Genomic DNA, 72,089 nt, shown 5'->3' on the forward strand with positions numbered 1-72,089 from the left:
GGAGAAAAGACAGACTCCTCAGGAAATGGTGCTGGGAAAACTGGATATGTATCTGTAGAAGGATGAACATAGATTCTTCTCTTTCTCCATGCATTAGAATTAAGTCCAACTGGATTGAAGACCTTAATGTCAAACCTGAAACTGCTAGAGGAAAAAGTAGAGGAAACCCTTCAACATATTGGTCTTGGCAAAGACTTTTTGAATATAATCCAACAGCTCAGGCAATAAAACCACAAACTAACCACTGGGATCTTATGAAATTACAAAGATTTTGAATGGCAAAGGACACTATGAATACAGCAAAGAGGCAACATACAAAATGGGAAAAAATCTTTGCCATCTATACATCTGATAGAGGATTAATATCTAGGATATATGAAGAACTCAAAAAATTAAATAATAAGAAATCAAACAAGCCAATTAAAAAATGGGCTATGGAACTCAATAGAGAGTTCTCAAAAGAGTAAATACAGATGGCATATATGCATATAAAAATTTTCTACATCCCTAGTCATCAGGGAAAAGCAGGTTAAAACTACATTGAGATTCCACTTCACTCCTGTCAGATTGGCTACAAACATGAAAACAAATCACCACAAATGCTAGAGAGGATGTGGAAGAAGAGGAACCCTTCTACTCTGCTGGTGGGAATGCAATTTGGTCCAGCCATTGTGGAAATCAGTGTGGAGGTTCCTAAGACAGCTAAAAATAGAACTACCATATGACCCAGCTATAGAACTCCCAGGCATATATCCTAAGGACTCATGTCATTACCGTAAGATACTTGTTCAACCATGTTTATTGCCACTCAGTTCACAATAGCTGAGAAATAGAACCAGCTTAGATGTCCCTCAACTGATGAGTGGATAATAAACATATGGCACGTTTATACAATGGAGTTCTACTCAACGGTAAAGAAAAATGAAGTCATGAAATTTTTAGGAAAATGGATGGATCTGGAAAGGATTATCCTAAGTGAGGTAACGCAGGCCTAGAAAGGCAAAGGTTGCATGTTCTCTCTCATATGTGGATCCTAGCTACAGATGACTGGACTTCTGTGTGAGTCAGAAGAAAACTCAGTAGCAAAGGCCAGTAAGCTAGAAAAGAAATAGAAAGGGAAGAGAAAGGAAGGGGGGTTACTTAATAGGATGGTATGGTATATATGTATGTATAAGAATAAATTAATGGGGGTGAAAATGCCCAAGTGAGGTCAGGGGAAGAGATTGAGTAGAGGAAAGGTGGATGGAGGGCTAAACAAAATCTAAGAGCATCTAAATAAATCATATGGAAACCTACTTTTTTGGACAATGGAACACTCAGGAGTCATAGATTGTTGCTAGAAAATTTTCAATGCCAGGGATGGGATCCCTTCCAGTGAGTTGTTGGCCAGGGAGGTCTCTGAGGCCCCCAAAACATTATAGGCCATTGCCGAGGCCCTTGTTTTCCCACCAGGAATAGATGATAAGACCCTATTGCTGAAGACTCCATCTACTTGGGCTGCAAGGCCACTGAGAAATCCTGCTGGTACTGAGCTGAAAACCTCTTCCAGGTAGAACAGCTGTCAGAAAGCTGGAAGAAGCCATTCTTCATGCAGTTTAATGAAAGAGAGAAAAATCACCAGTGAAGATACTCAACAGTGGACACTGTAAGCCAGGCCAAATGAGCCAGCAGGTGCAATAGTGTCATGTCTGTTGTGGTGGAAACCAACCGCCCTGTAATTGGACTGGAGGCCCGCTCCATGGGAGGGAATACATCCCTGATACTTAAAACGGGGGTAGTCATGAGCCCTAGGGTTGTAACAGCTGCTGCTTACTGGCTAAATATATATACTATGCTTATCAAACTGTCCAGTAAGCACCACTCTTAATGTTCACACCCTTATAATAATGCTACTTTCACTTTTGGTAGAGAATCTTCTCTTTTAAGATGGCAGTGACCTTGGGATGACTAGGAAGGCATCATGATGCTGGAAAGAATGACAGGAGTGCTTAGTACTGTGATATCTCTATTACACCTTCCAAGGCTCAGGGTCTATTTTGGGATTAGTGGTGGAAAGAATGTAAGAGCCAAAGGAAGGGTAGGACTCTTTACAACATACTCCCCCCAGACACAAAGTGGTCTGTATATCCATGACCTCACAGTGCCTGACATTACCTACACAAGACCATTATAATAAAAGGAAAAGATCATGACATCAAAATAAAAGAGTGATTGAATGATATGGGGAGTGGATATGATGGAGAATGGAGTTTCAAAGGGGAAAGCTGGGGGAGGGAGGGTATTACCATGAGATATTTTTTATAATCATGGATGTTGTTAATAAAAATAATAGTAAAAAAAGAAATGAAGGAAACAATTTTTTTAAACTATGAAATGAAGAGCTGTTTCTTCAAAATAATAAACAAAATTAATAAGCTCCCAAACATATTGATCAAAAGAAAAGGAGAGAAGCCTCTAATAAATAAGATTAGAGATAAAAAAGGAGATGTAACAATAGATACCAATGAAATTGGAAGAATCACTAGGATCTATTTCAAAAACCTATTCTACAAAGTTGGGAAATCTGGAAGAAATGTGAGTTTATTGGCTCATGAACTACCAAACTAAACCCAAAAGAGATAAGTTTCCTGAATAGAGCTCCAATATCTAATGAGATTGAAAGAGTAATGAAAAGCCTCCCAAACAAAAAGAAAAGTCGACATCCAAATGGATTCAATGCCAATATCTACCAAACTAAAACCATTTCTCAAGTTACTGAACAAAACTTAAAACAAGGAAATGATCTCTGACTCATTTTATGAAAACAGCATTATACCAACACCAAAACAAGAGACACAGGAAAGAAAATTATAGACCGATGTCTGATGCAAATTAGACCCAAAAAATCTCAATAAAATCCTTGTAAATTGAATTCAATAATAAATCAAAACTATCATCTACCTCAATCAAGTAGGTTTCATGCCAGGTATGCAGGAATGCTTCAACATAAGGAAATCAATAAATGTAATACATCACATAAATAGGCTTATAATCAGAAATCATATGATCATGTCAATAGATGAAGAAAGTACCTTCAACAATATGCCTTATGATAAAAAACACTGAAGAGACTTGGGATGAAGTGATCATATTGCAACATCATAAGGGTAATATATAACAAACCTAAAGTCCATATCATCCTAAATGGAGAAAAGCAGTCTGGAAACAGACAGAAGTGTCCACTCTCCCACTGCAATTTAACATAGTATGTGATGTCTTAGCTTGAGCAATAAGACAAAAGAAATAAATAAATTGGTACAAGCTATAAAATAAAAAGTCAAGCCTTATTCACAGATAGTATGATTCTATACATAAGAGATCTGAAAGACACCACTCACAAAAAAGTAAAAATAAAAATGCCCTCCTAGAGCTGATAATCTCTTTTATCAAAGGGCCAACAAAAATCACCATCCTTCAACCAACAAAAATCAGTATCCTTGATACACACCAATGACAAACATAGAAAAAGAAATCAGGGCAGCAGTTTCATTTACAATAGTCACAAAAAAATTAAGTATCTTGGAACAACCTTAACATAGGAATGAACAACATCTAAAATGAAAACACTGAAAAAAAAAACAGAGAAAGAAAACATGAGAACATGGAAAGACCTCCATGCTGATGGAGCAAAAGAATTAATATTGTGAAAATGACCCATCCTACCAAAAGCAGTGTACAGATTCAATTCCAATCTAATTTAATGAAACATTCTTCACAAGGTTAGAAAAAAATAATCTCAAAATTCATATGGAAGTACAAAATGTCTTAGTAGCCAAAAATATTCTCAACTAAATAATATTATTGGTGATGCTACCATACCTGATTTCAAATATACTACAAAGACATAGTGATAAAAACAGCATGCTACAGGCATAAAAACAGACATACATATCAATGGCAGAGGACAGAAAATCCAGGTATAAGTTCTAGTAACTACAGATACCTTATACTTGACAATGGGGCCAAAACCAAACACAGGAAAAAAGACAGCATTTTCAACAAATGGTGCTAGAGAAATTGGATAACCACATGTAGAAGAATAAACTCAGAACCATTGATCTCACCCTGCACAAAAAAAAACTCAGTTCAAAATGGATCAAGGACCTCAATAGAAGACCAGAAACTCTAAAACAACTTGAATAAAAAGTCCAAGAGGGCACTCCAACATGTAGGTAAGGGGCTGGAGAGATGACTCAGAGGCTAAGGTACTTGCTTACACAGCCTGATAACCTGGGTTTGTTTCCCCAGTACCCACATAAAGCAAGATGCACAAAGTGGTGCATGTGTCTGGAGATCATTTGCAGTGGCAGGAGGCCCTGGGTCACTATTGCTCATTCTCTTTCTCTCTCTCTCTCTCTCTCTCTCTCTCTCTCTCTCTCTCTCTTCTTGTAAATAAATAAATAAATAAAATGTTTTTAAAAGATATAGGCAAAGGGAAAAATGTTCATGTAAGACTCATAAGTATCTCAGGGAATCAAACACTCAACCAGTGGTATCTCATGAAACTAAAAAGCTATTGTGCAGCTAAGCAAATCATTAGCAGAGTCAATAGACAACCTACAGAATGAAAGAAAAATTTTGCCAGCTATACATGACAAAGATTTAATATATAGAACATACCAACAGCTTAAAAAACTAAGGAATATAAAATCAATCCATCCACTCAAAATATAAGGCAAGTAACTGAACAAAGTTCTCAAAGGAAGAAGTACAAATGTCTAGTAAGCATCTAAAAAGATGTTTAACATGACTAACCATTAGGGAAATGGAAATTAAAAGTACTTTGAGGTTCAATCTCACTGTGCTCAAAATGAAAGTCATCAAAAAATCATGACAGCCAAGCATACTGGCACATACCTTTAATCCCAGCACTCAGGAGGCAGAGGTAGGAGTATCACTATGAGTTGGAATCCACCCTGAAACTACATAGTGCATTTCATGTCAGCCTGGGATAAAGGGAGACCCTACCTTAAAAAACCAAAAAAAAAAAAAAATCATATGACAGCAAATTCTGGGGAGGGTGTAAGGAAAGTGGAATTTTCATCCACTGTTGGTAGGAGTGAAAATTTGTGTAACCATTATGGAAATCAGTATAGAGTACTTAAGTATCTAGAAATACACTGGGGAAATTGCTCAGTGGTTAAAGGTACTTACTTGTGGGGCCAGATTCATTTCCTCAGTACCCATGTAAAGCCAGATGCACAAAGTGGTCCATGCATCTGGAATTCTTTGCAGTGGCAAGAGGTTCTGGCATGCCCATTCTCCCTTTCAAACAAAAAAAAAAAAAATACATTTTAAAACCACAAAAATAACCCAAAAATAGATCTACCATTTGACCCAGCTATTCCACTCCTTGGTATATACCCTAAAGACTCTATTCTTTACTAAAGAGATACTTGCTAAGCCAGCTAGAAAATGTAATCAGCGTAGATGCTGATCAACTGATGAATAGATAATAAAAATGTGGTACATATGCACAATGGAATTCTACTCAGCAGTAAAGAAAAATTAAATTATAAAATTTTCAGAAAAAACGCATGGACCTGGAAAAACATACTAAAAATGCTTGCACAGGGTCAGAAAGACAAATGTCATATACTCAGCTCATATGCAGATCCTAGTGGGAAATAGATTGATTTATTTATAACTTGTTGTAAGTGTCAGTAGTGCTGGTAAGGAAGCAAAAATGAAGTTTGGACATGGGAGAAGCAGAGGGTGATGACAGGAGCAGATACTTGACAGGCCAGCAGAGGGAGAAAATGCAGGGATGAAGTGTCTGGGGGAACTGAGGTATCAGAGGAGGAGAGAAGGAAGATACACACACACAAAAAAAAAATGATGCTAGGAATCAGTATCATGGAAACCTTCCTCTTGGTTAGCTACTTAAAATATATAAATCTCAACTTTTGGTCAAGATGGTGTCTGCCTAACCACACTTCACTTCACAGGACAATAACAGGCAAGCTCTGTGGGTTTTTAGAATCAGCAGGTCCTATCAGACCTCCAGTGGGAGGGCACAGAGAAGCCACGTAGGGAATCTGCTGATTCCCATGCTCTAGGGTAGCCCACCAATCCCCCAAACATCTCAAGCAGCTGTCACAACCACCACACCAACCACCCAACCATGGAAGAGGTTCACTCCTGCACTACCTGTACACTCAGAGGATCTGGGATCAGTGCCTCTCACCTTTCCCCACACCAACTGGCTCTCATTCCTCCCTCCCTCCAGAGGCTTTCCTCCATTTCCCCTCTGCCCCAGCCCCGCACCCCACCACACCACTGGACCACACCATCCCATCCCCCACCACCCACCACATAGCCAGACAACATCATCCTAACACCCACCATGACACATCACCTGACCATACCATCCCATGCCACCCACCCTGCCATTGCACTGGACAATGCCATCCCATAGCCCACTACCCCAATGTCTCCAAACCACACAGTCTCATCCCACCACCAAGCGTTTGGATTAAGGCTATACCAGAAGGGTAAAAACTTCAGACCAAAGGTATGGAGAACTTATTTTCCACCCTCTTGAAAGAGAGTCACATCAAGATACAAGAAGCTAACAGGGGCTGGAGAGATGGCTTAGCGGTTTTGTGCTTGCCTGTAAAGCCTAAGGACCCTGGTTCAAGGATCGATTCCCAAGGACCCACATTAGCCAGATGCACAAGGGAGTGCACGCATCTGGAGTTAGTTTGCAGTGACTGGATGCCCTGGCATGCCCATTCCCTCTCTCTCTCTCTCTCTCTCTCTCTCTCTCTCTCTCTCTCTCTCTTCCTCCCTCCCTCCCTCTTTCTCTCTCTCCCTCTTTCTCTCTCTCTCTGTTGCTTTCAAATAAAATAAATAAACAAACAAAAAATATTTTAAAAAGAAGCTAACAGAACTCTAAACAGACTGAAACAAAGGAGAAACTACCCAAGACATATTATCATTAAGTCTTAGAGACAACAGAAACAGAGAAAGTCCTAAAAGCATCAAGAGAGAAGCAACATATTACATATAAAGGTAATTCCATCAGAATTACCTCAGATTTCTCAATGGAAACTCTGAAAGCCAGAAAAGCCTGAAATGGAGCACTGCAAAATCTAAGAATCTATGGCTTCCAACCCAAAATACTCTACTCAGCAAAAGTATCTCTCATAAAAGATGGTGAAAGAAAAACTTTCCACAATAAAACTTAGCTCTACAACTATATGAACACAAACCCAAACCTACAAAGAGTACTTCAGGGAATTTTCCACACAGAAGAGTCAAACAATCAACCTCAAGAGCCTACACTAAGCAGACCACATGAGCTGGGCATGATGGTATGCCTTTAATCCCACAACTTGGGAGGCAGAGGTAGGAGGATCACCATAAGTTTGAGGCCTCCCTGGGACTACATAGTGAATTCCAGGACAGCCTGTACTAGAGTGAAGCCCTACTCCCCCAAATAAATGAAGAAGAAGGAAGAGGAGGAGGACATAATGACCATGATAACCAAACTCAGAGAAGGTTCAAAAAACTACAAAGCCCAAGAAAACACCAAACCACATAAAGCACCACAATATGGCAGAGATTAAATCAAAACTCACAGTTATTACCCTAAACATTAGTGGCCTTAATTCACCCATCAGGAGATACAAGTTAACAGGGTAGATCAGAAAAATAGACCCCTCAATCTTCTGTCTTCAAAAAACCCACCTCACCACTAAAGATAGACATCTACTCAGGGTGAAGGGTAAAAACTTGTATTCCAAGTAAACAGAAATATAAAAAACAAGCAGGTGTTGCTAAACTAATATAAGATAAAATAGACTTCAAACAAAAAGTAATCAAAAAAGACAAAATGGCCAGTTCTTACTCATCAAGAGAATGGTCCAACAAGAGGATATATCGTCAATATATATGCATCAAACACAGGTGCACCACAATTGATGAAACAAAACCTGCTTGACAACAAAACAGAAATAAACACCATCATAATTCGGGGCTTCAATACTCCACTATCAGCAATAGACAGATCATCTAAACAGAAAATCTAGAGGGGAGTAAGAGAGCTTAACAACACCATAGATCAACTAGACCTAATGGACATCTACACAACATTCTACCCAAAATCTACATAATACACATTCTTCTCAGCATCCCCTGGGACCTTTTCCAAAACAGACCATATGTTAGGCCATAAATCCTGCCTCCACATATTAAGGAAAATCAGCATAATTTCCTGCATGATAACAGACCACAGTGCCATAAGCTAGAAATTAACAAGTGACATGCCAGAAACTCCATCAGTTCCTGGAGACTGAACAACACACTTTTAAACAATAAAAGGGTCGTGGATGAAATAAAAAATAAAATTGAGAAATTTCTAGAATTTAATGACAATGAGAGCATCACATCCAAACTTATGAGACAAGAGGAAGGGAGTCCTTAGAGTAAAATTCATGGCACTAAGTGTCTTCATAACAAATACAGAGAGATCCCAAATCAAAACATCCAGTTAAAGGCATTGGCAAAACAAGAAGCTCCAGACAGAAATAATCAAGATCAGAACAGAAATTAATGAATTGGAAACTAAGAAAACAATTAAATTGATGGAACAAAGAGCCAGTTCTTTGAAAAACAATTGATTAAACCCCTGGCCTATTTCATCAAGGGAATAAAAGAGACATTTCAAATTAACAAAATTAATAGAAATGAAAAAGGAGAGACCACAACACACACAAGTGAAATTGGAAGAATCATCAGGACTTACTTCCAAAACCTCTACTCCACAAAGCTGGATAATCTAAAAGAAATGGATAAATTCCTGGGCACAGAACACCTACCAAAACTAAACTCAGAGCAAATTAATCTCCTAACCAACCCTATCTCCACCCAGGGAGATTTTAAAAAGGTAATCAAAAATCTCCCCAAAAAGAAGAATCCAGAACCATATGGCTTTTCAGCCAAATTCTATGAAACCTTTAGGAAGAACTGAAACCAATTTTTCCTCAAAGTGTTCCAAATAATCAGAGAACAGGGAAAGCTTCCCAACTCCTTTTATGAAGCTACTATCACCCTAGTACGAAAACCAGACAGAGATACAAGAAAAGAAAACTATAGGCCTGTATCCCTGATGAACTTAGATGCAAAGATTCTGGACAAAATCCTCACAAACTGAATTCAACAACACATCAAAAGCATTGGGCCAGGCACGATGGCCACACCTTCAATCCCAGTGCTCAGGAGGCAGAGGTAGCAGGATCACTGAGAGTTTGAGGCCACCTTGAGACTACAGAGTGAATTACAGGTTGGCCTGGGCTAGAGTGAGACCCTAAATCAAAAAAAAAAAAAAAAAAAACATTATCCGCCTTGATCCAGTAGGCTTTATCCCAGCCACACAGTGTTGGTTCAACACACAAAAATCTGTCAATGTAAATAAGCTCACACAAATAAGCTTAATCATGAAAACTACATGATCTTTTCAATAGATGCAGAAAAGGCCTTTGACAAAATTCAACATCACTTCATGATCAAAATGTTTGAGTGAATAGGCATAGGTGGTTTATATCTCAACATAATAAAGGCTATATATAAAGCACCTAAAGCCCAGATAATACTTAATGGGGAAGGAATTCCCATTGAGATCAGGAACTAGACAGGGGTGCCCACTCTCATGTCTGCTCTTCAACATAGTACTAGAAGTTCTAGCTCAATCAATAACACATGCAAAAGAATAGAATGGATACAAAATGGAAAGGAAAAAGTTAAGTTACCCTATTTGCAGATGACATGATTCTATACATAAGTGACCAGACAACCCCCATCTCAAAACACTTAAAGGTCATTAATTCCTTCAGCAAAATATTAAGATACAAAATCAACACACAAAAATCAGTAACCTTTCTGTATGCAAAGGACAAAAACAGAGAAAGAAATTAGTCACATTGTCCCATTTTCAATAGCAACAAAAATAAAATAAGGGCTGGAGAGATGGCTTAGCAGTTAGGGCACTTATCTGCAAAGCCAAAGGACCCAGGTTTGACTCCCTAGGATTCACGTAAGCCAGACAACATCTAGAGTTCATTTGCAGTGACTGGAGGCCCTGGGGTGCCCATTCTCTCTCTCTCTCTCACTCTCTCTCTCTCTCCCTATTTCTGTATCTCTATCAAATAAATAAATAAATAGTATGACAATAAAAAATAAAGCTGGAGGGATGGCTTAGTGGTTAAGGCATTTGCTGCAAAGCCAAAGGACCCAGGTTTGATTCCCCAGGGCCCATATTAGCCAGATGCACAAGAGAGCACAAGCATCTGGAGTTTGTTTGCAGTGGCTGGAGGACCTGGCATGCCCATTTTTCCTTTTCTCTCTCTCTCCCCCACCCCCTCCCCTCTCTCTGTCAAATAAATAAAAATAAAATATCTTAAAGTAAAAATAAAATAAAATACCTTGGTATAACACTAATTAAAGATGTGAAAGACTTATATAATGAAAACATAAAAACGTTCAAGAAAGAAGTTGAGGAGGACTTGAGAAGATGGAAATCCCTCCCATGCTCCTGGCAATCCTACCAAAAGCAATATGCAGATTTAATGTAATACTGATAAAAATCACAGTATTATTCTTCATGGAGATAGAAAAACTGATCTTGGGCTAGAGACATGGCTTAGCAGTTAAGGTGCTTGCCTGCAAAGCCAAAGGACACTTGTTCAATTCCACAGGTGTGGGAAGCCGCGCTGGCTTCGTCAGGCTTTGCCACGTCAGCTTGTTTACTGCCTTTGTATCCTAATCGTCTGCGCATGAGCATATGACATTATTCCAATATGGCTGCTCACCTATCCCGATTGGGTGATGCAAAGTCATCCGATGAGACTTAAGCCAATCAGACGATGCTGCACAACCACATGACTACAAGTATATAAGCTTGGCGCTCCGTAGGGTAGGGTCCTTCTCTCTTTCAGCTTGGAGCTCCCAATAAAGTGTGCTTGAGAAGAATCCTGTTGTTGTCATTCTTCCTGCTGGCGGGATGGGCGAAACAAGTGGTGCCAAAACCCGGGACTTGTCAACAAACGGCCAGTTGAGAGGACCCCCGAGGATACTTCCAAGGGAGGATTCAGAACTCAACACATGAAGCGGCAGTACCGGTAAGTTCACCTTTGTGCTATATAAGTTTTGGCTTGTAACTGATCTGTAAGTCTGACATACATAAGTCAGTTGATCTCCCCAAACATAAGTAGCTTGTCTATAAGGTTGCAGAATGGGACACCACCACTCCACCTTTTTGGAGCCACTACAGGAATTATTAAAACAACGCAAACTTAAGATATCAGATAAGACTCTTAAGGGGTTCTTGGAAGAGGTGGATATGATAGCACCTTGGTTTGAGCTGACTGGGGGATTAAATTTGACCTGCTGGGATAAGCTAGGCAGAGACATTGACCACGAGGCAGAAACGCGAAAGTTGCGCGCAGGTACACAGCCCTTATGGTGCTTGGTGCGATCATGTTTGGAGGACAAACGTTGTGAAGAGGTGATCAGGGAAGGCCAACGCATACTAGCACATCATCAAGATAGCATGTCAGAGTCTAAAGAAAATAAAAGGGGAAAACAAAAAAAGGTAAAAATTAAAAGAGAATCTAGGTTTCAGATAGAACAGAATAAAAGTGAAACACAAAAGGGAGGGCCAATTTCAGGTCAGAAGGTATATCCAGATTTGACAGAACTTGCAAATTTGTATATAGAAAGTTCTAGTGAATCTGAGGAAGAAGAATTAACCCCAGAGGAAGAACAGGATCTTAAGGAAGTAGCGGCCGAATGCGGTCGGGAACTTTATGGACCTGGAGAAGTTGGTGTCATTGTTCCTCCACCATCTTATGCTTCTACGAACAGGAGGTGTAAACAAGATGGCCTACTTCTGCCCGGGGCATGTGCTTCATCCGGATGTAGTTTTATAAAACTAGGTATTTGGAGAAAGCTGGCTAGTGCTTATCCAGTTTTTGAGAACCCTGACACACATGCTAGATACCATGAACCTATAGGGTATAAGGAGCTCAAGGATCTCGCAGAAGCTGCTAGAACTTATGGGATAAATGCTTCTTTTACTATGGCGCTGTTAGAACGTCTTACCAATACAGCTTTGACTCCAGCAGATTGGTTTGGAATCTCTAAGACTTGTTTAAGCCTAGGACAATATTTAAACTGGAAATCTTTATACACTGATGCTGCCCAAAGTCAACCCAGAACTCATGCAGCAAATGGTCAGCCCGCATGGAATTTTGATATGCTTATGGGACAAGGACAATGGGCTGATAATCAGATTGCCTATCCTCTTGAAGTTTATACGCAAATAAATAACATCGCTCTTAGAGCCTGGAGGGCATTGCCAAATAAAGGGGAAGTATCAGGCAACCTTACTAAAATTATTCAGGGAGCTACTGAACCATTTTCAGACTTTGTAGCTCGCATGATGGAAGCAGCTGGCCACATTTTTGGTGACGCTGACCAAGCCATGCCGCTTGTGGAACAACTAATTTATGAGCAATGCACTAAAGACTGTAGGAGGGCAATTACGCCCTGGAAGGGAAAAGGACTTCAGGCTTGGATGAAAGCCTGCAGAGAAGTTGGAGGTCCATTGTCTAATGCAGGCCTTGCTGCAGCAGTCTTGGCTGCCACTAGAGGGAACAGAGGGACTTCTTCATGTTTTAAATGTGGACAGACAGGCCATTTTAGGAAACAATGTCCTCAAAATAATGCTAAAGTGCAGGGTCAGATGCACTTGCCTGGCTTATGCCCTAGGTGTAAAAAGGGAAAACATTGGGCGAATGAGTGTCGCTCTGTAAAAGATATCAATGGACAACCAATTAACCAATCAACAGTTAATACACAAAACGGAGTCAGGGGCCCCTGACCTCAGGGCCCTCAAATATATGGGGCACTTCAGAATCCATCTCTCTGCCCTCCAGCACAATCAGGAGAGCCACTCTGGGTTCCACAGGATTGGACATCTGTGCCACCACCAGACTCATATTAACATCACAGATGGGAGTGCAACCTGTAGAGTCAGACTTTCAAGGCCCGTTACCCCCTAATACTGTAGGTTTACTGCTTGGTAGATCTTCCTCAGCACTAAGAGGATTGACTGTTACTCCAGGAGTCATAGATTCTGACTATACTGGCACAATAAAAGTGCTTTGCTCATCCCAGAAAGGAATTATTGCCATCTCACCTGGGGACAGGATAGCTCAGTTACTGGTTATTCCTAGCCTTCATAACCAGTTCCCTTCTTGTGAGAAAATTAGAGGGAACAAAGGACTCGGCTCTACAGGAGTTGATTTGACATACCTATCCATGGAATTAGATGAGAGACCAATTTTACAGCTTACTATTGAGGGGATACATTTTCAGGGATTGCTGGACATGGGAGCTGACCGCAGTATTATTGCAGCTAAGTATTGGCCCAAGAACTGGCCCAAACAATCATCTTCGCAAACCTTACAAGGTTTGGGGTATGCTCAAGCTCCAGATATTAGCTCTCGGGAACTTACATGGTCTAGCACCGAGGGACAAAAAGGAAAAGTTATCCCTTATATAGTAGATATTCCTATTACTTTATGGGGAAGAGATGTTTTGGCACAAATGAATTTAAAATTAACTAATGAGTATTCTCCTCAGAGTCAATCTATTATGAAAATGATGGGTCATATACCAGGTAGAGGACTAGGTAAAAAATTACAAGGGCAGGTAGATCCTCTTGTGGCCTCAGGTAATCCAGGCACGCAAGGGTTGGGTTTTTCATAGGGGCCACTGAGGATGTAATCCCCATTCCTTGGAAAATGGCTGAACCAGTTTGGGTACCTCAGTGGCCCCTTTCCCTAGAAAAGCTCATAGCAGCAAAAGAACTAATGAAAGAGCAATTGTCATTAGGCCACTTAGAAGCCTCTCAATCTCCCTGGAATACTCCCATTTTTGTTATTAAAAAGAAGTCTGGAAAATGGAGGCTACTTCATGATCTCAGGGCTGTAAATGCACAAATGCAAATCATGGGACCGATTCAGAGAGGTCTCCCTTTGTTATCTAGTTTACCGGATGGCTGGCCTCTTATTATTATTGACATAAAGGATTGTTTCTTTTCCATTCCTTTGGCCTTGGAGGATTGTAAAAGATTCGCCTTTACTCTACCAGCTATCAATCATGAGGAGCCTGATCAGCGATTTCAATGGAGGGTCCTCCCACAGGGGATGGCCAATAGCCCTACTATCTGCCAACATTATGTAAGTCTAGCAATAGCACCTACTAGGAAGAGATTCCAGAAATTGAGGATTTGCCACTATATGGACGATATCCTATTAGTGGCTCCCATGGAGGACATTCTGTCAAAAGCATTTCTATCCCTCAAGAAGGATCTTGCAGCCTATGGTTTACATATAGCTAGTGAAAAGGTACAGGAAGGAGAGGTAGGTAATTTCCTAGGAGCAACAATTACCAAAAATATCATTAGACCTCAAAAACTACAAATAAGAACAGACGCATTAAGGACATTGAATGATTTTCAAAAATTGCTAGGGGATATAAACTGGATAAGACCATATCTAAAGATTCCTACCCATGAGCTGAGACCCCTATTTCAAATATTGGAAGGTGACTCACATATCTCCTCACTTAGAACTTTGACTCCAGCTGTACGAGTAGCTATTTTTAAAGTGGAGCAAGCTTTACATTCTGCACAGTTATGCAGAATAGTCCCGGAACAACCCATTTTATTGTGCATTCTTGCTATGCCAGAAACTCCTACAGGGGTTCTATGGCAACAAGGTCCATTGCTATCTTGAAAGTTACTATTCCAGATTGTACAGCTGAATGGAACTCATCTGGAACCCATCTCCCTGGGAGATTTTACCTCTTGGCTATCTTCTGCATTTTCCTTCTTTAAGGAATGGGTGGGGGTGGCTATGTTCGGAGCAGCCCTTTTGTGTGGTATGGTGTTCTGTCTCTGGCTTATCTGTCGAATCAGACGACAACATAAGCAGGATAACATAAAGATTGTTCAGGCACTTATGGCTTTGGATCAAGGAGCATCTCCACAAGTGTGGCTGGCGAGCCTGTGAGATGGTTAGTTCCACCCTGCCAACTGTAAGGCCTTTGCACACCAAGTGACCTTGTTGTCATTGCACCTTGGAAGGCTTACATCCCTGCATGAGCAGCCTTTGCACCCCGACGGGATTTTTCCCATTGCACTCGGGAAGGTGCTTAAGCAGGCTTTTGGTCTTGGGCTCTACCCTCGATCGGACTGGCCATCATGAGGGTTGGTCCTTGATCGGGTATCCTGAGGATCAAAAACAATAAAAAAGGGGGAACTGTGGGAAGCCGCGCTGGCTTCGTCAGGCTTTGCCACGTCAGCTTGTTTACTGCTTTTGTATCCTAATCGTCTGCGCATGAGCATATGACGTTATTCCAATATGGCTGCTCACCTATCCCGATTGGGTGATGCAAAGTCGTCCGATGAGACTTAAGCCAATCAGATGACACTGCACAACCACATGACTACGAGTATATAAGCTTGGCGCTCCGTAGGGTCAGGGTCCTTCTCTCTTTAAGCTTGGAGCTCCCAATAAAGTGTGCTTGAGAAGAATCCTGTTGTTGTCGTTCTTCCTGCTGGCAGGACAGGCGCAACACACAGGGCCCACATAAACCAGATGCACATGGGGGTTCATGCATCTGAAGTACATTTGCAGTAGCTGGAGGCCCTGGCATACTCTCTCTCTCCCTCTCCCTCTCCCTCTCTCTCTCTCTCCCTCTCTCTCGGTCTCCCTGCCTATTTCTCTCCCTCTCTTTCTCAAATAAATAAATAAAATGAATTGTTAAAAAAAATTAAAGAAAAAGAGAAAATGATCTCAATATTCATATGGAATGGCAGCAGGCCTCAGATATTCAATCATATCCTCAACAAGAGAAACACCTCTGGACACATCATCATAACTGATCAAAAGCTACATTGCAAAGCCATATAACAAAAGCAGCATAGTATTGGCATAAAAACAGGATTATAGACCAATGGAACAGAATTGAGGATCCAGACTTTAGGTCAAGTAACTACAGCTATTTGATCTTGAACAAAGGACCTAATAATATAGACTGAAGAAAAGACAGCATCTCAACAAATGGTGCTGGACAAACTGCATAACCATATGCAGAAAAATGAAACTGGACACATCTTGCCACACACAAAAGTCATGTCCAAATGGATCAAAGACCTCAGTATAAGACCAGAAACTGCTATTATGGGAAGAAAAATAAGAGGAACTTTCCATGATATAGGTGTGGGAAAAGACTTCCTTAACAAAATCCCAGTAGCTCAGGAACTTAAACAATCACTCAGCCATTGGGATCTCATGAAGCTATAAAGTTTGTTTACAGACAAACATACCACAAGTAGAGCCAATATACTACACACAGAATGGGGAAAAAAAATTGCCGGCTATACAACTGACAGAGTTGTAACTTCTAGAATATACAAAAAATATTTAAAAACCTCAACAATAAAAAAAAATCAAGCAACCCACTCACAAAGTCTGGCAAAGAACTAAGCAGGGAGTTCTCAGAGGAAGAAATACAAATGGCAAACACACTGGAATCAACCCAGATGCTTATCACTGGATGAATGGGTAACCAAGATGTAGTATATCTACACAATGAAATTCTACTCAGCAGTTAGAAAAAAGAAAATGACACAATGAAATTTGTAGAAAAATGGTCAAACTTGCAATTGATTATAGTCCGAGAACTCACCCCATTCATCACAGAAAGACAATCACCCCATGGTCTCACTCATTGTGATTCCTAACCTGAATCAGGCCAACATGCTGACATACCTAACAGGCATCTTGAGGACCAGACTACAGGGAGGGTAGGACTTTACTAGAGGAGAGGGGAGGGGGGGCCACAAAACTGGACCCAAATGGAACTGGTACCATAAAATCCTATATCCTGGAAGAAAGACTAAAAGGTTGAACCCTCATCAGTACTTCTTTAGAGGGAACACCGGAATCAAAGGGCCCTGGAGAAGGTGAGATGAAGCCTAACCTTAATTTTCTCCTGTTTTCCTTTTTTTATTTCTTTTTTATATTTTCTTTCTTTTCCCTTGGCACTGGCCAATAACTCCCAGGACCAGAATACAGTTAACACTGAAAATGAGATGTTGATCAGACAGACCTACAATGTTTCCCAAAAGATAACAGACTTCTATCAGAGCACTTGATTACCCACCAGAGGATAATTGTAAGGCCCTACTGCCAAAGACACCATATGCTGTCTGTACAGAACTTGGAAAGAACTAGCTGCAACCTGGAAGAGAGCCAGTCCCCAGACAGCCTGTCTAGTGCTAAAAGGTGCTACATGAGCATCTATGGGAAAGTAGCCAACAGCTATCTGTCCAAACAACTCAAGTTCTAAGCTACTCAGAAGCAAACAACATGTTGTGATGTTCACACAAGTGCAATAGTGGCATACAGCCATGGTGGGTAACCAACTGATCTTGGATTAGCTAACAGATCTGCACAGTGGAAAGAAAACCATATCTGGAACTGAGAAACAAGTCAGAATCATACAAATAATGAGTTTGCTCTGCAATATCAAGCTCCCACCAATCTTGGGTTACAAGAGGGCCTACACCCATTAAATTTTCTCTAAACTAACAATGGTTGTCCCATTTAAACTGTGCTGACTGTACTCTCCATTGGAGAATCTGCTACTCTTTTTCAGGTGGAAGCAGGAACTGAGGAGAGAAACAGCCCATCACACTTCACCAGGGCCCCAGCTGAAACCATAGAGGAAATAGGTAAATAAGCAAGCATGCTGTTTTCTCAGTGAACCTGATATCAGCACAAAGGTGAAGGAGATAGACACTAAGAACACTCAACTCCCATCAAGCCAGAGATACAGAGGATCCTAAGAGCCCATCACTGAAGTATGCCTAAAACAAATCCATCGTTCATGGAAATTCATGGAACAGGGGGCAGAAAGATTGTTAAAGCCACAAGCTGGGATATTACACACAAAGACATTGCCTCTTCCCCATAAATTATGGCTACCCCCACAATGAGCAACCCACAGTCCCCATGGGGATTACTAGCATCCCCAATGATGATAGAGGCAAGGCAAGGAAGAGTGTAAGGATGGTGCCAATAGGTGCTGTTTTCATACTATGTCTATAGCTAATTAAAAAAGAAAAAAATAGATGATAGATAGGTAGGTCGGAAGATTATAGCTAGCTATCTAGCTAGAAAGATAGATGATAGGTAGATGATATATAGATAGATAGATAGATGATAGATAGATAGATAGATAGATAGATAGATAGATAGATAGATAGATAGATAGATAGATAGAAGATAAATAGAGAGAGAGAGAGAGATAGGCTATATCTTAATAAGAAAGAGTGAGCTGAAGAACTCTACAGGAGTGGAGAAAGCTTTACTCTAAAACCATATATTCTTACTGGTAAGTCCCAGTGCCAGAACTAAGTTCCTCACACTGAGGTGTTGGTCAGGAAGGGCCACAAAACCCCCCAAAATAATTCAGGATATTAACAAAGTACTTGCTTATCTTCCAAATCTGAATGGTAAGACCCTATTGCTGAAATCATCAAAGGGTATGGTTGCAGGACATCGAAACATTACACTGGAACTGAGAAGGAAGCCAGCTTATCACTAGCTGGTTTCATAGTGCTGAAAGTGCTATTTGAGGTGCTGGAAGATAAACATCACCAACAGCATTAACAAGCATGTAATAATGCAAGCTACAGGATCAACCAGCCAAATAAGATGTACACACCTATGCAATAGTGGTACACATACTATGGAGATGATAAACTGCTTCATGATTGGTTAGGAGGCCCACTCAATTCATACCTGGTACTGAGAAGCAAGTCAGCACTCTGTGGTTTGGAAGGTCATAGTCCCTAGAGTAAGCTTCTGCTGTTCTTTGGCTAAGAGGAGAGGTTGTGCCAACAAAAACAATATTCTAAATGTCTAAGTTTGTCCCCTTTGATCCATGCTGTTCTCACTCTTGGCTAATGAATTTGCTTTTTACAGATATCAGTGAATACTGGGTAGACTAAACCCATCAGTAGGACAAGAAAAGAACGCTGACTGCCTAACAGGAGAAAAGTAATCTCTACCACATCTGCCAAGAAACATTAGAGAAGAAATAGCAAGTTAAATGTGAGTGCTTTTCTCAATGCTAGCCTGAGAACCTCTTCCAGGGAGATGACAGTAAACACGGAGGAGGCTCAAAATTCATCAAAGCAGAAAATCAGAGGCTGCTGAAAGCTCAACACTCTAAGAGACTTCTAACATTCCCTCTAAGGCTCAGGGAACATTGAGAAAGGGGGGAAGAAAATATATAAAAGCCAAAGGGTAGTAAGGTGTATTCTGAGGCAATTTCCCACCCATAGAGATTGACTGGTGCACTCATGTCCCCTTGTGAATACTAATAATCTCATTGAGATGTTACTTCAGTGGAATGGGAGCAAGGGAGAGGGAACATAAGAGTACAAGCCAACGAGTATTTGAGCAATATGTAAATATGTTCATATAGTAAGGTTTGCAATGAAAAATAAATAATAAGGAAAAATTAAAAAGATGTCTTGGGTTTATAACACTTTCTAGCAAAAGAAATAAGCTCATCTGTAAAGTGACTACACTGTGACATGAGGAAATTAAAGTTATGATCCAAATATCAATCTCCATGAGGTGTCCATATATTTCCTTTCAAATGAAGGAACCAGTCACCTATTTCTTGTGTTGGTAAATGGGCAGGGATAGGGCACAGCACACACCTGCAAACATTGCAAGGGGAGGAAAGACAGAATTAAGGACAAAAGAAAAGATTGTTTAGTCCAACTGGTTCAGCCATAACTTCCCATAGGATGTTTACACATCTCTCCCTCCTCGTGTCCAAGCTGAATCCAATAAGGGAGAGTAGATTGTGTAGTCCAGTTGGCCCACCCACAAATTCCTAGGAAATGTTTATGTATCTCTCTCCTGGTGACCAGACTAGGACCAACGAGATATCTGGTCACATATATCTCTGAGAAACTATGATTTTTAATTTGTTACTGTTTAAAGGATCTATAAGAAGAAACAGAGAAAAGAAAAAGAAAACAGTAATGATAACTCTGGCCATGGCAAGACTGCTAGTGTTGTCAGGGACTATTTACTCTTAAGGACCCTTCTAACTGTACCAAGCACTCAAATGTGAACTAGAGCACTGTATTTCGACACTTTTTCCACAAGAGCACTATAAAATAAGTGGTAACAGTATTTGACAAGTACTGGAGTACTTATCAAGGTAATTGTATCTTTTTTTTTTTTTTTTTTTTTTGCTGGGCATGGTGGCACACATCTTTATGAGAGAGAAAGAAAGAGAAAAAGAGAAAAAGAGAGAATTGGCACACTTGGGCCCCCAGCCACTGCAGTTGAACTCCAGACATATGCTCTACCCTGTGCAAATGTGCTACCTCATCAACTTGCATCACCTTGTGCATCTGGTTTATAGGGGATCTGGAGACTCAAACATGGATCCTTAGGTTTTGCACGCAAGTGGCTTAACTGTTAAGCCATCTCTCCAGTCCCATTTATTTTCTTTTAATCATATGGCAGGACTACTAAGCTAAGTATTAGTAGATAGAATCAATCACTTGTGAACTTAACTTAAATGTGGCATGTAGCCACCAACATAGCTGTAAGTAACACTTGTTTGTTTGTTTTGTTTTGTTTCTTAATTTATTTTTTTTTCTTTATTAGTTATGTACATACTCAGTGTGTAAATAGCCATGTTTCCTCCTCCCTGTCTTCCCTGCCTCTAAGGGAACATCCTCATTGGGGATTGTGGGTCATGCATTCTGGGGGTAGCCATCAGTTATGAGGAAGATGCAATGTCTCTGTGCATAATGACCCAACTTGTGTCTCTAACAATCTTTCCACACCCACTTCTTCAAATTTCCCTGAGCCATGTTGGGTTTTAGGTCTATTTCAGTGATGAGGTCTGGAGAGCCTGTTTCTCTGGATATCTGGTTTGGTAAGAATTAAGTGTTCTCTGTGTCTATCTCCTTCACCCTTGCTGGGGCCAGGTTCACGAAGAAAGCAGCACTCTTGCTTATTTCCCCAATTACTCTATGGTTTGAGCTGGGGTGAGGTGCTATAGGCTGATTCTCTCCTCAGGGTCTGCACGCATCTGAAAAAGATAAGCAGATTCTCCAACAGAGAGTGAAGTCAGCACTGGATAAATGGATGACCATTATTATTTTTTAGAGAGAATTTAATAGGTGTAGGCCCTCTTGTAGCCCAAGATTGGTGATATTGGAGAGTGCACTCATTTCTTGGATATGGTCTGACTTGTTTTCCAGTTCCAGCTTTGGGTTCTGTTCCACTGAGTGGATCTGTTAGCCAATTCAGAAAAGTTGGTTATCCAGCATGGCTGTGTGCCACTATGGCACTTGTGTGAGCATCATGTCACATTGTTTGCTGCTGAGTAGCTTAGACCATGAATTGCTTGGACAGATGTTCATCATTTTCCCCCAATAGCTCATGTATCACCTTCTGGCACTAGACAAGCTAAATATCTTGGGACTGACACTCTTCCAGATTCCACCCAGGTCACCCCATGTTCCATACCACAGAATATGGTGTCTTTGGCAGTAGGATCTTACAATTAACCATTAGTGGGTCATCATCAAGTACTCGACAGAAATATGTCTTCTTTTGGGAAGCCATGTAGGTCTCTCTGATCAACAGCTCATTGTGAATGTTAACTGCATCCTGGTACTAGAAGTTACAAGCCAGCACCAAGAGAAAAGAAGGAAGTAAAATATAGGTAATATAAGCCAGGAGTGGTGGTGCACACCTTTAATTCCAGCACTGGGAAGGCAGAGGTAGGAAGATGGTCATGAGTTCAAGGCCACCCTGAGACTACATAGTGAGTTCCAGGTCAGCATGGGCTGGAGTGAGACCTACCTCAAAAAACAAACAAAAAATTGTAATATAAAAGAGAAAGAGAGAAGAAAGGGGGAAGAGAGAAAGAAACAGGAGAAGATTAAGGTTAGTCTTCATCATACCCTTTCCAGAGTCCTTTGATTCAGGTGTTTCCCCTAAGGACCTGATGAATGTTCAACTTTTAGTCTGTCTTTCATAATAAAGGATTTTATTGTACCTTTCCATTTGGATCTAGTTTTGTGTGTCCCCCCCCCATACACACACACCATTACTCTCCCATCCTGCCCCACCCTCCCTATTGTCTGGTCCTCAAGATGCCTATTAAATATGTCAGCATCTTGAGCACATTCAGGTTAGGAGCCACAGATGGGTGAGACCATGTGATGATTGTCTTTCTGTGATTGGGTGAACTCACTGATAATGATCTTTTACAAGTTTGACCATTTTTCTTCAGATTTCACTGTGTCATTTTTCCTTACGGCTGTGTAGAATTCCATCATGTAAATATACCACATCTTTGTTTTCCATTCTTCCAATGATGGACATCTGGATTGATTCCAGTTCATAGCTAATAATTGAGCAGCTATAAACATGGTTGAGCAAATCTCTCTGAACTGAGGCATCGAGCTTTTAGGGTAAATGCCCAGTAAGGTAATAACTGGGTCTGTTGGTAAGTCTATAGTCAACCTTTTTAGGAGTCTCCATATTGCTTTCAATGGTGACTGTACCATCTTACATTCCCACCAACAGTGGATGAGGGTTTCTATTTCTCCACATCTTCACCAGCACATTTGACTTTTTAGTGTTTTCTATCCTTACTGGGGTAAGGTGGAATCTCATAGCTGCTTTAATTTACATTTCCCTGATGATTAGGGATGTTGAATATTTTCTTAAGTATGTGTTTTCCATTTGTATTTCTTCCTCTCAAAACTCCCTGTGCAGTTCTCTGCCCCATTTTGTAAGTGGGTTATTTGACTTTTTGTTGTTTAGGTTTTTGAGTTCATTATAGAGTCTACAAACTGTCTGATGTGTATCCAGCAAAGATTTCTCCCATTCTGAGAGTAATCTATTGGCTCTGCTTATTGAATATTTGTCTGTGAAAAAAAAAAAACTTAATTTATTTTTTTATTGACAACTTTGATAATTGTAGAAAATAACCCATGGTAATTCCCTCCCCCCCCCCACTTTCTCCTTTGAAACACCACTTTCCATCATATCTCATCCCCCTCTCAATCAGTCCCTCTTTTATTTTGATGTCATCATCTTTTCCTCCTATTATGATGGACTTGTGTAGGCACTATGAGGTCATGGATATCCAGACCATTTTATGTCTGAAGGAGCACATTGTAAGGATTACTATCCATCCTTTGACTCTTACACACTTTCTGCCACCTCTTCTACAATGACCCTGAGCCTTGAAAGATGTGATAGAGACATTTCAGTGCTGAGCCCTCCGCTGTCACTTCTTCTCAGCACCATGGTGCCTTCTGAGTCATCTCAAAGTCACCTTCATCTGAAAAGAGAAGTTTCTCTAACCAAAAGTGAGAGTAGCTTTAATATATGGGCATGAACATTAAGATCAGTGATTACCAGGAAGTTTGGTGAGCATAGTATATACATTGAGCCAGACACCAGCAGACATCATACCCCTAGGACTCATGACAACCCTGTTTGTACGTTTTTAGTATCAAGAATGTATGTCCTGGGCTGGAGAGATGGCTTAGTGGTTAAGCACTTGCCTGTGAAGCCTAAGGACCCCGGTTCGAGGCTCAGTTCCCCAGGTCCCACGTTAGCCAGATGCACAAGGGGGCACATGCATCTGGAGTTCGTTTGCAGAGGCTGGAAGCCCTGGCACGCCCATTCTCTCTCTCTCCCTCTATCTGTCTTTCTCTCTGTGTCTGTTGCTCTCAAATAAATAAATAAATAATTTTTAAAAATTTTAAAAAAAAGAATGTATATCCTCCCATGGAGCCAGCCTTCAGTCCAAGTAGATAATGATTTGTTTCCCCCATAACAGACATGTCACTTTGCACCTGTTGGCTCATTTGACCTGGATGGCTAAATTTAAGGCTTGCAGTATCCACTTTTGAGGATCTCCATTGTTATTTCTCTCTCTCCCATTGGACTGCATGCAGCACAGCTTTCTCCATCTCTCTCTGCTGCTCTACATAGAGAAGGTTTTCAGCTAATCTCCAACACTATTTCTCAGTGATCTTGCAGCCCAAGTATGTGGAGTCTTCAGCAATAGGGTTTTACCATCTATTCCTGGTGGGAAACAAAGAGCCTCAACAATAAGCTGTAATGTTTTGGGGGCATCAGGGACCTCTCTAGCCAACAACTCACTGGAAGGTATCCCATCCCTGACACTGAAAATTTTCTAGTAACAATCTGTGGCTTCTTCTACTTACATGTACACTGTATCATCCTATCAAGTACCCCTCCCTCCTTTTCTATTCCCTTTATATCACCTTTCTACCTTACTGGCCTCTGCTACTTAGTTTTATTCCTACTCACATAGAAGTCTAATTATTTGTAGCTAGGATCATATATGAGAGAACATGTGACATTTGGCTTTCTGGGCCTGAATTACCTCACTAAGAATAAACTTTTCTAGATCCATCCATTTTCCTGCACATTTCATGATTTCATTTTTCATTACTGCTGAGTAGAACTCCATTGTATAAATATGCCACATCTTCATTATCCACTCATCAGTTGAGGGACATCTAGGCTGGTTCCATTTCCTAGTTATTGTGAATTGAGCAGTAATAAACATGGTAGAGCAAGTGTCTCTGAGATGAGGCCTTAGTATATATGTCTAGGAGTGCTAAAGCTGGAGCATATGGTAAATCTACTTTTAGCTGTCTCAGGAACCTCCCCACTGATTTCTACAATGGCTGGACCATATTGCATTCCCACAAACAGTGTAAAAAGATTTGTCTTTTTCCATATCTTTGCCAGCATTTATAGTCATTTGTTTTCATGATGGTAGTCATTCTGACAGGAATAAGATGGAATCTCAATAGTTTTTATGTGATGGCCCTGATGGCTAGGGATATAGAACATTTTTTTATATGTTTATATAGCATCAGTATTTCTTTTTTTGAGAACTCTCTACTTAGTTCCACAGCCCATTTTTAATTAGATTGTTTGGTTTCTTATTATTTAGTTTTTTGAGTTCTAGTATTTATGGATTTTAGTCCTCTGTCATATGTATAGCTGGCAAAGATTTTCTCCCATTCTATAGGTTGCTTATTTGCTCTATTCAGTGTCCTTTATTGTACAAAAGCTTTGTAAATTCATGAGGCCCCACTGGCAAATCCACGGTTTTATTTCCTGAGCAACTGGGGTTATATTCATAAAGTCTTTGCCAAGACCAATATGTTTAAGGGTTTCCCCTACATTTTCCTCTAGCAGTTTCAGAGTTCCAGGTCTGGTATTAAGGTTTTTGATCCATTTGGACTTAATTCTTGTACATGGAGAGAGATAAGAATCCATTTTCATCCTTCCACAGATATATATCCAGTTTTTCCAGCACCATTTGCTAAAGAGACTGTCCTTTTTCCAATGAGTATTTTTGGCATTTTTGTCAAGGACCAGGTAGCTGTAGCTACCTGGACTTACATCTGGGTCCTCTATTCTGTTTCATTGATCTATATGTCTGTTTTGTGCCAATACATGCTTTTTTTGTTTATTATGGCTCTGTAATATAGGTTAAAAATCAGGTATGGTGATACCACCAGCCTTATTTTTGTTGCTCAAAATTGTTTTAGATACTCAAACTTTTTGTGCTTCCAAATGAATTTTTGGATTGTTTTTTTCTATTATTGTGAGGAATTCCATTGGAATTATGTTGAGGATTGCATTAAATGTGTACATTTCTTTTAGTAATATTGCCATTTTCACAATATTTATTCTTCTAATCTTTTTTTTTGTTTGTTTTTACATTTCTTAGTGTCTTCTTCAATTTCTGTGTTGAGTATTTTAAAGTTTTTATTGTAGAGATCCCTCACTTCCTTGGTTAAGTTTATTCCAGGGTTTTTTTTTATGCAATTGTAAAATGGGAATGATTCTCTGATTTCATTCTCTGTGTGTTTGTTGTCAGCATATAGGAAGGCTAGTTATTTCTGTGTGTTTATTTTTATCCTGATACGTGGCTATAAGTGCTTATCAGCTCTAACAGTTGCTAGTCTTTAGAGTCCTTTATGTATAGGATCATATCATCTGCAAATAATGATACCTTGATCTCTTCTTTCCAGTTTCTGTAGTTCTTTTGTCAAGAAGCGATGTTGGATTTTTTCAAATGCTTCATCTGCAACTAATAAGATGATCATGTTATTTTTGTCCTTCAGTCCATTTATATAATGTATTACATTTATTGTTTTGCATATGTTGAACTGTCCCTGCATCTGTGGGATGAATCCTACTTGTCATGGTGAATGACCTTTCTCATACACTCTTGTATTCTGCTTGCCAATATTTTGTTGAGAAATTTTGCTTCTCTGTTCATGGGAGATAGGTCTATAATTTTCTGTTTTGTTCTATCTTTGTTCGTTTTTTGTATCAGGATGATGCTGGCTTCATAGAAGGGATTTGTTAGGATTCCTTCTTTACTATTCTATGGGAAAATATAAGAAGCATTGGTGTTAGTTATTCCATGAAGATCTGGTAAAATTCACCAGTAAATCCATGTGGGCCTGGAATTTTTTTTAGTTGGGAGACTTTTCAAGACTGCTTGCATCTCCATACTTTATATAGTTCTATTTAAGTGGTAATCTCATCTTGATTTAATTTTGGTAGGTCATACAAGTCAAGTAAATTATCCATTTCTTTTAGATTTTCAAACTTAGTGGAGTATATGTTCTTACTATATTTCCCTATAATTTTTTTAACTTCTCTGGTATCTGTTGTGATGGTACCTTTTTCATCTCTAATTTTATTAATTCATGTCTCCTATGTTTGGGTCAGATTTTCGAAGGGCTTATGAATCTTTTTTATCCTTTTAAAAAAAAAACAACTCTTTGTTTCACTGCTTCTTTGGATTTTGGGGGCAAGGTTTCATTTTCATTAATTTATGCCCTGATATTTATTATTCCTTCCTGTCTAATGCTTTTTGGTTTACCTTGTTCTTCTTTTTCAAAGGCCTTGAGGTGAAGCACTAAGTTGTTTATTTGCAACCTTTCTAATATTTTGGTTTTTGTTTTTCCATGGTAGGGTCTCACTCTAGTCCACACTGATCTGAAATTCACTATGTAGTCTCAGGTGGCCTCAAACTCATGGTGATCCTCTTACCTCTACCTCCTGAGTGCTGGGATTAAAGGCATGTGCCACCATGCCCAGCTATAATTTCTTAATATAGGCACTTAAAGCTGTAAATTTCCCTGTTAGGACTACCTTCATTGTGTCCCAAAGGTTTTGGCATGTTGTATTCTCATTATAATTTGATTCTATGAATTTTTTATTTCCTTATTGATTTAGTCCTTGACCCATGCATCATTTAGTAGTATATTGTTTAGTTTGCATGATTTTGTGTAGGCTCTGTAGCTTTTCTTGCTATTGATTTGTAGTTTGATCCCATTGTAATCAGATAGAATGAAAGGAATTATTTCAATTTTCCTATATTTGTTAAGATTTGCTTTCCTAATATATGGTCTATTTTAGAGAATGTTCCATGTGTTGCTGAAAAGAATGTGTATTCTGCAGCATTTGGATGAAATGTCCTGTAGATATATTTTAGGTCCATTTGTTCTATGACCTCATTTACTCCAGATTCATCTCTGTTTATTTTTTTATTGTATGATTTTTTATTGACAACTTCTATACTTACAGACAATAAACCATGATATTGCCCTTCCACTCCTTTCCCGTTCACAACTGTGCTCTCCATCATATCCCCTCCATCTCTACGTTAGCCTCTCTTTTAATTTGATGTCATCATCTTTTTCTGCTAAAATGAGGGTCTTGTGTAGGTATCACTAGACATTGCAAGGTCGTGTATATCAAGGCCAATTTCTGTCTGGACAGTTGTATGTATGTATGTATGTATGTATGTATGTATGTATGTATGTATGTTGTATGTAAGGAGTGGTACCCTTGTTTGGTTCTTACTTTCTGCCACCTATTCCACAATGGGCCCTGAGTTTTGGAGAGTATTATAGAGACTTTTCAGGGCTATACACTCCTCTGTCCCTTCTCAGCACTATGTTGCCTTTTGGAACATTCCAGTGGTCATCATCATCTGAAAAGAGAAGCTTCTCTAACCAGGAGTGAGAGTAGCTTTAATATGTGAATACTAACATTAACTGTAGTGATTTCAGGGCAGTTTGGTGAGAATAATATATACATTTATCCGGACAAGAGCAGACTTTATAACCATAACGCTCATGACCTCCCTTACCATAGGCTTTTGATTTGGTTTTCAGCACCAGGCATAGATTCCCTCCCATATAGCAAGACTTCAGTCCAATTAGAGAGCAGTTGGTTTCCGCCCAGAGCAGATATTCTGCTATAGCACTCTTTCAGTCATTTGGCCTATTGGGCCAAACTTCAGGGAAACCTTTCAACATATTGGCATAGGCAATGACTTTCTGAATATAATCCCAATTGCTCAGGAAATAAAATCACTAATCAGCCTCTGTGATCTCATAGAGTTACAAAGCTTTTGTACAACAAAGGACACTGTGAATAGAGCAAAGAGACAACCTACAGAATGGGAAAATATCTTTGCCAGCTACTTATCTGACAAAGGAATAATATCCATAATATACAAAAAACTCAAAAAATAGAACAAGAAATTAAAAAAAAAACAATTAAAAATGAGCTATGGAACTAAATAGAGAGTTCTCTTCAGAAGAAATACAGATGGCATATAAGCATCTAAAAAGTGCTATACATCCTTAGCCATGCAATCAATGCAAATTAAAACTAATTTGAGATTCTATCTCACGTCTGTCAAAATGGCTATCATCAAGAAAATAAATGATAATAAATGTTAGCTAGGATATGGAAAAAGGGGAACACTTCTACACTGTTGGTAGGAATGTAATCTGGTAAAGCCATTGTGGAAATCATTAGATTGATTTCCTATGTCTTTTTGATTCCTTTGATTTCCTCTTTGTTTTCTTTGAGCATATTTATAATCATTCTTTTTAAATATTTCTCAGACATTTCCTCTAAATCAGTCTCACTGGAGGTCATTTCTGCTGTATTTATAATTTTTGGTAGATTTATATTGTCCCACTCTTTGTGTTTCTTGTATTATAATGTAGAGATTTTTGCATCTTAGATTAATTTGATGCTTGGGTTTTCTAATTATATGCAGTATTATTAGATTCATCAATCCATCTGCAATTATATCTCTTCTGGGTAGGAGCTTAAAGTGCTAGGTGTAGCTCTTAAAATACTCTCAGAGTAACCACAAAAGTGACCCTAGGTGTTGGGATTGCCTGCTATGAGAGTATTCTAGTAGGCTAGGAATGACAAAAATCAGGCAAATTCTAAAATTTAACTAAACAATATGTACATTCAATGAAAAACAGCACAGAGTCTTTATGCAAGAATAGGTATTACAACAAACAAATCCTCTAACAAAGCCAAAGTCCCTAAGAATGTGTGTTGCCTCACATCCTTAATCCTGTCAACTGGGAGGCTGAGATTTATGATTTGTCAGTTTGTGACCAAATGAGACCCTGCCCCAGTGAATGAAAGAAGAGGAGAGAAAGGCACCATAAATCAGGAAGCAACAAATGACAAACCCAAAATATAGCTTATTTAAGAATAGTTAATCTGACCATCCATCATATTTAACACATGGTTTGCCATGACATGGAAGATGCAACTAGCACTTCTAACATAAGCCTATGTACCAGGCTTTTTGGCAGGTACTAACCTGGTATAATCCCAGCTACCTTTTGGGGTGGCTGTGGTCTCAGTTATACTGTGCACCTGCTTGGATCCCTCTTTGCTGTTCTGTGGGCTCAGGTAAGCTGTCTGGGTCAGTGGGTCGCTGCTCTGATAGCCTGTGCCAGGTGCTGTGTAGGTGAGCTCCCTTCCTCAGGTTTCTGGTGCTTGCTCTGGCAGTAGGGGGGAGCGGAAGCAGTGGATGGTGGCTGAAGTTCTTCCACTGGTCCTTACAATCCTCTAATTCACAAGGCACTCCACTGGTCCCTACTGTCCTCCAGTTCAAATTCCTTTTGTTTGCAAGGAGGCTGCTTTTAGTGGAAAATCCTCTCACCTGGCTTTTCCTTCAGCTCAAGCCAAGCTTGGTGACTGTGGCCACACAAACCTGGTGCCACCATTACTGGAAACACTTTTGCCTGCTTCTGTGGTTTCTATACTTTCTGGATCTCTCCTACTTGTCTGCTATGGTTGATAATTTCTCATACAAATTCACTTTTTAGTAGAAAAGTATTTTGTTGTTTTTTTTGTTTTATCTCCTAGTCTTCTTTGGCATGGTTCCTATGCTGCCATTTTAACCAGAAGACCACAGGTAACATTCTTTTCTTCCTAAAAGTACAATCACAGCCCTCCCTCATGGAAGGGCTGTTTTTTTCAATTTCTGATATGTATGTATGTATGTATGTATGTATGTATGTATGTATGTGTGTATGCATATGTGTGTGTATATATATATATCTGCTCCACATCCTGACATGACTATCCAATATTTACATTAAAATCTCCAACATTTTCAATCATCTCATATATGCTGCCCACCAATGTGAAAATGTTTGGAAGCAAAGATCAGCATGTCTTAATGTCTGACAAAATACATAAGAGGACAGAATTGCATGGTGCCTTGAATGACCCTCAATTTGCTGATTTTATCAAGGACTAAGAAGATTGGTAAAGGAGAGTAAAGGCATTGTCTAAGAAGTGAGTACAAAGGAAGAGCCCTTTCAAAGAAAAAGATTGAATGAAAAGTTATAAGCAAAATGTTGATTATAAGTTTGAAAGATATAAACAGAAACAAGATATTTATAACTGCCATGAATGCTCAGACATGACAAAGAATTAACCAAAATGAACCAACCATTTTGGGATCATAATGTTTAAATGTGACACTACTGAGTGTAACCAAATATGTAAAGTTGATCAGAATTACTCAATACTATCTAATGATGCTCACATAAGGGACACAATGAAATTGCTGCTCATAAATTTCATAAATTGGTTTTGTAATATCAGTATAGGCAAGTCTGAAATCTATTCAACCATTCATTTAAATTCTTACTAATTAAACAAAGCATCATTTGTCACTTTGGTAAAGTTTTAGTAAAGTGAATTATATAAGTTCATTAGGACCCATACACTACTAGCAATATATATAGTATGTTACAGAAATATTAAGTGAGTGGATAGGATTGGTAGCACAAATATGTAATTCCAATACTTAGAAAGCAGATGATAAAGGAGTGCCAGTTCAAGGCCAACCTTGGCTACATAGGACAACCCTGTCTCATAAAAGAAGAGAAATGTTACATGAAATGTATCTAGGGTATGGATTTGCCTTGTTGAGTTTAGTATATAATAGAGAACCAAAAAGTCCAGTATCTTTTTGTCCTTTTATTTTTATTAGTTATATTAATTTTTATTTTTATCATCAAAAACTAGGGCAGTCCTGGGCTGGAGAGATGGCGTAGCGGTTAAGCGCTCGCCTGTGAAGCCTAAGGACCCCGGTTCGAGGCTCGGTTCCCCAGGTCCCACGTTAGCCAGATGCACAAGGGGGCGCACGCGTCTGGAGTTGGTTTGCAGTGGCCAGAGGCCCTGGCATGCCCATTCTGTCTCTTTCTCTATCTGCTTCTTTCTGTCTGTCTGTCGCTTTCAAATAAATAAAAATACACAAAAAATAAAACCTTTAAAAAACTAGGGCAGTCCTAACTCACAAACTAATTTTAAAATTTTAAGAAAATGGGTTGGGGGCTGGAGAGGTAGCTCAATAGCCTAAGGACCCACCCAAAGGCACTGGTAAAGTGAAAATAATCCAACCAATAAAACCTGCAAATGGAAAGAAACAATTAAGATTAGAGAAGATATTAATGAATTGGAAACTAAGAAAACAATTAAGAAAATTGATAAAACAATGAGCTGGTTCTTTGAAAAATAAACAAGATTGATAAATCCCTGGCCAATTTGATCAAGCATATATATATATTTCAGCTCCTGCGAAAGTGGAAGCAAAGCCAAAAAAAGCAGCGGGAAAGGATAAACCTTCAGACAAAAAAGTGCAAGCAAGAGGGAAGAGGGGAGCAAAGGGCAAGCAGGTTGAAGTGACTAAGCCAGAGACTAAAGAAGACCTACCTGCTGAGAACAGAGAGGCAAAGAGCGAGGAGAGTCCAGCCTCTGAGGAAGCAGGAGAGGAAGACGCCAAAGCTGAGTAGTTATCCACCGTCCATCAGCACCCCTGTCTCCTCCTTGTACAATCCAGAGGAATATTTTTTATCAACTATTTTGCAAATGCAAGTTTTTTAGTAGCTCTAGAAGCATTTTTTTTTTTTACTCATAACTTCAGAACCTTTTATTTCTAAAGAGCTTTAATAAAAAGCCCCAAAGATCACAAATGTCCATCAAAAATGGAATGAATAATGAGTACATCAGTATTCATGAGAAAACTAAACAGAAATAATGAGAGGGGGAATGGAGACAAAGGCTGACAACCATTCTCCTCAAAAAGATCAAATATTGCTTTAATAACTCAATGTGACTAATGACATGAATACAGGCCAGAAGAAAGTAACCGTCCACATTATATACAGTCCTGGGCAACTAGTTACCATCACCAGGTTCGCTGTTTAAGAATGACTCGCCAAAACGTTGAAGAAGTGAAAGACTTCATCCTTGTCATAGACTGCCACTTCAGTGGAACATTCTGTGCACATGACTGGGTGATAGATTTCTTCCACTTCTGTCTCAGCCTGTTGTGAAGGAGGTTCCTGACTAGATTTCATCTTCTTATATACTCGCCTTTTCTTCCTGCTCGCTGGGTTTTTGTATCGGAGAATCTCTTCTTTGTTGACAGAACAATTCATCACAAACATTGCTCTATACTGAGTTTTGTAGGATTCATGTCTTTGGCAATCAAGACACAATGTAGTCATACAGGCAGGGCAATTCAAGACAGCATCACTATTTGGAACAGGCTGTTGTCGTTGGCATGGCCTCTGTAATCCAAATCCATGATAACCCCTTGTTTGTGCATCCACCCAGGCCTGATCTCTGTTATCTTTCTCAGGATCATAGAGTAATTCATCATTCGTCAAGATTCTGTGGCGTTTCTTCTTTTTCTTCTTGGTCACTGTTCTGTCTTCATCTTCAGAATCAGAATCAAAATATATCTCATCGTAGTATTTCGTCAGGACCCCTCCAACTTTCCCATTTCCTGAGGAAGACCCTGTTCCCAGAGAGGATAACTTCTCCTCCATTGTTTTTATGGTGGAATTTAATTCAGCTTCCATTTCTTTTTCAAATTCATCTTCACTAGATGACTCACTTTCTCCAGTAAGACATTCTCTGATGAGTTTTCGTTTCTGATCTGGAGTTCCATGTAAAAGCACATCCACTTCATCTTCAGAACTGCTCAACGCCAGCTCCTCGTCGCTCGGCTCTTCCACCGCATAGGGGTCGTAGTCATCCTGGAGCCCTCTAGAAGCATTTTTTAAAAGGAGGGAATCCCACCTCATCCCATTTTTTAAGTGTAAATGATTTTTTTTAAGAGATGAAATCATTTGCTGGTTGTTTATTTTTTGGTACAACCAGAAAATAGTGGGATATTGAATTATGGGAAGCTTTGACTGTCTTGGGTGTCAGCTTAACATTCCATAGGTGGGGGGTTAGTTTTATATCCTACAATACAAAGCATACTAAATGGCAATTTGGAGTCACATTTGTGCATTTAATATGTCTTGAATATTTTCAATTACTCCTAGTCTGTGTTCTTTTCCTAAGAAAAAAAAACAAAAAACCACTCCTTGGTCACTGCCCTGTTGTCAGCACTGTGTGCCTCTGTGACATCTCTAGTCGTGGTAGTCCAGTGTTCTTAATAATTTTGATAACGTACTGTGAAAGATGAAAAACTTGCATTTGCAGTGTATATGATGCTAAAATTGTGAACCAGTGGGAGTTGAGTAGAGATGGTGAGCATTTGAAGATGTTTGTACATGAAAGCCTAATAAGGAAAAATGTCTTTAAGATTGAAGCTGGGTGTCACTGGAATAACTTCTAAAGAAACAATTCATGGTCTTTAGATTTTTGGTACGTGTGTTAAGACTTGTGTACAATTGAAATGTTTGTGTACTGTTCCTCAGCACCAATAAAAGTATGAAAATATTTTTGAAAAAAAAAATATTGGAGAATATGAACAGTTGCTATCTCAACATAATAAAGACTATATATAAAGCTCCTAAAGCCCAAATAATACTTAATAGAGAAAATCTGAAGGAATTCCCATTGAGATTAGGAACAATACAAGAGTGTCCATTCTCACCTCTGCTCTTCAATATAGTACAGGATGTCCTAGCTCAACAATAAGACTGTAGAGAGAAATAAAAAGGATACAAATTGGAAAGGAAGAAGTTAAGTTAGCTCTATCCATAGACAACATAAGAGATCTGAGAGCCTCCATCTCAAAACTCTTAAAGGTGATTAACTTCATCAGCAAAATAACAAGATAGAAAATCAGTGCACAAAAATAAGTAGCTTTTCCATATGCAAAAGACAAAGATACAGAGAAAGAAACAAGTGACATTGTCCCATTTTCAATAGCAGCAACAACAAAAAAAAAAAAAAACACCTTGGAATAACATTAACCAAGGATGTGAAAGACCTATACAATGAAAACATAAAAGCAGTCAAAAAATAAATTGAGGAGGACATGAGAAAATGGAAAGACCTCCCATGCTCCTGGATAGGCAGAATTAATATTGTGAAAATGGCAATCTTACCAAAGGCAATATACAGATTTAATGCAATACCAATAAAAATCCCAACATTTTTCTTCACAGAGATAGAAAAAATTATCTCAAAATTTATATGGAAAGAGAGAAGGGCTCAGATATCCAAGCATATCCTCAACAAAAGAAACACCTCTGGAGGTATCACCATAGCTGATCTAAAACTATATTACAAAGCCATAATAATAAAAACAGCATGGTACTGGCAAAAAAAAAAAATAGGAGTATAGACCAATGGAATAGAATCAAGGACATGGACTTTGGGTCAATTAACTACAGCTACTTGATATTTCACAAATGCCCTAATAATATACTGGGAAAAAGACAGAATCTTTAAGAAATGGTGCTGGAAAAACTAGATATCCATCTGTAAGAAATTGAAACTCCATCCACCTGGCCATGCACACAATCAAGTCCAAATGGATCAAAGTCCTCAATCTAAGCCTGGAAACTCAGTTACTTCTGGAAGAAAAAATAGGAGGAACTTTCCATGATATAGGAATGGGAAAAGACTTCCTGAACAAAATCCCAGTATCAAAGGATCTTAAATAATCACTCAATCATTGGGATCTCATGACTCTGACAAGGTTCTTCCCACACAAACATACAATAAGCAGAACAGAATGGGAGAAAATATTTGCTATCTAACCAACTAACATAGGCCTAATTTATAGAATCTACAAAGAACTCAAAAACCTAAACAAGAAAAAGTCAAACAGGGAGGACTTCCAGGTAAGATGGAAGCACAAGAGCCATGCCAAACCAGCCTAGGACAGGATTTAAGCAAAACCTCACCAAAATACACTCTTCTTCTGAAAAAGTGAAGAAGCATTGGTTGTTCTTAGACACAGTGGAAAATCTATAGAGACTGAGGTCCACCAGAAAGGAGGAAAATGGTCCAATCCGTGCAACCCATGCACCAGCCCAGTACTGCCCTGCCAGGTGTGCCGACAGCAGCAGCAGAGACCAAACAAGGGGATATTTCAATTTCATCAGCCTTCTTGCAAAGTTCAGAAAACAGAAGCTGAGATCAACTAAAGAGCTGCTGAAAGAAACCCAGGTGGAACTTTGTGAGCAACTGCAGAAATCTGAACTCCCTCATCCCCCACTATCAGAACCTTTAACTTCTGGCATTCAGCCCTCAGTGGCAGCACAGCCAGCACAGCTGATCAGAGCTCCAGCTCCACAGCACAACATGGAGGGAGCAAGGTGGGCACTCAGCATTGGTGACATTGGAAGTCACCCCAAAAGTTAAGAAAGCTGACTGACCAAACAAAAAGGCACATAGGCCTGCATTGGAAGAGCTAATCTCTCTTTTCTTGTCAGGGCAAGTTATGGGTTATGTATTCTTGATTGGCTTGATTGGCCATTTCAAATAACCTGTATTTGGGGGTTGATTATTATTGCCTTTGATGCTTTCATATTTTATAGGGTCTCTGTCTTTTCCTTCTGTAATTATTACAGGCAGGATCTGATCCAGATCCAGGTTGACCTGGAATCCAATTCAGAACAGAAATCTCTACCTTCCAGCTGACAAGATTAAGAGTGTAGAACAACACACAGCCTTAGAGAATTTGGTTTTATAAGACTATCTGTTTGCTTTAATTCTCACAATTGCATACTTTGTGCTGTTTTTTTTTGTGTTTTTTTTTTTTTAATTTGAGAGTGACAGAGAGAGAAAGAGGCAGATAGAAACTGAGAGAGAATGGGCACACGAGGGCTTCCAGCCACTGCAAACAAACTCCAGATGTATGTGCCCTCTTGTTCATCTGGCTAGCGTGGGTCCTGGGGAATTGAGCCTCAAACCTGGGTCCTTAGGTTTCACAGGCAAGCACTTAACCAGTAAGCCATCTCTCCAGCCCTTGTGCTGGTTTTTATTGATTGTGTGTTGCTAGGTTGAAGTTTAGAATTTGCCAGTAAATTATCCCAGTCCACTCAATACTTGCTTAGTAAGCAAACTCAACACCTACAACTCCTTCTGCAGCTGGATTGGGGTGTAAGAGCTACACCTGGCACCTTGAACTCATATCTGGAGGGTATATAGACTGGATTGCAACCTATGGGAACACTGCAGAGAAGTAGAAAACCCAAGCATTAAGTCAATTCAGGATGAAAAGGTTGCTACATTATAATACAAGAAACTCAAAGAATCAAGACAAAACAGCCCCACCAAAAAATATAAATCCATCATGAATGATCACCAATGAGACTGTTTTAATGAACTGCATAACAAAGATTTCAAGAAAATGATGGTATTTATACTCAAAGAAGTCAGAGAAGAAATGAAGGGAATCAAAGAAGAAAACAAAGGAATTAAAGAAGAAAACAAACTTCTGACAGAAAACACAGTAAACCAGCTTAATGAAATAAAGAGGTCATTACAAGACATGAGTAAAGAAATAGAACTACTGAAGAAAAACTAGGCTGAACAATAACAACTGTCAACCAAGGTTACTTTATCCTGCAAAGCTATCTATCTACATTGATGGAGAAATAAGGATATTCCACAACAAAAACAGACTAAAGGAATTTATGACAACTAAACCAGCTCTATAGAAAATACTTGAAGGAATTCTTCATGCTGAAGAGAAAACTAAACACACAGAGAAGGAAATAGGAAACAATAAACCACACTCATAACAATTAAAACAAATGAGTAAAGGGAAAACAGGAAACACTACAAAAGAAGAAGAAAGGTGAGAATAAATGCATACCTTTCAATAACTCTTAATATCAGTGGCCTCAATGCACCAACCAAAAGACACAGGCTTGCAGACTGGATTAAAAGGTAGGATCCTGCCATTTGTTGCCTCCAGGAAATTCATCTCTCAATAAAAGATAGACACAGCCTTAGGGTAAAAGGTTGGAAAACAGTATTTCAAGCAAATGGGCCTAGAAAACAATCAGGGCTTGCTATCCTAACATCTGACAGGATAGACTTCAAACCAAAATTAGTGAGGCAAGATAAAGAAGGTCATTTAATACTGATTAAAATAACACTCCAACAGGAGGGCATTACAATCCTAAACATATCTGTACCTAACATGGGGGCTCCCAGGTTCATCAAACAAACACTATTAGACTTAAAGTCACAGATAACATGAAATACAATTGTAATAGGTGACTTCAATACCCACTCTCATCAACTGACATATCATCCCAACCAAAAAATAAATAAATAAACAGAGAGACATCTGAATTAAATGATATCATGGAACAAATGGACCTAACAGATATCCACAGAACATTCCATCCAAATGCTGCAGAATATACATATTTCTCAGCAGCATATGGAAGATTCTCTTAAAAAAAAAAAAAAGACTATATATTAGGACACAAAGCAAATATCCACAAATACAGGAAAACTGAAATAATCCCTGTACTCTATCTGACCACAATGGGATTAAACTGCAAATGAGCAAGAAGAAAAGTTACAGAGCATAAAAAAATTCATGGAGACTAAACAGTACACTATTGAATGATCAATGGGTCACTGAAGGAATCTAAAAGGAAATCAATAAATTCATAGAATCAAATGACGATGATAATACAACATACCAAAATCTTTGGGACACTATGAATGCAGTTCTAAGAGGGAAATTTATAGCTCTAAATTCCTATATTAAGAAATTAGAGGGCCAGAAATGACGGTGGGTCGCATTAGCGTCTCTTGCTGCCTGTGCCACGTGGTATGGAGCAGAGAGACAGAATGGGTGTGCCAGGCCCTCCAGCCGCTGCAGACAGACTCCAGATGTGTGAGCCATGTTGTGTATATGGCCTTATGTGGACACTGGAGAATTGAACTTGGGTCCTTAGGCTTTGCAGGTTAAAGAATGGACCCTCAATGGAAGACAAGGACCAAAAAGAAAAACATGTTCTTCAGGCAGACCAAATGGCTGAACCTCCACCAGGCCCTTAGAGGGAACACCTGAACCACAAGACACTGGAGAGGATAGATGTATATCCTAAGGAGAGAGCCACCCCATCATACCTCAAAAGGGCCCCGGCTGAAACTAAGAAAAAATGGAGAAACAAGCAAGGGTGCTGTTTTCCTGGTGAACCAGGTGCCAGCAAAAGGGGGAAGGAGACCAACACAGAAAAAATCAACTCCTACCAAATCAGAGAGCCAGAGACCCAGAGGCCATACCTCATCACTGAAGCAGACCAAAAATGAACCCAACATGGCTCAGGGAAATTTTGCAGAAGAGGGGGTGGAAAGAATGAAGAGCCACATGTTTGGTCATGATATGCAGAGACATTTATCGTACCAGTAAGTGTGAGCTAACTCCACAATGCATGACCCATATACCTCAACAAGGAGGGGCTAATGGGGAGAAGGTAGGTCACTGATGAGCCTAATAATGGTAGCAAACTGCCTGTATTTGCTGAGTACAAAACTAATTAAAAAAAGATATAACTACAAAAAGAAAAGAAAAAGAAATTAGAGAGCTCACAAATAAGCAATTTATTGCTTCTCCTTAAGGCCTTGGAAAAAGAAGAACAAAACCAAACAAAATCAGTAGACAAGAAGAAATAATAAAGATTAGGGCAGAAATTAATGAAATAGAAACCAAAATAACAATCCAAATAAACAATGAAAGGAAGAATTGGTTCTTTGAAAGGATAAACAAGATTGATAAACCCTTAGCAAATTTGACAAGAAGTAAAAGAGAAGAGACACTTCCAGTTAAGATGGCAGCATAGGTATCATGCCAAAGCATCCTAGGGGGGAAAAAGACCAAAAACACTCAGCAAAATACACACTTTTAGTAAAAAGTGAAGTGTACAGGAAATTGAAATGGCAACAGAGAAGTATGAGAGATCCTGAGCATCCAGAGCCCTCACAGTCCGGCAAAAAAGGCCCTGGCAGGTGCGCTAACCACAGCGGCAGCAGTGCACTAGAAAGCTGACAGGCTCGGCTGGAGTTGCAGGAAAAACCAGGTGCGGGGAGTTTCCACTCACACCGGCACTCTCCACAACTCAAGAAATATGAAGGGAGAGTGGCAGTGAACAATGGAGGAGCAGGTCACAAGGTAGAAGAACACGTGGAACAGCGAGAGAACCAGAGCAGCTGCGGATCCCTCCCCACCCCCACCGCCTGTGCCCAGCTCCAGATAACAGAGTGGTGTTCCCAGGACCTGGCCACGCCAACGTGAGCCAACAGCAGGAACCAAGCAGGAGGACAGTCCTGAAGCAACATTAGCACCTCCAGCACTGGCAACAGCAGCCCCAGGAGCTGTGGATCCAGTAGTGGCAGCAACAGCAGCAGCAGCGACAGAACCAGCAGCACCAGCTTCAGAGACAGCAGCGGCAGATCCAGCACTAGCAGTGGCGGCTCCAGCAGTGGCAGCTACAGCAGCAGCACCAGCGGCAGCAGCAGGAGAGATGAAAAAGGAAACATCAAAACACATTCCAGAGAAATTCAAAAACTCATAGGGACATACTATAAAAAAATATACTCCAAAGAGTATGAAAATGTGAAAGAAATGGATGATTTCCTTGATTTATATGACCTACCTAAATTAAATCAAGATGAGATTAATCACTTAAATAGACCTATAACAAGCATGGAGATCCAAACAGTTATCAATAATCTCCCAACTAAAAGAAGATCAGGCCCAGATGGATTCACTGCTGATTTTACCAGACCTTCAAGGAAGAGCTAATACCATTGCTTCTTAAGATTTTCCAGGAAATAGAAAAAAAAGAATTCTACCAAACTCCTTCTATGAAGCCAGAATCACCCTGATACCAAAACCAGGCAAAGATAGAACAAAAAAAAAGAAAATTACAGACCAATCTGCCTGATGATAGATGCAAAAATTCTCAACAAAATATTGGCAAACAGAATACAAAATTATATCAAAAAGATCATTCACCCTGTCCAAGTAGGCTTTATCCCAGAGATGCAGGGATGGTTCAATATATGCAAATCTATAAATGTAATACATTATATAAATGGGTTTAAGGACAAAAATCGCATGATCATGTCATTAGACACAGAGAAAGCGTTGGACAAACTCCAGCATCCCTTCATGATAAAAGTCCTACAGAGACTGGGAATAGAAGGGACATATCTCAATATAATAAAAGCTACTTATGACAAGCCTACAGCCAACATATTACTAAATGGGGAAAAACTAGAAGCTTTTCCACTAAAATCAGGAACAAGACAAGGGTATCCACTGTCCCCACTTTTATTTAATATAGTTTTGGAAGTCATAGCCATAGCAATAAGGCAAGAGACACACATAAAAGGGATACAAATTGGAAAGGAAGAGATCAAGTTATCATTATTTGCAGATGACATGATTCTATACATAAAGGACAGAGGATGAAATCAGAGGATCATCCCATTCACAATTGCATCAAAAAAAAAAATAAATAAAGTACCTTGGAATAAACCTAACCAAGGAAGTAAAGAATCTCTACAATGAGAACTTTAAAACACTCAAGCAATAAATTGCAGAACACACTAGAAAGTGGAGAAACATCCCTTGTTCCTAGATTGGAAGAATCAATATTGTGAAAATGGCAATCTTACCAAAAGCAATCTATGCATTTAATGCAAACCCTATCAAAACTCCAAAGGCATTCTTCATGGAAATAGAAAAAACAATCCAAAAATTCATTTGGAATCACAAAATCCCTCAAATATCTAAAATAATACTAAGCAACAAAAATAAGGCTGGTGGTATCACCATACCTGATTTTAACCTATACTACAGAGCCACAGTAACAAAAACAGTGTGGTACTGGCACAAAAACAGATATGTAGATCAGTGGAACAGAATAGAGCACCCAGATGTAAGTCCAAGTAGCTATAGCCACCTGATATTCGATAAAAATGCCAAAAATACTCATTGGAGAAAAGACAGCCTCTTCAGCAAATGGTGTTGTGAAAACTGGATATATATCTGTAGAAAGATGAAAACAGATTCTTCTCTCTCTCCTTGCACAAGAATTAAGTCCAAATGGATTAAAGACCTTAACGTCAGACCTGAAACTCTGTAAGTGCTAGTGGAAAAAGTAGGGGAAACCCTTCAACATATTGGTCTTGGCAAAGACTTTCTGAATACAACCCCAATTGCTCAGGCGATAAAACCACAGATTAACCACTGGGACCTCATGAAATTACAAAGATTTTGCACTGCAAAGGACACAGTGAAAAAAGCAAAGAGGCAACCTACAGAATAGGAAAAAAATCTTCACCAGCTATATATCTGATAGAGGATTAATATCTAGGATATACAAAGAACTCAAAAAGTTAAATAATAAGGAATCAAACAAGCCAATCAAAAAATGGTCTATGGAGCTAAATAGATCATTCTCAAAGGAAGAAATATGAATGGCATATAAGCATCTAAAAAAATGTTCTACATCACTAGTCATCAGGGAAATGCAGATTAAAACTACATTGAGATTCCATCTCACTCCTGTCAGATTGGCCACCATCATGAAAACAAATGATCATAAATGTTGGTGGGGATGTGGAAAAAGAGGAACCCTTCTACACTGCTGGTGGGAATGCAATCTGGTCCAGCCATTGTGGAAATCAGTGTGGAGGTTCCTAAAACAGCTAAAGATTGACCTACCATATGACCCAGCTATAGCACTTATGACTCATCTCATTTCCTTGGAAGTACATGCTCAACCATGTTTATTGCTGCTCAATTTATAATAGCTGGGAAATGGAACCAGCCTAGATGTCCCTCAACTGATGAGTGGATAATGAAGATGTGGCACATTTATACAATGGAGTTCTACTCAGTGGTAAAGAAAAATGAAGTTATGAAATTTGCAGGAAAATGTATGGATCTTGAAAGGAGTATACTAGTGAGGTAACCCAGGCTCAGAAAGTAAAGCACCACATGTTCTCCCTCATATGTAGCTCCTAGCTACAGATGACTGGGCTTCTGCATGAGAATGAAAATACTTAGTAGCAGAGGCCAGTAAGTTAAAAAGGAGATATGAAGGGAACAGAAAGGAAGGGAGGAGGGTACTTAATAGGTTGGTATTGTATATATGTAAGTACAATGTTTGAGATGGGGAGGTAATATGATGGAGAATGAAATTTCAAAGTGGAAAGTGCGGGGGGGGGTGGGAGGTAGGATATTACCATGGGATATTTTTTATAATCATGGAAATATTAATAAAACTTGTGGGAAAAAAGAAAAGAGACAAAAATTAATAAAAGATATGAAAATGCACCATTACAACATATACCAAAGAAATTCATAAAATTATAAGGATATACTTTAAGAATATGTATGTGTCTAAGTTTGAAAATCTGAAAGAAATGGATGATTCCCTTGAATCATATGACCTACCAAAGTTAGATGAGATAAACCATCTAAATAGACCTACAGCAAGTACGGAGCTCCAAGCAGTAATAAAAAATCTCCCAACTGAAAAAAGCCTAGGCCTGGATGGATTGGTGAATTTTACCAGACCTTCATGGAAGGTCTGCTCTATTCACAATACTAGGAAATGAAACCAGCTTAGATGTCTATCTACAGATGAATGGGTGATAAAGATGTGGGGCATTTATGCAATGGAGTTCTTTACAGTAGTAAAAAAAAAAAAATGAAATTATGGATTGCCTTGAGTTCTAGGCCACCCTGAGACTACATATTGAATTCCATATCAGCCTGAGCTACAGTGATACCCTACCTCAAACAAGCAAATAAAAAAACCTTTCAAGTCAGGCATGGTGGCACATGCCTTTAATCCCAGGACTCAGGTGGCAGAGGTGGGATGATCACTGTGAGTTTGAGGCCACCCTTAGACTACATATTAGAGGTCAGAATGAGACCTGGCCTCAAAAAAAATGAAATTTATAGGGAAATGGGTAGATCTGGAAGGGATTATTCTCAGTGAGGTAACCCAGGCCCAGAAAGCCAAACATCACATGTTCTCTCTTATGTGTGGATCCTAGCTGCAAATGTATAGACTTGTGTGAGAGCTGGAACCAAAACTCAGTAGCAGAGGCCCATAAGATAGAAAAAGGCTATAAGGGAGGGAGGAAAGGGAAGGACTTTAGGGGATGGTATTGTATATATGTAAGTAGAAGAACAGATCACAGGAAGGGGAAAGGCCTAAGCAAGGTCAGGGGAAGAGATTGTATAAAAAGAAGGCTGGAGGGAGGGTCAATCAAAATTCAAGATATTCTGAATAATACTTATGAAACTCTAATTTCTTGAATAATGGGACATACAGAAGTTAGAGATTGTTACTAGAAAATTTTCAGTGCAAGGGATGAGATACCTTCCAGTGAGTTGTTGACCAGCAAGTTTTGTTGCCTCCAGAACAGTATAGGCTATTTATTGCCAAGGCCCTTGTTTTCCCATGAGAAAAATATGGTAAGACACTACCGCTGAATACTGCTCATGTCTGAGCAGCAGATTCACTGAGAAATCAAGCTGGTGCTGAGCAGAAAACCTTCTCCCTGTATCCCAGCCAACTGAAATCTGGAAAAAGCTACACCATATGCAGCCTTATGGGAGACAGAAGTCATCAGTGGTAAAAACAGTGGACACTGGATGCCTCTAGTTTATCCAGACAGGCTAAATGACTGAACAAGTGCAATAGTGGCATGTCTTCCCTGGGAGAAACCAACTGCTGTCTAATTGGACTGAAGGCCCACTCTGTGGAAGGAAGTACATGCCTGGTACTAAAATCCTAATCAACAGCCTATGACAGGGGAGGTCATGAGCCTTAGGGGTATAAAGCTTGCTCTTGTCTGGATAAATGCATATATTACTCTCACCAAACTGCCCTGAAAGCACTGCACTTAATGTTCATATTCATATATCAATGCTAATCTCACTTCTGGTCTAGCACTGAAACATCTCACACCCTCCAAGGCTGAGGGTCCATTGCAAAAGAGGTGGCAGAAAGAATGTGAGATCCAAAGGAAGGGTACCACTCCTTACATACAACTGTCCACACAGAAATTGGCCTCGATATCCAAGACCTCACAGTGCCTAGTAATACCTACACAAAACCCTCATAATAGGAGAAAACGATGATGACATCAAATTAAAAGAGAAACTAATGGAGAGGGGGAGGGAAGATGATAGAGAGCAAAGTTATGAAGGGGAAAGTGGGAGAGAGGAGAGAAATACCATTGTTTGTTGTCTGTAAGTATAAAAGTTGTCAATAAATATAGATAGATAGATAGATAGATGATAGATAGATAGATAGATAGATAGATAGATAGATAGATAGATAGATAGATAGATAGATGATAGATAGGTATATAGTTTTATTAGGACTGGAGAGGTTGCTTAGTGGTTAAGGCACTTGCCTGCAAAGTCAAGTCCTGAAAAATTGAACCTGGTTCCTTTGACTTTGCAGGCAAGCACTTTAACCACTAAGCCATCTCTCCAGCCCTTGGATTCATTTTTATAGAGTAGATAATACCAATATGTAAATGTATACTATTCCAGTAAAATATTTAAATCAATGTGCTATTTTTAGTAAAAGTTTTATTTTTAAAAGAATACAGATTGCTATCTTTATTCCTATTTCAGATAATTCACTACTGACATATATTAATCTTATTTTGTAAAGTCACTTTATATTCTACAATTTTGCTGAATTTGTTAATTGTAATAGTTTTTGGTAGGGTCAATATGGTTTTCTCTATTTATACAAAGAGAATTATGTTACTTACAAATAGTGACAACATGACTTCTTCCAAATTAGAGTTACATTTATTTCTTTCTGTTACTTAATTGTCTTGTTCCAGTCTTAGAAAGAAAGTTTTCCACTAAAATTACTTAATGGCTTCTTACAAATGTGCTTTACTCTGTTGAGATTGTCCTTCATATCTTTTTTAAGATAAGCCCAAAGCTATTGCCTTTATTATACAACTTACAGAAATAAATGTGGCACAAAAATTTTGTGGATTAAAAAGATATTTTGACCAATTTAAATAATCCAAATATATGCTTTAAAGGGGGGAGAGAAGGTAAGTCTCCATGTTTTCTAAACTTGTTTATATAGCCCTCCAGTTCAATCTAAGCTTATTCTCTCCTTTTTCTCTTCAGGCCAATTAGTGACTTTTGTTCCTTTGTGTGATGCATAGCCAGTGCAATAACACCTCAATTGGCTTCCCAATAGTCTCACTTAATTTTCAAAAAAATTACTGTGGCTTTGAATTTTTGGTATGAGGGAACAGACTGGAAAATGTTCAAATCATACTAAAATTATGATTCCTGCATATATCTAAATTTGAACCCAAAAAACATGATATTTGTTCTTTTAAAAAATATTTTATTTATTACAGAGAGAGAGAGAATGTGGGTGTGCCAGAGCCTGTAGCCACTACAAACGAACTCATGACATATGAGCCACCCTGTGCATCTGGCTTACTACATGAGTATTTGGGAATCAAACCTGGGTACCTTGGCTCCACAGGCAAGTGCCTCAACCTCTAAGCCATCTCTCCAGCCTCACAATTTGACCTTTTTGTTACCATTACCCACAAATAGTCACTGTTTACCCTAAAGTCTGACACACAGTAGGTACATTTCAATAAACATGATTTTGAAAAAGAATCAAGCAGGTCTATTCTGGAATGTAATTTGAAAAGATACAAGTGCCCACAAGCATGAATGCACACATTGAGATATGCCCATACTCTTTCTCCTACTCCTTCATTAATCTTCCCACTGCCCCCAGACTGATTGGTTCCTTTGAGGGAAGCCACATCTATAAAAAGGAAAATTTTCCCTGCCTCTTAGATATTTATCTGTCTTCTTTTGAAACCACTAGGGAAAATGAAACAGATATAGGTAGAATTTAAACATAGGCAGAGATACAGGCAAAGGGAAGGAAGTGAGCACCTCCCACAAAACACACTGGGGATCTGGGGATCTGATTCAGGGGAGATCTGTGACCTTAATAATCACTGAGTTGAACAACACGTTTCATTTGGTTCAGAGTACTATAGGATGCAAGTCTCTGAAACCACAAATAATACTTTTCATCCATGATTCAGCTTTTAGACTGCATAAATGAGATTCTTATGACAGGAGTTTCTCTCACATCTTTCTCTTGGAACCAGAAATAACACTATCAGGTATGTAAGGAAGTCTGCTTGTATCACCAGAATACCACTGTTTATGTGGCTTCATTGCTTAGAGCATGATTGATATTCTGTAAATCGTTTAATTCTCTGTTCTATTGTTCCTTGTAGGAAAACATATTAGATTCTTCACTTCTCTGAATATACTCCTAGAAGAGTACTTAAGGTAATGTATTCACATTAAGGGTTTTGTGGGCAATACAGAATCCCCACTATACAACTTAGAGAAATACAACTTAGATATAGATGTCTTGGATATTAGGGAAGGGGGTCATTAAACTCCCTTTAGTTCAAATGTAGTCTCAGCCTGTTTCACTTCCTTTGTAAAATAGTGGGGTTTGGGTTGACCAATTATCTTTCATCAGGAGCAATTGAAGCGGCTACTGTTTCTTCAGAGTTTATGGTGACAGGGAGTTAAGAGCAAGCTGAAAAACAAGCAAGCCAATAAGCATTCTTTTCTTTTCTATTTTCCCACAGATTAGCCTTAAAATGTAAGTTTTTAAAGAAGAACTACTGCATTTATCATTTAAAACAGCTCTTCCCTGAGCAAGTGACTGAAATCCCCACAAGTGATTAGGGTGATAGAGGAGATTGTGACTCACTTACCAGTTACACAGACTGGATTTCCCAAGCTCTCTGTCCTCCTCTTCCCTCTGACTGATCATTTGTGCTATCTTTAGAAATGAGCAGAAAGACAACAGAAGGGAATTTAAACTTATAATGTGAACTACTGTTGGGCACACCTTTGAGGTGGTATCAGTAAGAAAACATTCAGTGAATTTTATCTATCTTTCTCTGACTCTATATTCCAGAGATAACTAAAATTTCACTTAAGCACAAATAATGTCAACAAGATCATGTGCATTATGAAGTCAAATAACTACCAAGGTGAGAGCTAAAGCTTAAAAAGTGCAGTTCAAGATCACATACCATGAATTGAAATCATATTATTGGTGCCAATAACTTCCTGCCCTGTGGAAAGGGTAAGTTAACTTTTGTCTCATACCACTGTCTACTGTATTGAAAAGCTCCAAATATCTATTTTATGCCAAATAAAATTTAGGATGCCACCTGCAGTACATATATTTATGTTATTCATAACTAGAATAAATATCATTTTGTCTCATTACATAAAAACAGCTCAAAGGCACACAACCAAGGGAACTGCCTATGTGCATGATGGTACAGCTATGGTGGCAATCTTGCTTATCTGATAAAGCAAAGTTTAGAATGAGAAGAATTTTATTTTCTGTGTTAATCCTTGTATCCCAGAACTTAATTCACTGGCAGGAACATAGTAAACAATAAATAAGCATTTGTTACATGACTGAATTAATAAATAAATTGATGGTGTGGGGTGTTATAAGTTAACTACAACCTAAATTAAATTAAACTTTTCTTTATTGTAAGTCTAATAACTATATTTTCCAGCCAAGAATGATAGTATGCATCCTAACAAATATTAGTTAAAGGAAGTCTATTGAAATTATAGTTCTCTTGAAAATTTTTTATATTTTATTTTTATTTATTTATTTGACAGAGAAAGAGGGAGAGAGAGAGCAAATGGGTATGCCAGGGCCTCCAGCCATTGCAGACAAACTCCAGACACATGCGTCCCTTGTGCATCTGGCTTACATGGGTCCTGAGGAATCAAACCTGGGTCGTTTGGCTTTGCAGGAAAATGCCTTAACTGTTAAGCCATCCCTCCAGTCCTCTCTTAGAAATTTTGATGCATATTACAATATATTAAATTAACTCACTTAGAGCAACATCCATTTTCACAGAGATCATGTAAAGAAAATGTTTTCATTATTCTTAAAATATTGTCAGCACTAGTAACTAAACTTACCTTGACAGTGAAACATTTGTCACTCTGAGTTTGCTTCAGGTTTGATCAAACTCTAAGAAGCAGACCTCTTGCTCTCTACAGATTGCATAAATGGCATAAGTATGGAATTTGGTGAGTATCTTAGTAGTGCTATGAAAAAATACTATAATCAATTATTCTGTTTTCAAATCAATATATTATGAAATTTCAAATATTGATAACAAGTTACTTGGTAAGCCTGGACTAATAGCTTCTAGAACATTGTTAGCAAAACATGCAAGATTTTTAGTGTGGCATCAACTGTTGATTCAGCCATTACCAGAAAGACCTTTCTCATCTTTCCACAACCTAAGGCAACCTTTCTGTTCATTATTTAATTTATGTAAAGACAAGACTAAGAAGGAACAAATAATACAATTTAGGGCTTAATTCATAGCAAACATGGTTTTACATACAAGAGAAGCTGACTTGCCTAATAGAAAGGTGTCATAAGAGACAAGCCATAATAAATAGTTTTGCCAGGCATGGTGGCCCATACCTTTAATCCCAGCACTTGGGAGGCAGAGGTAAGAGGAACACTCTGAGTTCAAGGCCAGCCTTGAAGTATACAGTGAATTTCAGGACAATCTGAGCTAGAGTGAGACCCTACCTTAAACAAAACAAAAGAAAAAGGACTAGTTCAGCTCTGGCTACAAAGGAAGGAAAGGAAATCCAGGGAATATTGTGGCCTGAAAAAGAAATCTTCTGTAAGGAACAAAAACACCTGCCTTCAGATATTTAAGATTACACCATAACCATCATGGGAGACTGAATTGACTCATTTTGTGTAACTTTCAACAAAATTTAAGTGTACCTATTGTCCTGGGAGTGCCAAGATCTAGGCATAGAAGTGATAAGGAGACAGATTTTGTTCAATATTTAAAAAGTGCTTAGAAGCTAGGCATAGTGGTTCACATCCATAATCCCAACACTCAAGAGGCTGAGCTAAAAGTATCACCATGAGTTTAAGACCAACCTGGTCTTAAGGCCAGTTTGGGCTGGAGTAAGAGTCTGTCTCAAAAAACAAAAAAAGGTACTTTGAGAGAAGCAGGGATCTTTGGGAGAGGAAGAGACTGAATTGTTCAACAAATCCAAATGTACCTGGGGAGTGCAATTGCAAAGGAACTAGACTGATAGCTTTAAAGTATTTTACAGATCTTCAGGTGCTATGCAGCACCTACTAAGGAACAGAAAAGCAAGAGTGCCCAGTCCTATCCCATAGTTACATGCTTATGTGCTGTTGATTGAACTTCTATATATGCCACTAAAAGTAAGAAGGCCATTTATAGCTTTTTTTTCAGATTTACTCTGAATTTCTCAATTTTTATTCAAAATGAAAAATATGACTAAAGTTTATACTTAGGATATTCAAGGGAGGATGATTTTTACCATTGCAGATACATGAAGTTACCAGAATAATTGAAATGCAAAGTTTGTTCCATACCATTCTCCAAATAACCCACTAGACGGGATATTACTGGATTTGCACTTACATTTAAGTAAACCCCTTAAATCTCTCTAAACATCAGTTTTCCTACCTTTAAGAGAAGGAATAAGTATACCTCTCTATACCTCAAATGGAATAATTAATGTAAAAAGTGTATGTTTTACAACAATGTATTCACAAATCTAAAAATGTTTATTATTGTTCATTTCATGGTAACTTACATTTTTCTAACAGCTTTGGGGCCCAAGAACAAAACAGTTCATTGTGTGACTGAGTTTATCCTCCTGGGTTTCCGTGGTCAATGGGAGATGCAGAGGTTCTTCTTCTCCTCAATTCTTGTTCTCTATCTCTTGACCTTGCTGGGGAATGGGGCTATTGTCTGTGCGGTGAAATCGGACAGGAGGCTCCATACACCCATGTATATCTTCCTGGGAAACTTCGCCTTTTTAGAGATATGGTATGTTTCCTCCACTGTCCCAAGCATGCTGGTCAATATCCTCTCAGAGACTAAGACCATCTCCTTCTCCAATTGCTTCCTCCAATTCTATTTCTTTTTTTCACTTGGTACAACGGAGTGTTTCTTTTTATCAGTAATGGCTTATGACCGGTACCTGGCTATATGTCGCCCACTACACTACCCTTCAATCATGACTGGGAAGTTCTGTGTGATCCTGATCTGTGTATGCTGGGTGAGTGGATTCCTCTGTTATCCAGTACCCATTGTCCTCATCTCTCAACTTTCTTTCTGTGGTTCTAACATAATTGACCACTTTGTATGTGACCCTGGCCCATTGTTTTCACTGGCCTGTGACCCTGCTCCTTCCACTGAGCTGATCTGTTACACCTTCAATTCAATGATTATCTTTGGGCCTTTTCTCTCCATCTTGGGATCCTATGCGATGGTGCTCAGAGCTGTGCTTCGTGTTCCTTCTGGTGCTGGTCGAACTAAAGCTTTCTCTACATGCGGGTCTCATTTAATGGTGGTGTCTCTGTTCTATGGAACCCTTATGGTGATGTATGTGAGCCCAACATCAGGGAACCCAGCAGGAATGCACAAGGTTGTCACTCTGATTTATTCAGCTGTGACTCCACTCTTAAATCCTCTTATCTATAGTCTCCGGAACAAAGACATGAAAGAGGCCATAAAGAAAGTTCTGGGATTAACAAGTAGCCAAAACTGAGACAGCTTTGAAGGAGAACCCACCTAGATCACTTTTTTACATTTTAAGAGGGATTTTTGTAGATTATTTTTTATTGTCCAGAGTAGTGGGATCTACTGTGCTAATACCATATCTTTCTCTGAATTGACCTTTGTACTTTGTCCTCCAACCCCATACCCTTCTCTGTCCCTAATAAGCCCTCTTCTGTTTTCATGTCAACTTTTTAAGTTGCTTAGTGTGGTTTTCACATATAAAGAACATGAAATATTTGGCTTTCTGTGTTTTGCTTATTTAGCTGAGTATGATGTTCCCCAGTTCCAGCCATTTTGCTGCAAGTGAGAGAATTTCATTCTTCCTTATAGCTGAATAACCTATTATATGTAATATTTTACTTACTTATCCTTTGACAGGCACCTGGCTGATTTTGTACCTTAGTTATCATAAATAGTGCAACAACAAACATATGCATGGAGGTATCTATGTTGTACACTGATTCTGATTCCTTTGAAGTGACACAACTGGAGCATATGGTAGTTATAGTTTTGGTTTTTTTGGGGGGGGGGGAATTTTCACTCTTTTCTATGCTAGTTGTACCAATGTACTTGGTGAATGACTTGGTTATGTGTAATAGCAATAGAGAATGGCTTCAGCTAAGTGTATTCTAGCTAACACAAGTAAAAAAAAAAAAAAAAAAAAAAAAAAGACTCAAGTTCCTTAGCAGTTCAAATTCAGCTCATTGATACAAATGCTCAGTAAAATTTTAAATGTGTACAGCCTGACTATGACATTAATATGTGTAAACAATATGTGTACATATGTACTATTATGGTTTGAATACACAATTCCCCCTATGAGCTTATGTGTTTGAACACTTAGTCCTCAGCTGGTGGCAGTTAGGAAAGTTATGGAACTTTTAGGGGGTGGTGGAGTCTTGATGTAGGAATTGGATCATTGAGGGCAGGCCTTGAAGTTTTATAGCACGGCCCTACTTCCAATTTGTTCTCTGCTTCCTGCCTCTGGCTGCAGTGTGGTTAGCCGGCCTGTCATGCCTTCCCTAGCCCTGATAGAATGTATTCTCCAGAACTGTAAACTGAATTAAACCCTTTCCTTCCTTAAATTGCTTCCTGTCAGGTATTTACTCAAAACAATGAGAAATTAACACATGAAACTGGTAATCAGAAGTGGGGCCATTGCTGTAATAAACTTGTTCATGTAATCCATAATCTTTGATACTGGCTTCTGGGAGGAATATGGAAGAGTTTGGAAGTTTGGGCTAGAGAAGCCTTACAATGCTATAAGCAGTGCTTAAGGAGCCATTCTGGTAGAAGCTTAGAAAACTAGAATGCTCAGAGAAACACAGACAATGGAGGCCTACCTTATGAACTTTCCGAGGGAAACAAGGACTAGAAGTTCATATGATATTCTGGGAAGGAAACTGGCTGAATTCTGCCCATGTCCTGTGATCTTGAACAAAGTTGAATTTATAGGTAATGGACTAATTTGGTAGAGGAAATTTCAAAGATAACCCAGCATTCCATCTGTGGTATAGCTTCTGTTGATTACTTTTATCCAAGTTTACAAGGAAATAAAGCAATATAAAAATAGGTTCCATGGTGGAATGGTCACCACTCTGGACTCTGAAAGAAAGGAATAGAGAAAAGTATATGAAATATATGCCATCTGGGAAGGAAAGCAAATTTGTCTGTAAAAGGAATGAATTACATATGTACCTAAAGCTTTTGAAAAGACTTCAATCATTCAATTTCAAAAAACAAATGTTCAAAGAGACATGGGTTTTTAAACACACACACACACACACACACACACACACACACACACACACACAGCGTCTGTCATGGTTTGAGGCCATATTTCATACCAAAATCATAGCATACTCCACACCTCTGAGCTTAAAAATTTATATAGTGTACTTCTAATCCATTGTCTATAAACATATTTTACTAAGTAAAAGTTGCTCTTCAGAAAGATATTTAATTGGCATTTTATGTATCCCCTGGCACAAAATTATAAGCCCTTCAAATTAATAATCCCTACAGATCAATTTATCAAAAGATATCAATGAAACTCCAAGGCAAGAAACAAAAAAGTCCCTAAAGAAAACATGGCTCATTTGAAGAGATGGTGGAGGCTATCTAACATGGAGCATAAATTAGGACCAATGCACAGTCACTACTCAGTAAATAATAGACCACTGGAATCCTGGGTGCAAAAGAAATTAAATTAATCATGCATGAAGTACTTACAGAGAGCCTCCACATTTGAGATAGAGAAGAGAATCTTTTTGACCTCTGTACACAACACCCCCCCCCTCAGGATGACCTAGTCTGGTGAGTACTTCTATTGTTAGTTATGACAGATGGGTCTATTTAGTTATAAATCTTTTCATTGAATATTCTCAAGAAACTCTCAAAGTAATATCAGTTTCAAAATTTCAAGTCAAAATTAAAAGTAATATGAAATTTCTCAGCCTGTGTAGATCAGCATGGAATTTATGCATGCTAAAATAACAAAATCAGTTACAAGTCCTCTCCTCCCAATAAGCATCTGAGGCACCAGAAAGGGTGTGCCTTTTATAGATAATGTGGGAAAAATTGTTAAAGAATAGCTCTATTCACTGATTTAAAAAAATACAAAATTGAGTTTTGGCCAGATGTAGTGGTGACACACGACTATCCCAGAACTGGTGAGGCTGGAAAGGAGGATCACCATAAATTCAAAGCCAGTCTAAGGTTCCAGAGTGAGTTTCAGGGTCAGCCTGGGGTACACCAAAAAATAATAAGAGAAAAAGAATTTCTGTGATTTTAATATATATATATATATATTGAGGTAGGGTCTTACTCTAGCTTAGGCTGACCGGGAATTCACTATGTAGTCTCAGGGTAGCCTCAAACTCATGGCAATCCTCCTACCTCTGCCTTCCAAGTACTGGTATTAAAGGCATGCGCCACTACACCCAGCCAAGAATATTTTTATTTATTCATTTGTGAGGACACAGAAAGAGTATGGGAAGGCCAGGGCTTCCTGTTGCTGCCAATGCCAATGAACTCCATATATATACAACACTTTGTGTATCTGACTTTACAAGTGTACTGGGGAATCAAACCCAGGTTATCAGGCATTGTAAGCAAGTGCCTTGAACTGACCAGCTACCTTCCCATACTGGGAATTTGTTTATTGTTTTATTGTTTACTTATTTGTTTATTTGTTTATTGTTCTACTTGTTCCCCTCACTGTCTACTACACTACTCCTCTGCACCTTCAGGAATGGTAGCAATAAGAAAGAAAATATCTGGGTGGAGTGGTGCATTCTTGTAGCCCTAGCACTGAAAAGGAGAGCAGGAGGCTCTTGATATCAGCCTAGACCACATACTTAGACATTGGAAGGGAAGAGCATAGAAGAGGAGGAGGAAAAAGTTGTGATAATAAAATCAAATCAGTGTCCATGAAGACTAAGAATCCACACAGAATTTAATGGCAAGGCTAGAGAGATGGTTTAATGATTAAGGCCTATGCCTGTGAAGCCTAAGGACCCAGGTTCGATTCTCCAGGTCCCACGTAAGCCAGATGCACGTGGTGGTCCATGCATCTGGAGTTCATTTGCAGTGGCTAGAGGCCCTGGCAGGCCCATTCTCACTTTCTCGATCTCTCTCTCCCTCTTTCTGTCTCTAATAAATAAATAAAAAATAAAATATTTTTTTAAAAAAGAATTTAATGGCAGATATATCAGGAAACACTTATTTCATTACTATTAGAAATTGTGACATTTATATACCATCCCTTCCTGTGACTGTTTTTCTTTTTTTCTTTTTCTTTACTGTATTTTTTTCACAATTTTTATTAACATTTTCCATAATTATAAAAAATTTCCCATGGTAATACCTCCCCCCCACACACTTTCCCCTTTGAAATTCTATTCTTCATCATATAACCAGCCCATCTCAATCATTGTACTTACATATATACAATACCACCTATTAAGTACCCTCCTCCCTTCCTTTCTCTTCCCGTTATATCTCCTTTTTAACTTACTGGCCTCTGCTACCAAGTATTTTCCTTCTCACGCAGAAGCCCAGTCATCTGTAGCTAGGATCCACGTATGAGGGAGAACATGTTGCGCTTGGCTATCTGGGCCTGGGTTACCTCACTTAGTATAATACTTTCCAGATCCATCCATTTCCTGAAAATTTCATCACTTCATTTTTCTTCACCACTCAGTAGAACTCTATTGTATAAATGTGCCACATCTTCATTATCCACTCATCAGTTGAGGGACATCTAGGCTGGGTCCATTTCCCAGCTATTATAAATTGAACAGCAATAAACATGGTTAAGCACATACTTCAAGGAAATGAGATGAGTCCTTAGATATATGCCTAAGAGTGCTATAGCTGGGTCATATGGTAGATCAATCTTTAGCTATTTTAAGAACCTCCACAATGATTTCCACAATGGCTGGACCAGATTGCATTCCCACCAGCAGTGTACAAGGGTTCCTCTTTCCCCACATCCCTGCCAGCATTCATGATCATTTGTTTTCATGATGGTAGACACAGGAGTGAGATGGAATCTCAATGTAGTTTTAATCTGCATTTCCCTGATGACTAGTGGCATAGAACATTTTTTTAGTTGCTTATATGCCATTCGTATTTCTTCCTTTGAGAATGATCTATTTAGCTACATAGACCATTTTTTGATTGGCTTGTTTGATTCCATATTATTTAACTTTTTGAGTTCTTTGTATATCCTAGATATTAATCCTCTATCAGATATATAGCTGGCAAAGATTTTTTCCCATTCTGTAGGTTGGCTCTTTGCTTTTTGCACTGTGTCCTTTGCAGTGCAAAATCTTTGTAATTTCATGAGATCCCAGTGGTTAATCTGTGGTTTTATTGCCTGAGCAATTGGGGTTGTATTCAGAAAGTTTCTACCAAGACCAATATGTTGAAGGGTTCCCCTACTTTTTCCACTAGCACTTACAGAGTTTCAGGTCTGATGTTAAGGTCTTTAATCCATTTGGACTTAATTCTTGTGCAAGGAGAGAGAGAAGAATCTACTTTCATCTTTCTACAGATATATATCCAGTTTTCACAACACCATTTGTTGAAGAGGCTGTCTTTCCTCCAATGACTATTTTTGGCACTTTGATCGAACATCAGTTGGCTATAGCTACCTGGACTTACATCTGGGTGCTCTATTCTGTGCCACTGATCTACATGTCTGTTTTTGTGCCAGTACCATGCTGTTTTTGTTACTATGGCTCTGTGGTACAGGTTAAAATCAGGTATGGTGATACCACCAGCCTTATTTTTGTTGCTCAGTATTATTTTAGATATTCGAGGGCTTTTGTGATTCCAAATGAATTTTTGGATTGTTTTTTCTATTTCCATGATGAATGCCTTTGGAATTTTCATAGGGATTGCATTAAATGTGTAGATTGCTTTTGGTAAGATTGCCATTTTCACAATATTGATTCTTCCAATCAGGACAAGGGATGTTTCTCCACTTTCTAGCATGTTCTGCAATTTCTCGCTTGAGTGTTTTAAAGTTCTCATTGTATAGATTCTTTACTTCCTTGGTTAGGTTTATTCCAAGGTACTTTATTTTTTTTGATGCAATTGTGAATGGGATGATTCTCTGATTTCATCCTCTGTGTGTTTGTTGTTAGCATATATGAAGGCTACTGATTTCTGTGTATTTATTTTGTATCCTGCTACATGGCTGTAGGTTTTTATCAGCTCTAACAGTTTGGTAGTAGAGTCTTTAGGGTCCTTTAGGAATAGAAGCGTGTCATCTGCAAATAATAACTTGATCTCTTCCTTTCCAATTTGTATCCCTTTTATGTGTGTCTCTTGCCTTATTGCTATGGCTAAGACTTCCAAAACTATATTAAATAAAAGTGGGGACAGTGGACACCCTTGTCTTGTTCCTGATTTTAGTGGAAAAGCTTCCAGTTTTTCCCATTTAGTAATATGTTGGCTGTAGGCTTGTCATAAATAGTTTTTATTATATTAAGATATGTCCCTTTTATTCCCAGTCTCTGTAGGACTTTTATCATGAAGGGATGTTAGATTTTGTCCAACACTTTCTCTGTGTCTATTGAGATGATCATGTGATTTTTGTCCTTCAACCCATTTATATAATGTATTACATTTATAGATTTGCGTATATTGAACTATCCCTGCATCTCTGGGATAAAGCCTACTTGGACAGAATGAATGATCTTTTTGATATATTCTTGTATTCTGTTTGCCAATATATTGTTGAGAATTTTTGCATCTATGTTCATGGGAGAGATTGGTCTGTAATTTTCTTTTTTTGTTCTATCTTTGCCTGGTTTTGGTATCAGGGTGATGCTGGCTTCATAGCAGGTGTATGGTAGAATTCCTTCTTTTTCTATTTCCTGGAAAAGCTTCAGAAGCAATGTTGTTAGCTCTTCCTTAAAGGTCAGTAGTGAGTCCATCAGGGCCTGGGCTTTTTTTAGTTGGGAGATTATTGATAACTGTTTGGATCTCCATGCTTGTTTTAGGTCTATTTAAGTGATTAATCTCATCTTGATTTAATTTAGGTAGGTCATATAAATCAAGGAAATCATCCATTTCTTTCAGATTTTCATACTTTGTGGAGTATATGCTTTTATAGTGAGTTTTTGAATTTCTCTGGAATCTGTTGTGATGTTACCTTTTTCATCTCTGATATTATTAATTTGTGTCTCTTTCTTTTGGTCAGATTTGCTACGGGTATATCAATCTTATTTATCCTTTCAAAGAATCAACTCTTTGTTTCATTAATTCTTTGGATTGTTTTCTTTTTGTTTCTATTTTATTAATTTCTGCCCTAATCTTTATTATTTCTTCCTGCCTACTGATTTTTGGTTTGCCTTGTTCTTCTTTTTCCAAAGCTTTAAAGTTAAGTTTAGGTCATTTACTTGCGACCTTTCTAATTTCTTTCTTTTTTTTTCTTTTTTCTTTTTCTTTTTTTTTTTTAATTTCTTTTTTTTTTTATTTATTTATTTATTTATTTATTTGAGAGCGACAGACACAGAGAGAAAGACAGGTAGAGGGAGAGAGAGAGAGAATGGGTGCGCCAGGGCTTCCAGCCTCTGCAAACAAACTCCAGACGCATGCACCCCCTTGTGCATCTGGCTAACGTGGGACCTGGGGAACCGAGCCTCGAATCGGGGTCCTTAGGCTTCACAGGCAAGCGCTTAACCACTACACCATCTCTCCAGCCCTCTAATTTCTTAATGTAGGCACTTAAGGCTATAAATTTACCTCTTAGAACTGCCTTCATTGAGTCCCAGAGATTTTGGTATGTTGTGTTCTCATTATTGTTTGACTCTATAAAGTTTTTGATTTCCTTCTTGATTTCTTCATTGACTCATTCATCATTTAGTAGTGTATTGTTTAGTGTCCATGATTTTGTGTATGCTCTATAGCCTTTCTTGCTACTGATTTGTAGTTTAATTCCATTGTGGTCAGATAGAGTGCGAGGAATTATTTCCATTTTCCAGAATTTGTTAAAATTTGCTTTGTGTCCTAATATATGGTCTATTTTAGAGAATGTTCCATGTGCTGCTGAAAAGAATGTATATTCTGCAGCCTTTGGATGAAATGTCCTGTATATATCTGTTAAGTCCATTCCTTCTATGACCTCATTTAGTCAGATACCTCTCTGTTTATTTTTTCTTAGAATGACCTGTCAATTGATGAGAGTGGGTTATTAGTCACCCACCACCACTGTGTTTGGTGTTATCTGTAACCTTAGTTCTAATAGTGTTTGTTTGATGAATTTGGGAGCCCCCATGTTAGGTGCATATATATTTAGGATTGTAATGTCCTCCTGTTGGAGTGTGCCCTTAATCAATATAAAGTGACCTTCCTTATCTTTTTTGACTAACATTGGACTGAAATCTACCTTGTCAGATATTAGGATAGAAACCCCTGCTTGTTTTCTAGGCCTATTTGCTTGAAACACCTTTTTCCAACCTTTCACCCTTAGATAATGTCCATCCTTTGTAGGAAGGTGAGTTTCTTGGAGACAACAAATTGTAGGATCCTGCTTTTTAACCCAGTCTGCAAACCTATGCCTTTTGGTTGGGGCATTGAGGCTATTGATATTAAGAGACATTATTGAAAGGTGTGTATTTCTGTTTGCAATTTTTTTTGTGTGGTTTGGTTCTACCTTTGTTCTCTTGTGTTAACTAGTATTTGAGTATTGCTTGTTTTTTCCAGGTTCCTTATATGTGTGCTTTTCCTTCTCTTTGGCATGGAGGAGTCTATCAAGTATTTTCTGTAGAGCTGGTTTTGTCTTCAAATACTCCTTTAACCTGCTTTTGTCATGGAATATCCTTATTTCTCTGTCTATTTGAATGGATAGCTTTGCAGGATAAAGTAACCTTGGTTGACAGTTTTTATCTTTCAGAACTTGGAATACATCACTCCAAACCCTGTTGGCTTTTAAAGTTTGTGTTGTATAATCTGCTGTAATCATGATGGGCTTGCCTTTATATGTAACTTGATTTTTCTCTCTAACTGCTTTCAATATTTTTTCTTTAGTTTGTGTGTTTGGTAGTTTGATTATAAAATGACAAGGAGAGGTTCTTTTCAGGTTTTGTCTGGATGGGGTTCTAAAGGCTTCTTGTATCAGCATTGGCACCTGTTTCTCAATTTGGGGGAAGTGTTCTTCTATGATTTTGTTGAAGACGCTTACTATACCTTTGGAGTGGAATTCTTCTCCTTCTACTTTGCCCTGAATTCTTATATTTGATCTTTTCATAGAATATGTTGAAACTCACACTCATACTTTTCTATAAGTTTTCTTTGTCTTTGTTGGACTGTATTAGATCTGCCACCTGGTCTTCGAGCTTAGATATTCTGTCCTCTCCTTCATCCATCCTACTGGTGAGATTTTCTACAGAGTTTTTAATTTCATTAATTGTATTCTTCTTTGCTAGTAATTCTGAATGTTTTTTCTTTAATATTTCTATTTCCTTATTTATGTCTTGTATTGCCTTCTTGATTTCATGAAATTTGTGTCCTGCATCTTCGTTGATTCCTTTGATTTCCTCTTTGAGTTCCTCTTTGACTCCTTTGATTTATTCTCTGACTTCTTTGAACATATTTACATTCTTTTGAAATCTTTCTCAGGCATTTCCTCTAACTCGTTCTCACTGGAAGTCATATCTGATGCATTAATACTGTTAGGTGGATTTATATTGTCTTGCTTTTTAGTGTTTCTTGTGTTATAATGTATATATTTTTGCATCTTGGATTAAGTTAATGCTTGGATTTCTAGCTAGCTAGGTATTCTTAGCTGTATCAATTGATTTGATGTTATACATCTTCAGGATAGGAGCTTAAGGTGTTAGGTGTGGCTCTTAAGGCTCTCAGAGTATCTACAAAGGTGTTCCTAGGGGTTGAGTTTCCCTCCTATGGGAGTATTCAAGTAGGCTGAATGGAATAAAATACAGGTAGATTCTAAAATTGAACTAAACACTGTACACATTCAATCAAAATCAGCACTGAATATTTATGCAAGAGTAGTTATTATAACAACCTGATCCTCTATCAACAAAGAGGTTAAGATTTCTGGTCTGTTGAGGGATCCAAGTCAGATTGTGACCAAGTGAGACCCTTCCCTGGTGCAATCAGTCCCAGTTATCTTTTTAGATGATTTTGGTCTCAGTTAAGTTGCTTCCTGGGTCGTTGGCCTGCTGTTCTGATTTCTGGAGCTGGGCACTGTGTTTTCCTGTGCGGCAACCCGAAGCTGGCAACTGTGGCCCTGAAAATCAGCAGCCCCACTGCTGGAACCGCTACTGAGGCTGCCACTGCTGGATCTGTCACCACTGCTGCTGAAGCTGCTGCTGCTGCTGCTGCTGCTGCTGCTGCTGTAGCTGCCACTGCTGGTTCCACCACTGCTGCCTCTGAAGTTGCCACTGCTGGATCTGTTGCTGCTGCCTCTGAAGCTACCACTACTGGATCCGCCATTGCTGGGGCTGCTATTGCCAGTGCCAGAGCCGCCGATGTTGCTGCCAGACCATGCTCCTGCTTGGGTCCTGCTGTCAGCTCAAGTTGGCGTGGCCATGTCCCAGGACCACTGCTCTGTTCGCTGGAGCTGGGCTCAGGCAGTGGGGGAGGGGAGGGAGCCACAGCTGCTCTAATTCTCTTGCTGTTCCACGTGTTCTTCTACTTCGTGGCCTGTTCCTCCATGGTTCACTGCCACTCTCCCTTCACGTTTCTTGAGTTGCAGAGAGCTCTGATGTGAGTGGAAGCTCTCTGCACCTGGCTTTTCCTGTGCCTCAAGCTGAGCCTGGCGGGTTTCTGGTGTGCCACCACCGCCACAGTTGGCGGACCTGCGGGGCCACTTTTGCTGGCCTGTGCTGGCTCTGGATGCTCTGGATCTCTTCTACTTCTCCTCTGCTGTTTAAATTTCCTATACACCTCACTTTTTATTAAAAGTGTGTATTTTGCTGAGTTTTTTTGGTCTTCCCCCCCCCCCCAGGCTGCTTTGGCATGGTACCTATGCCACCATCTTAACCGGACATTGTGTCCTGTGACTGTTTTTCAATACAAGGTTTTTTATTCTCAAAAAAATATAACCTGCAGGGTGGGGAGGTGCACGCCTTTAATCCCAGCACTTGGGAGGCAGAGGTAGGAGGATCACTGTGAGCTTGAGGCCACCCTGAGACTACATAATGGGCTACAGTGAAACTCTACTTTAAAAAACCTGAAAATATATATAATTGTGTGTGTGTGTGTGTGTGTCCTGACCTGACCTGATTAAGCTGCTGTCATACCTGATAGGCAACTCAATAAGAATAGAAGGGTTGGGGGGGAGATAAAGTTGGGGGAGACAAACACAAAATTAAATCCAAAATGAGCTGATACCATAAAAACCTTTATCCTTAGAGATAGCCTAAAAGAAATAACTCTCAAAAGGAGTAAGGAGGAGTACCTGAAAAGTAGGGCTCTGGTGAGAGTGGAATGTAGCCTAAGTTAAAGGAACTTTTTTTCAGTCTCTGACCTGTAACTCCCAGTACCAGAGAATGTTTGCTACCCACATTGAGCTGTTGATCAGGGAGACCTATGAAGTCCCCATATCAAGGCATATTTCTGTCAAAGCATTTGATTACCTGCCTGAGGCAAAAGCTAAGACCCTATTGCTGAAGACATTATATGCTGATGTCAGAGCATGGAGAGACCTGGCTGGAATCCCGAAGAAAAGTCCCCAATGAGCCCATCTAGTGCTGGAAAGTGTTACATGAGCTACTGGGGGAATGTGGCCAACAACAGTCTGAGCAACCAGAGGTCTAAGCTACTCTGAAGCATGATGTAAATGCTAGTGCAGCACTGGTACACAGCCTCAGTGGGTAACCAACAGCTTTCTGATTGGCTAAGAGATTTGCTCAGTGTAAAAGAAGCCATACCTGGAGTTGGGAAATAGATCAGAATCCTATGGAGACAAAGATTATGTTCTCCTGTGTTAAGCTTTCACTAGTCTTTGGCTAAAAGAGGGGTTACATGCATCAAGTTCTCTCTAAACTAATAATGCTTATCCCATTTAAAGTATGCTGACTTCACTTTCTATTGTAGAACCTGTTCTTCTTTTCCAGAAGTTAGTGAGACCAGTGGAAATAAATGACCCCTCACCCTTTAGCCAAGCCACAGCTGAATCCACAGAGGAATTGGGGAGATGAGTAAGAGTGCTGCTTCCATACTGTTCCTGATAATCATTGTCAGGGTATAGGACAGACCCTGAGGATACTCAACACCTACCAATGCACAGATCTAGGGCTCCTAAAAGCTCATCAGTGAAGTAGACTTAAAACTCACCCACCATGGCTCAGGACATTTTTCAGAAGAGGGGGTATAAAGAGTGTAAGAGCCATAGGTTGGATACATCATGCCCAGAGGCATTCCCTCCCCCCAAAAATAACTGACTACTGCTCCCACAATGCATAAATTATAACCCCATGGTGAATACCTGTAACCCTAGTGAGGTGCATCCCCAATGGAATGGGGGCAGGGATGAGGGAAAAGAGGGTACCAACATATGATGTAGCCATATGGAACACCTTGTTAATAATAATAATAATAAACATTAAAAAATAAAACAGAACCAGACATGGTGATGCATGCCATTATTTTCTTTTTAAAAACATTTTATTGACAGCTTTCACAAATATAAACAATATACCATGATTATAATCCTCTCTCCCCATCCTTCCTTTACCTCCTCCCAAATATCCCATCCACTGACTCTCTTCTTTTTTCTTCATATTTTTTATTGATAGCGTCCATACTTACAAACAATAAATCATGATAATTCCCCAACCCCCTCCCAGTTTCCCCTTCACAAATCCACATTTCATCATATGCCCTCCCCCTCTTCATTAGTTTCACTTTTATTTTGATGTCATCATCTTTTCCTCCTACTATGAGGGTCTTGTGAAGATAGTGCTAGACACTGTAAGGTTGTGTATATTGAGGCCAATTTCTATCTAGACAATTGAGTTGTAAACAGTCCAATCCTTCCTTTTGGCTCTTACATTCTTTTCACCACCTCTTCCACAATGGACCCTGAGCCTTGGAAGGTGTGATAGTGTTGCAGTCAGGTTCATATTGCTGGCAGAAATAACCTGGCCAATAGCAGATTTGGGGGGTGAGGGGAGGGCTTATTTTGGCTTACAGACTCAAAGAGAAGCTCCATGATGGCAGGGAAAACAGTGGTATCAGCAGAGGGTGGACATCACCCCCTGGTCAACATAAGATAGACAATAGCAAGAGGAAAGTCCCAAACACTGACAAGGGGACACTGGCTATAATACCCATAAGTCCACCCCAACAATACACTGCCTCCAGCAGGTGTTACCTCCCAAATCTCCATCAACTGGCAACCTAGCATTCAGAATACCTACGTTTATGGGCAACACCTGAATCAAATCACAACATCCCACCCTGGCCCCAATAAACATAACCATCCATGATAGAAAAATGTATTCAGTCCAACTTTAAAAGTCCTGGGCTGGAGGTATGGATTAGTGATTGAGGCATTTGCCTGCAAAGCCAAAGGACCCAAGTTTAATTCCTCAGGACTCATGTTAGCCAGATGCACAAGGGTGTACACGTGTCTGGAATTCATTTGTAGTGGCTGGAGGCCCTGGCACAGCCTATCTCTCTCTCTGTCTCTCTCTCTGTCTCTCTCTCTGTCTCTCTCTCTCTCTCTCTCTCTCTCTCTCTCTCTCTCCTTTTTTCTCTGTCAAATAAATAAATATAAAATATTTTTTAAAACAAAAACAAATAAAAGTCCCCATAATTTTATTAATCCCAATGATGTTCAAACATCCCCATAATCCAAGGTCTGAACTGAGCCATAATACCAAAATTCCCCGCCCCCCAAAAAAGGCACAGAATAAACATTCATACTGAAAATGATGGCACTGGGCATAGTAAATAAATATTCAACCAATACAAGATTTAAAAGAACCTGGGCAAACATCAAACTCCAAGACCAAAAATTCTAGCCACTGACAAGTCTTTAAGTCCGATAATCCTAACTAGCAACAAGTCTTTGGAGTTCTAATTCTGTCCCTCCAGCTAGGCTACTCACATTCCTGGAAAACTTCATCTAGAGCTAGCAGCTTTCCTTACCAGCCATTTCGTGGTCCCAGCATCTCCATTGGATCTCCACTGCAACTCATGGTTCATCCTCATGGCTCCATCAGGTCTTCGTACAGGTACCCAGCAAACCTGCTTCACACTGCCCATAGCCATTTCCAAAACACAAGACCGTTTTGCAAACTCAATGACCTACTTTTTCTTGCATTTATTACATTCCACAATACTAGGTAGGGTGCCAATTTGTTAATCAAAGGGAGAAGAAAGAAGACTTTGAAGAACAGGACACTCCTTGAGCACCCAGGTCCCTTCAAAAGAGAGTCTACATTCTTCCTGTTGCCCCAGTGCCAGTCAGCTGATCCAATCTCAAAGATTGTAATCTCACATATAATTGAAGCTGAACAGGCAGAAGTTTCAACCCAAAGATTCCATTTCTGTACCATATCCCTCTACCCACACCAGTCCATTTCTATGCAAAGCAATCCTGCACAACTTCTCAGGACACAGCCACAACAGCAAGCCTCTTACACAAACTGCTTCCAGCCTAATCCAGGCAAAGCTCATTCTCGCCATCATAGCCAAACCTCACAGTCCATAGTTTTTACTGAATTCAGGTCTTTCAACTATGACCAGAACAGTCCATCAAGCTGTACTGGTAGCACTGCAAGGCATCTTTTAGACCAAGATTTCAGATCCTTCCACATTCCACTTGAAAATCAGCTCCAAAAGGCCAAAGTCACAGTCAGGTGTCTAGCAGCAATCCCACTCCTTGGTACCTACATTACTGTTGTAGTCAAGTTCATCTTGCTGGCAGAAATCATCTGATCATGACCAGCTTTTGGAAAAGGGAGCATATTTTGGCTTACAGACTCAAGAGGAAGCTCCATGATGGCAGGAGAAAACAATGGCATGAGCAGAGGGTGGACATCACCCCCTGGCCAACAAATGTGGACAATAGCAACAAGAGAGTATGCCTAACACTGACAAGGGACACTGGTTATAATATACATAAGCCTGCCTCCAACAATACACTGCATTAATTCCCAAATCTCCATCAGCTGGGAGCCTAGCATTCAGAATACCTAAGTTTATGGGAATACCTGAATCAAACCACCACAGATAAAGATTTTTTAGTGCTAAATATTCCTCCATCACATTGTATCAGTACTATGGTGCCTTTTGGGTCACCCTAGGGGTCACTGCCAACTGAAAAGAGAAGCTTCTCTAACCAAAAGTGAGAGTAGCATTAATATATAGGTATGGCCATTAGGTAAAGAGCTTACAGGGCAGTGAGTGGGCATAGTATATGCATTTAGCCAGAAAAGAGCAGGCATTACATTCCTAGTGTTCAAGACCTACCCTACCACAGACTTTTGATTAGATTTTCAGTACTAGGAATGCATTCCCTCCCACAGAGCAGATCTCCTGTTCAAATAGAGAGAAGTTGGTATCTCCCATAATAGACATGCCACTATTGAATCCTTTGGCTCAATTGGCCTGACAGGCCAAATTTGAGGCTTGAAGTGTCCACTATTTTCACCACTGATGGCTTCTGTCTTCTATAGGGCTTCATGTAGTGAAGCTTTTTCCAGCTTTCTGTCAGCTGGTCTATAGGGAGGAGGTTTTCAGCTCAGTCCCAGTTTGATTTCTCAGTGACCTTGCAGCCCAGGCATGGGGAGTCTTCAGCAGTAGGGTCTTGCCATCTATTCCTGGTGGGAAAACAAGAGCCTTGGTAACAGCCAGTAAAGTTTGGGGGACATCAGGGACTTCCCTGACCAGCAACTCACAGGAAGGTATACAATACCCCACACTGAAATTTTTGTAGTGACAGTCTATGGCTTCTGGTTGTGCCATTATCCAAAAGTGTAGGTTATCATATAGCTTAGTCACAGTACCCTAAATTTTGAATAACCCTCCCCCCACCTTTCCTTTACTCAATCTCTTCCCCTCACCTCACTTAGGCCATTCCACCTGTAGCAATCTCTTCAGCTACTTACGTATATACACAATACAATTTTTACTCCAACTCACACATAAGTCTGAACATTTACAGCTAGGATCCACATACGAGAGAAAACATGTGACATTTGGCTTTCTGGGCCTGGCATACCTCACTTAGTATAATCCTTTCCAGATCCGTTCATTTCCATGAAAATTTCATAATTTCATTTTTCTTTGCTGCTGAATAGAATTCCAATGTATAAATGTACCACGTCTTCATTATCCATTCATCAGTTGAGGGACATGTAGGCTGGTTCCATTTCCTAGCTATTGTGAATAGAGCAGCAATAAACATGGTGGTGGAACTATCTCTAAGGTACTGAAAAGAGTCCTTGGGATATATGCCTAGGACTAGTATACCTGAGTCATAAGATAAATCTATTTTTAGCTATCTCAGGAACCTCTACAATGATTTCCACAATGGCTACACTATATTACATTGCCACCAACAGTGTAGAAGGGTTTCTCTTTTTCCACATCCTTAACCAACATTTATTGTCATTTGTTTTCTTGATGAGAACAATTCTGACAGGAGTGAGAAGGAATTTCAGTGGAGTTTTAATTTGTATTTCCCTGATGGCTAAGGATGTAGAATATTTTCTCAGATGTCTGTATGCTATCTGTATTTCTTCTTTTGAGAACTCTCTATTTAGTTCCTTGGCCCATTTTTTTTTAAGTTTTTTTTTTTTAGTTTCCTTTTCCCCACATCCCATCAACATTTGTTATCTTCTGATTTTTTTTCCTCAATTTTTATTAACATTTTCCATAATTATAAAAAATATCTCATGGTAATACCCTCCCTCCCCTCCCCCCACTTTCCCCTTTGAAATTCCATTCTCCATCATATCCCCTCCCCATCTCAATCAGTCTCTCTTTTATTTTGATGTCATGATCTTTTCCTCCTCTTATGGTGGTCTTGTGTATGTAGTGTCAGGCATGGTGAGGTCATGGATATCCAGGCCATTTTGTGTCTGGAAGAGCATGTTGTAAGGAGCCCTACCCTTCTTTTGGCTCTTACATTCTTTCTGCCACCTCTTCCACATTAGACCCTGAGCCTTGGAAGGTGTAATCAAGATGTTACTCAGTACTCCGATCACTTCTTTCCAGCACTATGATACCTTCTGAGTCATCCCAAGGTCACTGCCATCTGAAAAGAGAAGATTCTCTACCCAAAGTGAGAGTAACATTAATATAAGGGTATAAATATTAAGAGAAATACTTACTGGGCAGTTTGATAAGCATAGTATATACACTTATCCAGACATCAGCAGATGTTACACCCCTAGGGCTCATTACTACCCCTGTCCTTGGCCCATTTTTTAATTGGGTTATTTAATTTCTTATTATCTAGTGTTTTTAATTTCTTATTATCTAGTGTATCCTAGATATTAATCCTCTTTCAGATGTATAGCTGGCAAAGATTTTCTCCCATTCTGGAGGCTGTCTCTTTGCTCTATTCATAATGAACTTTGCTATAAAAAAGCTTTGTAATTTCATGAGATCCCATTGATTTTTTTAATTATTTATTTATTTATTTGAGAGCAACAGACACAGAGAGAAAGACAGATAGAGGGAGAGAGAGAGAATGGGCACACCAGGGCTTCCAACCTCTGCAAACGAACTCCAGACGCGTGAGCCCCCCCCCCTTGTGCATCTGGCTAACGTGGGACCTGGGGAACTGAGCCTCGAACTGGGGTCCTTAGGCTTCACAGGCAAGCACTTAACCACTAAGCCATCTCTCCAGCCCCCCATTGGTTTTTATTAGTGGTTTTATGTCCTGAGCACCTGGAGCTATATTCCAAAAGTCATTGCCCATGCCAATATGTTGAAGGGTTTGCTCTGCTTTTTCCTATAACAGTTTCAGAGTTTTGGGTCTGATATTAAGGCTTTTGACACATTTGGAGATAATTCTTGTGCATGGAGAGGGATAAGGATCTATTTGTATCCTTCTACATATACATATACAGTTTTTCCACAACCATGTGTTAAAGAGGATGTCTTTTCTTCAATGAATATTTTTAGCTTTTTTTTTTTCAAAAATAAAATGGCTGCAGCAGCCTGGCTTTACATAATGGTTCTCTGATCTGTTCCATTGATATACATGTCGATCTTTGTGCTAGTACCATGCCTGTTTTGGTTACTATGGCTTTGTAATATAAAATTGTGTATGGTGGTGCTGCAAGTCTTATTATTGTTGCTCAAAATTGTTTTGGATATTTGAGGGTTTTTGTACATCTAAATGAATTTTTAGACTGGTTTTCTTGCCTTTTTTTTTTTTTTTTTTTTTTTTTTTTTTGGTTTTTCAAGGTAGGGTCTCACTCTGGTCCAGGCTGACCTGGAATTAACTCTGTAGTCTCAGGGTGGCCTTGAACTCATGGTGATCCTCCTACCTCTGCCTCCCGAGTGCTGGGATTAAAGGCGTGTGCCACCACGCCCGGCCTAGACTGTTTTTTTTCTATTTTCAGGAAAAAGTGCCATTGGAATATTAATGAGGATTAAATTAAATGTGTATATTTCTTTTGGTAAGATTGAAATTTTCACAATATTAGTTCTTCCAATCCAATAACATGGAATGTCCTAATGATTTCTGCAATGTCTCACTTGAGTGTTCTAAAGATTTCATTGGAGAGATCCTTTACTTCCTTGGTTAGATTTATTCCAAATTACTTTATTTCTTTTTCTTTTGAGGCAATTGTGAATAGGAGTGAATCCCAGATTTGATCCCTGCATGTTTTTCGTTAATATATAGAATAGCTAGTGGTTTCTGTGTATTTGTTTTGTACCTTGCTACATTGCTAAAAGTGTTTATCAGCTCTAACAGTTTGCTGGTAGAGTCTTTAGGGTACTTTATGTATAGAAACATATCTGCAAATAACGATACTTTGAGCTCTTCCTTGCCAATTTGTATCCCTTTTAAGAGTGGCTCTTTGTCTTATTGCTATAGCTAAGACTTCCAGTACTATATTAAATAAGAGTGGGCAGAGTGGACACCTCTGTCTTTTTCCTGATTTTAGTGGAAAAGCTTCCAGTTTTTCCCCATTTAGTATTATGTTGGCTGTAGGTTTGTCATAAATAGCCTTTATTATGAGATATGTTCCTTCTATTCCCATGAATGAACGCTGTATTTTGTCAAATGATTTTTCTGCATCTATTGATATGATCATGTGATTTGTGTCCTTCAGTTCATTTATGTAGTGTATTACATATATTGATTTGCATATGCTGAACCAACTCTGCATCTCTGGTTTAAAGTCTACTTGGTCAGGGTGATTGAATTTTTTGATATATTCTTGTATTCTGTTTGGCAATATTTTGTTGAGAATTTTTGCATATATGTTCATGAGGGAGATTGGTCTGTAATTTTCCTTTTTGTTCTGTCATTGTCTGGTTTTGATATCAGAGTGATGTTGCCTTTGTAGGATTTCTGTAGGATTCCTTCCTTTTCTGTTTTATGGACAAGTTCCAGAAGCAATGGTGTTTGTTCTTCCATGAAGATCTCGTAAAATTCACCAGTGAACCCATCTAGGTCTGGAATTTTATTTGGGAGATTTTTTTACAAATATATAAATCTGTATCTCTGTACTTCTTATAGGCCTATTTAAGCAGTTAATCTCATCTTGCTTTTATTTTGGTACATCATATAAATCAAGGAAATTATCATTTTATTTCATATTTTCAGACTTAGAGGAATATATATTTTTAAATTATGTCCTTATGGTTTTCTGATTTTCTTTGGTATCCGTTTTAACAGTGCCTTTTTCATCTCTAATTTTATTAATTTTTGTCTCCTCTCTTTCTTCTGGTCAGATTTGCTAAGGGTTTGTCAATCTTGTTTGTTTTTTCAAAAAACTAACTCTCTGTTTCACTGATTCTTTGGATGTTTATTTTTTGTTTCTATTTCATTAATTTCTCCCCTAATCTTTATTATTTCTTGCTGTCTACTGATTTTTTATTTGCCTTGTTCTTTTTCCAAGGCTATAAGGTGAAGCATTAAATGGTTTACTTGTAAACTTTCTAATTTCTTAATATAGACACTTAAAGCTATAAGTTTTCCTCTTAGGACTGCTTTCATTGTGTCCCAAAGGTTTTGGTATGTTGTGTTCTCATTATTATTTGATTCCATTAATTTACTCATTTTCTTTTCAATTTCTTCAAGGAGCCATTCATCATTCAGTAGTGTACTATTTAGTCTCGATTAATTTGTGTATGCTCTGTAGTTTTTCTTGTTGTTTATTTATAGTTTAATCTTATTGTGATCAGATAGAATACAAAGAATTACTTCAATTTTCCTGTATTTGTTAAAAATTTGCTTTCTGTCCTAATATATGGTCTATTTTTTTTAAATATTTTATTTATTTATTTGAGAGCGACAGACACAGAGAGAAAGACAGATAGATGGAGAGAGAGAATGGGCGTGCCAGGGCTTCCAGCCACTGCAAACGAACTCCAGACGCATGCGCCCCCTTGTGCATCTGGCTAACGTGGGACCTGGGGAACCGAGCCTCGAACCGGGGTCCTTAGGCTTCACAGGCAAGCGCTTAACCGCTAAGCCAACTCTCCAGCCCAGTATATGGTCTATTTTGGAGAATGTCCCATATGCTACTGAGAAAATGTGTATTGGGCTGGAGAGATGACTTAGCAGTTAAGTGCTTGCCTGTGAAGCCTAAGGATCCCAGTTTGAGGCTCAATTCCCCAGGACCCACATAAGCCAGATGCACAAGGGGGCATACACATCTGGAGTTTGTTTACAGTAGCTGGGGGCCCTGGTGTGCACAGTCTCTCTCTTTGTACCTGCTTCTTTCTTTCTCTGTCACTCTCAAATAAATAAATAAAAGAAAGAAACAAAAAATTTTTTAAAAAACAGGAAAATATGGATTTTGCAGCATTTGGATGGAATGCTCTATAGCTATCTGTCAGACCCATTTGTTCCAT

At 39.1% G+C, this 72,089-nt stretch overlaps 2 protein-coding genes across 2 annotated transcripts; one reads left to right on the forward strand and one right to left on the reverse strand.

Moving 5' to 3' along the window:
- Window positions 1-32,505: 32,505 nt before the first annotated feature.
- Window positions 32,506-38,104, reverse strand: LOC101601290 (E2F-associated phosphoprotein-like). The gene is made up of 2 exons (XM_045157014.1): window positions 38,085-38,104; window positions 32,506-33,644 (listed from the first exon to the last, which is right to left on the reverse strand). Exons 1-2 carry the CDS (start codon window positions 38,102-38,104, stop codon window positions 32,795-32,797), a joined length of 870 nt encoding a protein of 289 aa, XP_045012949.1. The 3' UTR covers window positions 32,506-32,794.
- A 12,443-nt stretch (window positions 38,105-50,547) lies between these two features.
- On the forward strand, window positions 50,548-51,540 carry LOC101609634 (olfactory receptor 11H6). The gene has a single exon (XM_004670156.1). It carries the CDS (start codon window positions 50,548-50,550, stop codon window positions 51,538-51,540), a length of 993 nt encoding a protein of 330 aa, XP_004670213.1.
- The last annotated feature ends 20,549 nt before the right edge of the window (window positions 51,541-72,089 follow it).

The sequence above is a fragment of the Jaculus jaculus genome, chromosome 8 (genome assembly GCF_020740685.1).
Source record: "Jaculus jaculus isolate mJacJac1 chromosome 8, mJacJac1.mat.Y.cur, whole genome shotgun sequence".
Classification (NCBI taxonomy): domain Eukaryota; kingdom Metazoa; phylum Chordata; class Mammalia; order Rodentia; family Dipodidae; genus Jaculus; species Jaculus jaculus.

What these genes read in the sequence shown, in the direction of transcription:
- LOC101601290 (XM_045157014.1), bottom strand. Translation starts at nt 38,104, where the DNA reads ATGTCAGTTGATGAGAGTGG. An exon ending in ATGTCAGTTGATGAGAGTGG is followed by an intron (nt 33,645 to 38,084) that starts GTATTGAAGTCA and finishes AAATGCTTCTAG; the next exon opens with AGGGCTCCAGGATGACTACG.
- LOC101609634 (XM_004670156.1), top strand. Translation starts at nt 50,548, where the DNA reads ATGTTTATTATTGTTCATTTCATGGTAACTTACATTTTTCTAACAGCT.